This window comes from Plecotus auritus (genome assembly GCF_963455305.1).
Source record: "Plecotus auritus genome assembly, chromosome: 8".
NCBI classification, from domain to species: Eukaryota; Metazoa; Chordata; class Mammalia; order Chiroptera; family Vespertilionidae; genus Plecotus; species Plecotus auritus.
The window spans coordinates 155758107-155830195 of NC_137782.1; the positions used below are offsets into that span (position 1 = coordinate 155758107).

Genomic DNA, 72089 nt, shown 5'->3' on the forward strand with positions numbered 1-72089 from the left:
GAGGGAGAGAGAAATAGAAACATCAATGATGAGAGAGAATCATTGATCGGCTGCCTCCTGCACGCCCCACACTGGGGTCTGATCCTGCAACCCAGGCATGTGCCCTGACCGGGAATCGAACCGTGACCCTCTGGTTCATAGATTGAAGATCAACCACTGAGCCACGTTGGCCGGGCAGATTATAGATATTATTGATTCACCATGAGCAGGACTTTCAGTTTTAGTTTAATGCTAACAGTAATACATTTGCGCTGCATCCTGATACATTTCTTCAACTCTAAGATGCATATTTTCCCATGTATTAGTTTCTGAAATCAGTAATTTCCCCCCTCCTATTGCATAGAAATATACTATATTTTATTTGGCTATTATTGGACATTTAGATTGTTGCCAGTTTCTTTTCCCCCACATGAATAATTGCCTCACACTGTTTTGAATCACTAAAAAGTGGTCTTTATTGATTTTTTTAAAGCCCAAGTCTCTTTATTTGTGAAACTTACTTTGTATGATTTAGCACATGTTGGCACATGGCAGTATTCGGTAAATATTCTTTTTGTAACAAAAATATTTGTAACAAAAATATAACAAAAATTTCTATAAAACAGATTCCTGAAAGTATTTTTTGACCAAAGAGTATAAACAATTTAGGACTCTTGATAGGTGTTGATAAATTGCTTTTCACAAATTTGTATCAATTTACCTTCCTATCAGCAGTAAAACATCAAAAAACTAATATGATATTTAATTTGAGAGAGGAATAGTATTTAAATATTAAATTTTAATTTATTTTTAATACTAGATTCATGGAATATTTGTATTTTTAACCCTATATTTAACTGTTAATTATATATCCTCTTGTTTGAATTTGCCTATTATTATTTTTTTAATGGAAGGCTGTTCTCTGGGTGTGCCCTCACATGGCCAAAAAAGCTGACTTTGCCTATTCTCGACTTCTGTTTCATTTTCTAACATGGTCTTCGTATTTATCTGATCAATTTATATGAACTGCATACAATATTGATACTCTGTATCATTTAAACATTTTCAACTTTTTAATGTAATGATTTTTTAAATGAACTCAGATTACCCTTTAAATAAAAAAATATGAAGATCTTAAAACAAAAGAGTACATATAGCATGTTTGTACAGTTGAAAGATTAGTAATAATTTGAACACTTCTATCCTCCCCACTTAGCTTAAGAAGTAGACTATTACCATTATTTTTGATGGCACCTGTGTGCAACTCTTTAATCTCAAACCCTGAGTTACCAAAGTTTGAATTTTATTTCTCACTTTTTAAAATAATTCTACCAGGTACATATTTATCCCTAAATAATATATTGCTTGACTTTTGTCTGTTTTCAACTTTTGTATAAATTCATACATACTGTATGTATGCTTCTAAAACATACTGCAATGCCAGTTTTATTGTCTATCATATCTCCACATGTAAATCTATTTCTGGATTATCTAGTCTGTTCTGCTAGTCTATTTATCTCTGAGTTAATACTGCAAAGTCTTTAATATCATAGCTTTATAATAATTCGTAATGTTCAGTAGGACAAATCTCTACATCTGTTTTTTTCTGGAGTATCTTGGCTATACTTGGCACTTTGCTCTTCCATCTAAATCAGTGGTTCCCAACCACAGGGGGGCAATTTGATTTTTAAGGGGGACAATTCGAGAATGAGTTATTAACAGTGGTTTTTTCATTTTTTATGGTTCTAGGGGCCTCACATACAGTATATAAATATATATTGTGACATATTTATGCATTTCAGTTCTCTATTATATGTTTTGAAACTTTATTTGCTATTTTTTCATATCACTTCATATTTTTATTTTTTTAAACAATTTCTTAGTGATTTCTTCCTCAGTACCTCAACTGTCCTTTTGTTCTTTTATTTTTCTCTTTCATGGATGCCATGTTCTTTGGAAGCTTGTTTAGACCAAGTTAATGGCCTTTTAGGCTTCCTCCACATGAATAGGAGTTCACTTTTTGAATAATAAGAATTGTATGTCATGGGGGGCATCAGGATTTTAGAGATGCTTAGGTGGGGCACAGCCAAAAAAAGGTTGGGAACCACTGATCTAAATGCTGAAAGAAACTTGTAAAATTCAATGAAAAAAACAACAACAACACACTGGTAGGATTATGATTCATAATTGCATTGAATTTACAAATCACCTTGAGAGAATGGACATTTTTAGGATGTCCTATTTATGAAAAAGATACATCTTTCCATTTATGTTTGTGGTAGACTGATTTTGCTGTTTCTGATGACTCTCATTTATGGTGGTTTGACTTCTTGTGTGTTTTATGGTTTTTGGTTGTGCGGTCATGTTCCTTGGAACTTTGTGGGGATTCTTTGAAGCCTCGTTTAAAGTGTGCCCTGCCAAAGAGAAAATAGTTTTGTACCTGCTTAGTGCTTGGGAGCGCTGACAGTCTTGGACCACTTAAGCTACGTTTTCTGATTGGGGGGTTTCAGACCATGTAGGCAGTGTAAGTGGTCAGGATTTATGTGAGTATTTGTGGGTAGGACATCTCTATGCCAAGGCAGATAAGGATCTGCCCATTGCACTTTGCTGGGTCCCCCCCCCCCTTATATCATTCATTTAGTGAGTCATCTTTAGGACATTCTAGTGAGGGTCTCTATTCTGATCTCTCATCTTGTGAAAGACTTTGCTGCTGCTGCTTTCCTACTTAAGAGACGTATGAAAGCCCATGTACCAAATCATCAGGGATTAGCAGATGCCCCAGGGCAAACACTCACCACTTGCTTTTCTGGTTGTTTCTGCCCCCCCACCCCCACCCCAACAGATTTCCTTTATATTCTTGCCAGCTCAGCCATGCATTTAAAAAATAATTTTTTAAAAATGTGCATTACAAAAATCTTTATCTAGCTTTTTAAGGTGTTTTTACTGGAGACTTATTCTGGACAATTAGGCTACCATATTGCTAATAATTAAAGTCCTTGATCACCTTTTGACATTTTTTTCTAAAATCTCAATATTTGCCCAGCCGGTGTTGCTCAGTGGTTGAGCGTCGACCTATGAATCAGGAGGTCACAGTTAGATTCCGGGTCAGGGCACTTGCCCAGGTTGCAGGCTCAATCCCCAGTGTAGGTTGTCTAGGAGTCAATCAATGGTTCTCTCTCATCATTGATGATCTATCTCTCTTTCCCTCTCCCTTCCTCTCTGAAATAAAATAAAATAAAATAAAATGAAATAAAATAAAATAAAATAAAAATAAATATGTATTTAAAAAATCTCAATATTTGATGATGCTTTGGCTTTCAAATTATGAAATATTTTATATACACAAAGTATTTGAAATATTACAATGACTCTCTATCCAATGTAATAAAGAAAACATTACAAATACATTGTTTGTGATGACTGTAACAATGTGAATATCCAATAGGTATTCATTTTCCTTCTTTTAGAATAACATGGTAGTTAAGAAATGGCTCTGAAGTCAGAAAAACCTGGGCTCCAATCTGACCTCAAACCGGGGAGAATACACATTTTGGAAAGTCTGTCCAGACTAAAGCCTCCTCTGAGAACTGCCCCTAGGCCTGTGCCCTGCAGTCATGTTTGCATTGTGTGACTGCCTGACTGCACACAATTGATTGGAGCAGAAGAGAGAAAAGATTAGCCAAATTCTCTCTCCTAATAGTTAGAATTGGGACCACTTCACAAGTAAACTTGCAAGCTGGGGTTGGGGACCACTATACTTGGCCATCACATACGCCTGGAGCAGAGCATAGGCCTGAGCCTAGGAGGAAGCTATGCAGAGAACTAGGCGAGAGCCCTCGGGGAAGGAGGATAGAAAGGGAGAGGGAGGAAGTACTCACATGTATCCTGGGCATTCTCATTGCTCCTACCAGGCTTCCGTTTCCTGGGTCAAGTCCCTCTTGATGCCTATTACTTCCTGACCCTTGGGTTCCTGGTAACATGTTAAATTTCCTTTTGGTCTATGAGGGGAGCTTAATTTAGTTCAAATGGCTTTTCATTGCCTGCAATGTAAAAAAAAAAAAAAAAAAAAAGTGATTCTAACAATCATTTACTAGCTGTGTAATTTTAGGCAAGTTATTTAACCTCCTAGCCTCATTTTCCTCAGTGGTAAAGTGGGATATTAAGAGTTTCACTTGCCAGTGTGGCTGAAAAGATTACGTATATGAGATAATGTCTGCAAAGTGTTTAACAAAATGCGTGGCCTATGGTATGCTCTCAGTTCATTAGATGCTATTTGTATTACTGATTTCCTTTCCAGTCGGGCTGCCACTCTGCTGAGTATAGGACACCTTGTGATGCCACCAAGAATTAGACAATGCCACCTAGATTCAGACACTCTCCTGATTTCAGCATCCTCTAAAGCAGGGATCCATACCCCCTACGGGTTTTTCTGAAAGTCTTAGGTCACAGGAGAGACTGGAGTAGGGGCTGGGTACAGTGGAGGGGGATGTTGGCGGGAGGAAGTGTCTCTCCAGAGAGACCACAGGGCCTGCAGCAGAGCTGATGCTGGCTGGCCCCTTACCCTTTGTTGGAGCTGGGAGTCTGAGAAGGTTATGAGGGAAGTAAGTTGTTAAGAGGCTCAGCGGCATGTTCCTGGTTTTAATAGAGCCCACTTTCCATTTGAGGACTCTGGGTTTAAACTAGTAATTGTCAACTGCAGTTCATCCGGTAATGATCATTGGAAAAACAGATTGTGATGCTGCTGACACCTGTTTCCCTAACAAAGCTTCTATCTAGCTAACCAGCAGTTAGTGTGCCCACGTGGGACTGTTATCACCAGCATCAAAGGATGTAAAATGGGTCTTGAGAAAAAGAGTTCTAAAAGCACATCACTTCCCCCACCCCAGCTTTATTGACATAGAATTGATATATAACATTGTGTACGTTTAGGGTGTACAAGGTGATGACTTGAAACATGTATATATTGGATTGAAAATGATTATCACAAAAATGATTAGTCAACACCTCCATTATCACCTCACATAATTACCTTTTAAAAAAAATTGTGGTGAGAACATTGAAGATCTACTCTCTTAGCAATGTCAAAGGATTGTATTTGTTAAGTGTAGTCACCATGCTGTACATTAGGTCCCCAGAACTTGTTCATCTTATAACTAGAAGTTTGTACCCTTTGACCAATATCTGCCCATTTCCCCCCTCCTCCCAGCCCCTGGCAATTACCATTCTACTCTCTGAGTTAGGCTTCTTTAGATGACATAATTTCTTTAGACAAATACTGTATAAGTGAAGTCATACAGTATTTGCCTTTCTCTGTCTGATTTATTTCACTTAGCATAATGCCTTCAAGATCCATCCATACTATCACAAATGGTAGGACTTACTTTTATGGCTGAGTAATATTCTACTGTGTACATATCACATATTCTTTATCCATTTATCCATCCATGGATACTTAGGTTGTTTCCATTTTGAGGCTGTTGTAATGAACATAGGAATGCATATATGTTTTAAAATTAGTGTCTTTGAGTTCTTTGGATAAATACCCAGAAGTGAGACAGCTGGGTCATATGGTAGTTCTAGTTTTAACTTTTTCTGAGTAACCCCCACACTGTCTTTTATAGCAGCTGCACCAATTTGCAATTTGTACAAGGGTTTCTTCTGCAACACCAGTGGGAGGTGGAATAGGGAAGCAAGGAGAAAAGAGGAAGTCAGAAGATTCATTCATTCACTTAACTATTTATTTAGCCCTACTATATTCCAGATGCTACTCCTTGGAACTGTTGATAGAAACAATCAAAATCCCTGTGTTTGGAGCTTGAGTTCTTGAAGGATAGATTTGAATAAGTTTTCATCACAGCTTGTACTGGATATGAATGAACATGGGAGTTGTTGATGCACAAGGACAAGTTCTCATTTAAATCTATAGTATGCTTCCTGTCGCCACATTTGAAACTTGTCCTAGATGTTACTTACATTCACCTATGAGGATTCTGATAGCGATTGTGGAAGAGCTGTTCTTGATGCTGTTGGTGAGCCACCATTCACCACATGTGTAAGGTGTGCAGAAACCTAAAACTCAAGTTAGAAGGGAGAAATAAGGCTGGGAAATGTTATATGCATTTATTGTTTTAGCCTCAAGTATCCGTGGCACTGTGGATTTTTCCTAAATTTTGTTACAAGAAAGATAATTAAATGATATCATCTGTAGAAAGGCTAAACTCTTCTAGTCTGGAAGAAAGACTCCATGATCTCCAGGAACATTTTTCAGGTCTTCCTTCAGATATGTTGCTACTCAAGAATCATTTATGATCTTGTAAGATGTTAGATAACAAGCACATTTCAGAAAAGTACTTTTTGATGTGAAGACTGCTAGTTATCTATTCAGTGAACATTCCCTCTTCATTTTTGTTGATTTTGTTAAGGCAGCAATGGCTCATTCCAGCATAGAATTTTCCAGGTGCTGGTGGTGCATGAGACATGGCTCTGGCCATTAAGATGATATCACAGAAACAGTTATAGCTGGCACCATCCTTGTGTCCTTCCTTCCCTTTCCTGCCTTGAACAGGATGTGATGACTGAATGTGCAACAGCCATCTTGGGCCATCAGGGTTACAGTGAGAAAACCACAGAAGTACCATCTCTGACTTAATTGAGATGTCGAACCAATGCCTGCAGCTGCTACCTCCATCTTCTTGTGTGAGAAAAGTAAACCACTATAATCATGCATCATTTTGGTCAATGATAAATCACATATATGGTAGTGGTCCCATACAATTATACTGGAGCTGAAAAATCCCTATTGCCTGGTGATGTTGTAGCCATTGTAATGTCATAGCACAATGCATACTCATACGTTTGTGGTGATGCTGGTGTAAACAAACTTACTGCACTACCAGTTATATAAAAGTATAGCACATACATGATGGCTGGCTATGCCATCAAGGTTTGTGTAAGCACACTATGAGGTTCACACAATGACAAAATCGCCTACCGATGCATTTCTCGGGATGTATCACGTGATTAAGAGGCACATGGCTGCATTTGTTTAAGCCACTGTGGTCTAGTTTTCTGTTACTTGCAGCTGGATGTAATCCTAGCTGATAGGAGACACTGAGGGCTCTGCTGATCAAACATCCTCGCAAGCACTCGACTTGACTCTTTCCAGGGTCAAGAACTTCGGGTTTCCAGTACCTCCACATGGTCTTGGAATTGTTTTCTGAAATTGTATGTGCCCTGACCAGGGTTTGAACCCACAACCTTGGTGTATCAGGATGGTGCTCTAACCAACTGAGCTACCTGGCCAGGGCCTAATAGGAGAAACTTACATACATGGACAAGGCAGCTGCTCCCAGTGGTGGCTGGCTGGGGGTCAGGGGAAAATCCACACCTCTGCCAGGACAGGGTCTCTTTTTCATAGGGGGTTAATAGTAAAACCATATGGTAGGTAGTCACATAGACAACCAGAAAGAACAATGCATTCCTAAGTTAACAGATAACATCAGGCAGTTATCACACTCTATACATTCATTAACCTCCTTCCTGGGGCCTGACATTTATCTTTGGGTGGCATTCCAGTTTTCTAAGTCAGCCAAGCCTCAGGCTATGGAGACTTAAGAGTCCAACATTTCCCAGACACCTTTGCTGCTAGAGTCATATTGCATCTCAGTGAGTTCTCCTACAGGGACTAATACCTTTCCACTGTATTTCTTCACTGTAATTTTTACTGGTGTTTTGGAGCGAGCACTGGTGTGTGGTCACTCTACCACGTTTTCCTTCCTTTCTCTAGTTAACCTGACTTTGAACCCCAGGACTTATGGTAGTGAGCATCCCAATAATTGGTTGTAGGAATGAAAACCCCTGAAAATGGTTCAGCAGATTGTGGCAGGAAATTGAATCAGTTTTTTAGTGAACGAAACCCTGCCCAAACAAGTTAAAAGAAGAATTTGTTGGCTTATCAAAGTTGGAGGATTGATTGGACAATTTTGGTCTATAAGAGAAATTCAGAGAGATAATGCAGGAAGAAGAAAAATTACCTAAATTAGTCAGTGGAAGTAAAATAAGTTAAATTAGCAAATTCAGAGCAAAGCAAACATGTGAGCCCTAGCTGGCTTGGCTCAGTGGATAGAACGTCGGCCTGCGGACTGAAGGGCCCAGGGTTTGATTCCCGGTCAAGGGCACATGCCTGGGTTGCCAGCTTGATCCCCAGTGTGGGGCGTGCAGGAGGCAGCCAATCAATGATCCTCTCTCATTGCTGATGTTTCTCTCTCTCCCTCTCCCTTTCTCTTTGAAATCAATAAAAATATATTAAAACAACAACAACAAAAAAACACACACACGTGAGTCAGTAGTTTTGGAAGGAGAAACAAAACAAGGAGAGACATGGGCAGAAACTTCAGGATGTCTGTTTTTATGAACGCAAAGGCAAGGGGAACCAAGAACACAGTGAACGGGAAGTGAACCTGGTGTGGATCAAGCTTCCCTAAAGTTGTGATGTGCTCTTTCCCCATAGTGGTTCTGGCAATGGAACACCCTCCCTATGATAATGACCAAGACCACATGCAAATGAAGGATATAACAATTAGGGGCAAAGCCACAGGCAGTCTAGCTAATTGAACCGTGGGGGACTATTTGGAGAAGAGTTTTGGACGTGATTTGCAGAGAAGCTTTAGAAATGATTTGGCCACAGATTAGAATAATGTCATGAGGAAAATCGTTTCTGTTTGTAACAAGGATGATCTAAAAACCTGTGGGCTTGAGAGAACTGGGTACTTCCAAACTGTTGTCTTTCTCCCTGATTGGTTAACGTTAATGAAGATAATGAATCACAGGCTCATATATTCTCAGTGTCTCACTAGTTGTTTCATTGGCATCACTGTCTGGAAGGAAACTTTAGGAACTCGGGTCTTGGAAATGGTGGGGTTTTTTACTCTTGCTGAGCTGGGTAAATTATAGTGGGATCAGAGCAACTGAACCTACTGAGTGGATGATAGGAGAAGAGAGGAGAGTTAATACAGAGCCAGCTTCAGACAGGGACTCAAATGATGTCATCAGCACTGTTTTCCTGACTCTCACAGCTTCATTCCAGGCTTCTTCAGTTCCAGACACCTATGCTCCCAGTTTAGCAAATCCAGCAAAAGAACAGTCTTTCCCAATAGCTCTGACAAAACACTCCTGGAGGTGATTCTGCTATGTTCTGCTATGCCACATACACACCTCGGAAATAAGCAATGACACTAAGGAAACGCGGACTCTGGATGGCCTGGCCTGGTCACTTGCACAATCTTGTGATGATGGCCGTGTGACCCTGAGTGATAGGTGAACCCCAACTAAGGCACATAGATTTGGTTTCTCACAGAAGAGAAGGGTTCTATTATAAGGGGGAGGAACCAGGCTGTTAAAAATGAGAGATGTCCATTACAGGTTCATTTACCCTGGATGGATTAGAATCTTATCCTTGCATGCTAGCCAGCCTGTTCTGTAAAACATGATAAACTTTTAGAATAAACATGGGCCCAGCTGGCATGGCTCAGTGGTTGAGCTTCAATCTATGAACCAGGTCATAGTTCGATTCCCGGATGTGGGGCATGCAGAAGGCAGCCGATCAATGATTCTCTCTCATCGTTGATGTTTCTCTCTCTCTCTCTCTCCCTTCCTGAAATAAAAATATTTTAAAAAAAGAATTAACATGGAACTGATTTGTTCTATATAGTTTTAAGTAAACTTTCACTTGGTGTCATGATCATAGGACCTGTAGAAATGATGCTATTACAGCCTGACTCTAGGCTTTATAAATCCCAGCTTAAAACTCTGATAGCTTGAGCATGAACATATGGCAGTGGCTAACAGTGGAGGAATCATTTTATAGTAGGGGCTGTGCCCCAGTTGGCTTATCCGACCTAGCCTGCATCTCAATGTCTTTCATTATCAGAAGTTTTTAATCCAATGTATTAGAATATTTTCCCCACTGGAAAAGAATTTAATGGCTACTGTGTATGTAAATTATATCTTAAAAATAGCTACTGATAAGAACATAGGATTAGCTTTACATTTTATTTACAGTCAACTTTTCTGAAATATTTCTTTTATAATGTGAGGAATACATATGGATTATAAAACTGGGAACTGGTGGGGCATTTTTGTAAATTAGGTGTAGTCTGAATGTTTGTATACCCAGTCAGTCCATGGAAATAAAAAAGGCAGATTAATAACACATGGCTACCTAAAAGACCTCAGTCACTTCCTCTCACATCATCTTCACCAGTTAAATTTGCAAGTTGTGAGTAGGGTTCATGCTCAACTCCCTGTGGTGGCCCAGACTCCTGGTAGAGGTCCCTGTTCAAAATTTGTTTGAAGGAGGTACCGACGCAGGTGCTGGGACCCGCCATGTAAATACTCCTTTTCTACTGCTCCATCCTATACAGCACTTGTATACTTGCTTTGCTCCATCCATTCAGAAGGAAATGAAGACAATGTCCCCAGCCCCCTCTGTCTTTTATGACCTGGATCTCAAAACAGTGCTGCATGTACCCAGTCTGGCTAAGTATCCTGAGAAAATTTCTTTAACTTCTAACACTATTTTTTTTTTTTTCACAAGGACCTAAGGAGTCCACAGAACCAAGTGGGTTGGGTGGAGTTTCCAAATTCTCCAAGCATCCAGGCATAACTAAGTCAAGCATCAAACACCCCGTGTTTGTTTACAGCTTCAAGTATATGCCCCAGATCAGGAGAGGCTGTGTGTCAGCCACGCACATGCCCTTCTCTGCCAAGTCTTAGGGTCACCAGATCACCTGCTTCTCAGACAGATGGCTTTTCAGGATAATGTCATCGAGACTTTCAAAAACAGTTTTTAATCATCTGTTCTAATGGAGCAAGGAACGGAATGGCTCTATGAATGTTGACAATGGTTTTATTCTTTGCCAATCCTACAGTGTTCGAGTAGCCTACACTTTCTTTGTTCTACATTTTATACTTGCCGAATTACTCAGCACATATTCATAACTGAGGCTCTATTTCTTGCACAAACATTGATTAAAAGTGAGAATGAAACACTGTATTCTGCAAATGTTGCATACTACAATACTTAAAACACATTTTTAAAATAAAATTGGACCTTGTCAAAATATTTTCAGTTACTTTCTCATTGAAGCCAAACATACATTAAGTTTTGACCCAAACCCAGTGATGGAATCAGTGACAAATTCAGATTTTTTTAAAATTTGTACAAAGTTTCCTTTGAAATGGATGGCAATTCTGAATGTGGGCTAGCTCCAAGAAGCATTCTGCACAATAAGAATCACATCCTCTATTTAATGAATCATTCTGTCCTTCTTCCCCATTTCAGTTGCATATCAATTTGACTTTTGGAGTTTTTAAAAAAATGATTTTTGCAACCATCTAAATAAAGTTTCTTTTGATGTTATGATTATAGTGGTGAGATTAAATTTATCTCTAATAATGAAATGTATAGTAATCTGAAGATTAAAATTCCTTAGAAGAGTTTGTAAATCATAATAGCACTCAATTTTATTTTAACCCTTTTAATATTTTTATTAGAAAAATATTAAAGAGAATGTTTAAAAGTTTTAATGACTTTATCATCATATTAAAGTGCCTTTACAATTTTTTTCAAATTCCCTCCCAGCTTTGTCTACATGCTTGTGTGTGTGTGTGTGTGTGTGTGTGTGTGTGTGTGTGTATATATATATATATATATATATATATATATATATATATGGCTACCTAGGATCTGAGGTTTGATTCAATAACTTTCCTGCTGTTAAGGAATGTGCACATTCTCTCTCATACACACACACAGATACTCACATGCATACATATCTATATACACATCTGACTTTTTAGTATTCTATAAATGTGTGGTACAAACCGTGTGGTCTATTCAAGCCACACATTCAATATTTTTAGGTGAGTGTGGAGGATTGCACTTAACAGGCATTTCATCCCCGCTTCAAGATTCAAGTATGCTTCCTGTATTGCAGAGACCTGTAAGCCCAAAATCACATCTCCCTGACTCTCTTGCAGCTATTATGGACGTGCTTATGTTTCCACAACCAGATGCTTCCAGGTAAGATATGGAGAGCTATTTCTCTGATAGGCATGGTTGTGGAGGCATTTTTTTTTTTTCTTCAGTAGGGGCCCCACTGTTCAGTCATCAGCTCTGTGAACCTCATGGGATAGTGCATCCATTTGGCTGGTTCAGATAACCGTAGGTATGGTACGTTCTGGAGCTGGCTGTGGCAGTGGCAGCTCTTGATCCTGGTGGCTTCCAGACAGTGGTTGTGATGATGTAGTTCTGAACTGCAGCTGACTTCTTGGGGTGAGGTGGGCCATTTCCAAGATATTTTTTTATCAGAAAGGATTGAGAGCTCAAACTTAGCAACAGTTATTAAGAGTTACTGATGGCTCCCAATTATTTCACCTTCTATCTTAATACCTTTCTAAGTGCGAGCAACTATTTGTTTAATTTTGTTTGATCTATATTGCCACATGCAAGATTTACTTTGATAAATTCTATTGAGTCTCAGCTGGGGACAGGATACCATGCTGTCACCTTTTAAAGTAAAAATTATTCTTAAAGATTTCTAAAGCACTATCAATTCACCTGAGTCAGAGAGAAAAGTAAATTAAGTATTGTTTCTAAGACTAAGGATAAGTGGCTATAATTGATAACAAGAATCTGAATTTTACCTGTCAGTATGTAGTATATGAGCTAGTTTTTCTAAGGTCATTCTGTTTAATTTTGCAGGTTTATCACAAATCACTATTTTTTTTTTCAAAGAGGCTAAACACAGTGGCATCTCAAGCCCCAAAGCAGGTGTGCATGACGGTAGCACTTGAAAGCGAATACTGCTGTGGTTACACTTGACTACACTGTGAGCTAATAGTGTTTGAGGCACTTCCCATCGGGTGCATCTTGTTTGAACTGTGGCTTCTTTTCACCATAACTAACCAAATGTGAATGGAATTAAAGGGGCTAATTTGGGTATCAGGACCACAGTGCCACTTTCTTGGTGATCTCTGTCAAACAAGGAAAATGACATCATCACAAATAATATACTCAAATTTGACAAAGTTTCATAGCAACTAACTGATTTGTCCCTGAATGGACTTTGCTCTAAGCTGGATTTATGTTAAACGCATCTTAATTAAAACACACCTCTATGGTTCCAATCCTTTGGAAACATGACTCAACGATAAGATGTGCTTGAAGGTTTTGTTTGATTTTTTTCAGGAGCTGAGGCAGGAAACAAACGTTTTGTATTTTCAATGAAATACCAGCAATATTGGAAATTGAGTTTTGGTATGAAAAGCTCATAGTTTGCATCTCTAGTTGAACAAATGATGTATCCAGCAGAAAATGGTGACACTTTCCCCCATAATTTCTCAGGCTTTTTTAATAGACGTTACATTTTAAAAATGAACACTAAAACAGTGCATTATATTTGTAATTTCCTATGGAAGATAATTGAATTTCCTTAAACCACTAAAAATGGTGACAATGATAGTTTATTTACCCCTTCCCATAATTAAAGTTGTACATGCCCTGCTAAAAATGAGTGAATGAATTAGTATCAAGGCAAGTGACTATAAACTAGATCTATATGTTCATGGTGGTAAATGCAATAATTAAATCATCCATCCTCTTGATGAAGAGTATTGGCGCTGGAATTAGATTGCTTGGGTTCCAATCCTGGCTCTCTAGTTTACTGTGTCTTCTAGAGCATGTCCCTTACTCTCTCTCTCCTACATTGTTTCTTTACTTGTAAAATGGACTAGGAGTAACACCTCTGTTGGGGGGCTTCTGTCAGAATTTATTGACATGATTCTTGTAGCAGTTAGCACAGTGCCTAACACAGTGTAAAGGGCTGTTATTATTATTGCTGCGTGTATATTATATGTGCCTTGTACCCTATCTTTGGGCTACCACTTTAGTTGCAAGCTTTCCTCAACTGGATTGCAAGCATTGAGAAGGCAGGGCCAGCTCATAATAGTTTTTAGTCCCTTCATCACTTAGCACAATGTCTTATAAATTACATAATCAGCAATGAGATTTAAAACTAAAGGGCAGTTTGGGGCTAGATTGCCAAGGACCTTGACTATCAGTTTCTCCAGGCCTGTTCTGGACCTGTCTCCCACTCTAGTATAACCCCTGCATCCTCTTTGAATTATGGCAGAGGGAGTCCAAGGCTGCTTCCTACCCCAATCCACAGCAGACCAACCAATTAAGCACTCAGACCATTGGTCCTTTGGCTGAGGCTGTATGCAGTAGTACAAAAGATCCCAGATGGCTATGTCATTTAGGAGCTGTTTCTGAGTATTTTAGGCATTTCTGACTACAGGCAGTGTATAATTTCTTTATCTCATCTAAGTTAATTTATGCAGAATACAATTTATGCCCTCATTCTTTTCCTTTTCTCATGGTATAGTGATGAGCTAGCTAGCATTTTCCTTATCAAAGAACCTACTGTCACAGTCTGAACAACTCATCTGCAGCAGGCTCAAAGGTCATCCAAGGTCAATGTACTGACCTTTGTCTTTTAAACATGTTAAGTTTTACTTCTTCAGTTTTTTTTTTAACCTAACAATTTGATATAAGCTAGTCCAAAAAAGAATTAAGTTTAATACTCGTACATATTGACTTCTACTTACAGTTCGTGAACACCGAGTATAGCAGCAAGATACAGCAAGCCTGGGTTTCCTTACCGCTTGGTGTGAGAGTTGCACTTTAACCTGGTAGAATCCATAGGCTGGATGAAGGCTTTGAGAATTTAAAATATTTTCATCATCACACAAAATATTTGGAACGTTTCTATAAGGCCTTCAGGCTCCTCTCATTCTTCCCAGTGCTCTGCCGATGACATTTCCTGGTCTGCAGCAGCTCTGCAGCTTCCTCTTTCATATTTCTTCTGTCCACTTCCACTCTATCTTAACTTACAAAATAAATTCCCAATTTTTTTTTTTTTTTTTTTTTTAGTTCCTATTTGTTAGTGATTACTTGCAGCCATACACTAATTTGATTATAGCGTTATGGTGTGAAAAAGCTTGCAATTGGATTCCAAAATGACAGGCAGTATAAATTATAAAGTACTGTGTTAAAACGCTGTGTTAAAGCACTGTCAGCAACAAATAAAAATGTTAAAAAAAATGTTTTGGAAAGGAGAGAGAACTAGGTTGGGAGAGGAAACAATTCACACCTAGCAAAGGAAGAGCCACATTTAGGAAAGAATGTGAGGGACAAGGACAATGGAAAAACTTAAGTGACTTTATTTTTAATAAATACGGTTAACATAACAAAAATAAAATCTGATTAACATGCAATATATTAGTTTCATATATGCAATATAGTTATTCAACATTTGTATATTTAACAAAGTGATCACGATGATAAATCTAGCAAGCGTCTGACACCGTGCAAAGTTATCACATTATTATTGAAAGCTATATTCCCTATGCTGTCCATCACCAAGACTGATTTATAACTGGAAATCTGTATGTCTTATTCCCCTTCACATTTTTTGCCCTTTCCCCCACCTCCTTCCCCTCTGGGAACCATCAGTTTATTTTGTATATCTATAAATCTGTTTCTTTTGTATCTTTAGATTCCACATATAAATAAAATCATATGGTATTTGTTCTGTCAGATTTCTTTCACCTAGCAAATATCCTCTAGGTCAGTGGTCGGCAAACCGCGGCTCGCGAGCCACATGCAGCTCACGACGAGCCGCGGTTTTCCGACCACTGCTCTAGGTCCATCCAAGTTTGCCGACCACTGTCATATACTACCCTTTACCTCTTTGCACACAATATGCCACAATTGCCTAATCCTCACAGCTTGCAACTACACGGTAACATTTAGTCTAGTCCAGTGGTCGGCAAACTCATTAGTCAACAGAGCGGCAAACCGCTGTTCTAGGTCCATCCATGTTGTCACAAATAACAAGACCTCATTCTTTTTCATGGCGCAGTAATATCCCATTGAATATATGTACCACAACTTCTTTATCCATTCATCTATCAATGGGCACTTAGGTTGCTTTCATATCTTGGCTATTGCAAATCATGCTGCGATGAGCATAGGGGTGCATGTACTTTCAAGGCAGTGTTTTCTTTGGATAGATACCCAGAAGTGAAATTGCTGGGTATGGATCCTCAGCAGTCCTTCCAGGATTAAGCCACAGAGAGCATTAGGTTGCATTAGATTTGCCAGTGACTCTCCTGGAAGATATAATGGATCTTTATTTCCCAAGGACCACGCGTTCGGTATTGTTGAGCCCTAACTTGTGCAGGAGACCGTATTGGAACTAGGTTTGCAAAGATGAAAAGAGCCGTTCCTGTCTTCAAGCGCTTTTAGTCTTTGAAACAGAACATCCTAAGAGGTAAGTATAAAGGGCCCAGTTGCAAAAAGAGAAAGTAGCAACTAGAAGCTGGGAAGAGTCCTCAAGGCTCCACAGCAAGAGAGCTGTGGTCCAAGTGACAAAGAGAACCCTGATAGGCTTTTGTATCTTTCAAAAATTAATGTGAAGTAGATCAGCTCGTCCATAAAGGAAAGGGTTGGGATGATGACATTTTATATGGAAGGTTTAAAACATTTAATTGGAGCAGGAACTGATACAGACAAGTCCCCTTTAATTGGCAGGGAAGAAGAAAGGCCCAGAGGACAAATGAGTGCTAACTGATCAAACTGACGTTCCCGAGCACTTGCTGCCTTTAGTCATTGCCGAATATCTCCAATATCCAGTTAGGGGTAGGGAGTCCACCATTTCTATCAGATTTTGCACACAGCATAGGAAGAAGGCTACTTTTACAGTTCCAGACCCTGTTCTCCCCTCTCCTCCTGTAGTTGTAGGCTGTGTGAGGCATATCTGCAGGAAGTCTAGTGGTTTTCCCTTCTTTTTCATGACAAATACAAGCATTTAAATTAGGGCGGTTAACACCCGCAGCCCTAACACCTTTGTAAGCCTCCTCGCCCGCCGAGCCTCAGGTTAGCCTCACAGCGCCAACCGCCCGGTGGCTGCAACCGCTCCCAGGAGGCGCGCGGCGAGCGTTGCGCGGTCAGGACTCTTGGGCCAGGGTCGAGTTGGGAAGGAACCGGGAAGGCGAGGGCGGGCCGTGGGGCTTTTGACGAACAGTCCTTATAGCCAATGGGAAGCCTGGTCGACTTTTCCATCTGCCAATAGGGAAGGAGACAAAGGTTGTGGGGGGCGCTTCCAGCGGGCTGCGGCTGGATTCCATCCTGCGCGGCGACGGCGACAGCGCGGGCGCGGGCGCGGGCGGGGGCGGGGGCGGGGGCGGGGCGGAGACTGAGCCTGGGCGGCTGGCAGCGGATCCGGGGAGGAGGGAAGACCGGAAGCCACGGTCGCGTCCCATCCTTAGATTCGCTCCCTCGGGGTGGGACGGAGACGGCGGAGCGGGGTGAGGCCGAATGTTGGCTCCTTAATACAAGGGAGCGGCCGCTCGGGAGCCTCCTCCCCGGGCGCTCTCCGTAGCCACCCGCTCCTGGGCGCGCCGCCCCTGCGGACGGCCCGGCCGCGCAGACCCAGCCGCAGACGTGCTGCCCGCGCGGGGACTGACCGGCGGCCCGAGGCCCGCACCACGCCGCCACCCCCACCCGCCTGCCCGCCGGTCCCTCTGGCCGTCGCCATGTCCTCCTCCTCCTCCTCCCCCAGGGAGACGTACGAGGAGGATCGGGAGTACGAGAGCCAGGCCAAGCGCCTCAAGACCGAGGAGGGGGAGATCGACTACTCGGCCGAGGAAGGCGAGAACCGCCGGGAAGCGACGCCCCGGGGCGGGGGCGATGGCGGCGGCCGGAGCTTCTCGCAGCCGGTAACAAAGCGCGGCGCCCCGTCCATCCGCCGTGCCTGGCGGCTCCCTGGGAAGCAGGGCCCGGTGGCGGGGACTGGCTCTGGGCCTCCTGCCCGCTGTTCCCCTTGGCTGCTGCGATGACCGAGTCGCGGGTTCGCCTCTTTGGGGGCTTTTATGATTGGCCCTACCTGTTTTCCGCATCCCGATCGCGGCCCCGGCCCCGGCCTGGCCGCAGGCCCGGGCGCGAGGCGGCTGCCGGCCCTGAACTTGGGAGGCGTTGCTACCGCTCGGGGGGCTTAGGTGCGCGTGGAGCTCTTTGTTAGTTTAACTCTCCCGGCTGCTGGCCGGCGTGTGGACGGCCCACTCGGCCCTTTCAACCCCTCTCCCGCAGCATCCGCGCGCGGGTCACGGTTGCGGGATCGCGTGGCGTCGGCTCGCCCAGGTCCGGAGGAGAGCCTAACCAAATGGCTAGTTACGCTCTGGCGCCCACACCCTCGTTCCCCTGAAGGTTTCACTTAAACATTTTGACTCTTGGCAGGTATGGCGTGCATGCTTTGCTACCCAGTTTTATGATTATTGCTGAGTACAGTTTGTAGCTCTTCGGTTAAAAAAATGTATTGGTAGGTGTTAGGACATCCCTACTTTCAAGTAAAACAAATATTAATATCACCTCACTTCTTCATTAACCGTTTATACCTCATTAAACACACGCTCCTAGATTCTTGTTTCTCTTGAAATCGTTGGAGGCATAAGGAATGTGAACACGGTTTTATCCACAGCAAATGGTAACTCAGCTTCCGTTGGATGGAGTCTTGAAGGAAACAAGCAAAGGAATTGTTTTTTGCCCCTTTTTGGTGCATAAGCTATCTTAATGACTTAGATGTTCTTTAAACATTTAACACATTTTAATTGTCATTTTATTTTTCATTGTTTTTTGTTTCTTTTTTTCCTTGTTTTTGCCCCCCCCCCCTTACTCTGTTCTGCTAGTGAGTAACAGGAAATTAAAGATTGTTAAAGTGGTTTGTTTGCTGTTGAGATGAAAATTTATTCCTCAATTTTTACTAGATTTGCAAAATGGCAAAATGCCAAGATAAAAATGTAGATCCTAGGGTTTCCAAATAAAGGAATGTATATTATGTAGAGAATCTAGTTTGAATTTAAGATACGTTAATACATGTTAATAATAAACTTTAATGATGATAGGAATATTATGATGATTTATTGGGTGTATATGGGATGGGAGATGGGATGAAGTCACTTTGTTAGCTCCCACAGGAAAAGCTTAGAGACCGTGTGGGTGAGTCTAGCAGCTACACTGTGTGGAATAAAACATTTCAAAGATGTGTGCTCTGGAGCAGTAAAATCGTTAGCTAAACTGCGACAATAAATGATTTCCAGGCCTAGTTTTGGGAAAGAAACGAAAAGCAGTAGGTCTTACTACCTTTTGGCTTTATTTCTTCGTGGTAGTACAAAAGTGAAAAGAGCTGTTAATAGAGGCATCAGCCCAACCAAGGCAGGTGCTACCTATCACATGAGATGGTTGGATTATGATCACTGTGAGCTCTTAACTCATTAAAAAAAATTCTTGAGCCCCTACCATATATGTGCCAGGTGCAGTTCTTAGTGATAAAATAGTAAAAAAAAGTCTGTTATTCGGAAGTTGGTGAGTTTACATCATTCAGTGCTTTCCTTTTTCCTCTATGAAGTTGAATGTAACTTTCAAAGCTCGCAGTTACAGTCACAGCAACTGGGATGAACTTAAGCAAAACAAAAAGAGGTCAGGCGTAGGGAATTTATTGGCCCATATAACTGGGAAAGCCAAGTTGTGGCACTACTTCCAGGCATGGCTGGACTCGGGGATTTAGATGATGTCATAGAGACTTGATTCTGTATCTTGCCATGTTTCAGCTCTATCTTATAACTAGCAAATAAAGAGAACATTCTCTCTTCCCCAATGCCCATAATTTATCTCCTCCGATCAACCTTTTTTTGTGTGTGTGTGTCTCTCACTTCATTCCCGCAACTAATCATTGTGCTATCTATGAAGTTGGGGAGGCATGACTGATTGAGAATACCAATATAATGTGGATTGGAAGAATTTTTTTCCTTTTCCTTTTTTTTTTTTTGGTGTGTTTAACCAGAAGAAATGGGAAGGGGGGGGCGGTCTGGGTAGGCAAAACCAAAGGATTTGTCGTACATGAGAAAAAAAAAAGATTATTTTAAAAAAGTAATTCGAATCCTATGGCTTTTCTTTTTAATTTTTGTTAGGTGATCAAATATACCTAAAAACTTTGGATAGGAAAATTAAAGCAGTTCTCATATTTTGGATCTGCTGTATTGTTTCTTTTAAAAAAAGACCAAGTAAAGAGATGTGATTGTTTAATAAGAAAAAATATAAACTCTAAGCATAGTGTGAGTTAAAAAATATTTGCAGCTGCCCCTTAAAACTAGTTTGTTCTTGGTTTATATGAAGTCTTTAAAGTCAAAGAAGGGATAATCTTGAATATCTGCAAATGCTGTATTCCTTTCTTGATACTACATTGATAAGTTCTTAAGTATCCAGAGAAAGATTGCCAGAATGGAGAGGGCACTTAAAAATCACATCATCTGCCCGTCCAGCGTGGCTCAGTGGTTGAGCGTCTACCTATGAACCAGGAGGTCACTGTTCGATTCCCAGTCAGGGCACATGCCTGGGTTGTGGGCTCCATCCCAGAGGAGGCAGCTGATCAAGGATTATCATTACTGATGTTATATTTTTTAAAAATCACATCATAAGAGGAATGATAGAAGAAATTGGAGGGACATTTATCCTGAAGGGTAAACTTAGCGGTGTGATTTAACCATTATAAGTAATAGAAGGCTTTCATGTAGAAGAGGGAAATATAGATAAGGGCAGGAGTGCCAACATTTATTGAATTACTACATCTTGCACTGCTAAGCATTTTTTTTGTTTCATTTATTTATTGTAATCTTACATGGTGAGGATACTGTTCTTTTTTTTTTTTTAAGTCAAACTGAGAAAGATTAAGTAACTAGCCTAAGGTCACTGAGCCAGTAAGTGTCCAATGATTCAAAAGCTGATCTGACTCCAGAAGCCATTTTGGATAGGAAACTGCAGGGAGACAGAAATGGATGCAATATTATGAAGAATTTTCTAAAGTATAAGGGGTTGTCTCACTAGGTAGTGCGTTTCTTGTCATTTAAGGTGTTTAAGGAGAGGCTGGATAACCACTTGGCAGTGGGTCTGTGTCTGATTTTGGGGGATGAATTACTGAATTTGAGGTTGGTCTCTCTTAATCCTATCATAGGATGGAAAAGACAGTTCAGTGGCTCCTGAGCAAATGTTGTGCATGGAGATGTTGGGAAAACAAAAAGCGTAAGGACATTGTGCCTGACCTTTGTGAATTTACCGTTAAATTGTTGCTGTTCTGTATGAAGAGATGTTAATGCGTCCTGCTTATTCCTCTTAGATGGAAGCTTCCCTTCTCTATTATTTAATAGAGCTTGGTCGTCAACCTCCAGTTGTCAAAATTAGCACTTAAGATTGGTGTTATTAGAGTTTGTCCTTGATAGCCTTTGAGGGACAGGGAGTTTGGAATGCTTATGACGAGACTGATCTATAACCTGCAGTGGGGATTGAATAATGCCTCCATAGTTGACCCAGTTTACCCCCGGCAAAGACCTAAGGGGCATTTGATGGGATGATGTCTGGGTACCCAGTAGCACTATGGGCATAGTCTGGGGAGATAGTCAGTTTGGCTCTCTGACCTACACTCATCTGGGCAACCCCTTCTTCCCAGCCTCGGATCACCTCCTCCTTGCCTAGCATAAACTTAAAGGGCTTGTTTCTGTCCTGGGAGAAATCAGATTTCTTTCCATCTTCAAGCATCCTGGTGTAGTGCACCACGCAGGTCTGGCTCTGTTTCGGGAAAGTGCATGCATCTCCCCCTGCCCCCCTTGGCAGAAGCTGCTGTGGCTGTGGCTGTGGCTGTGGCTGTGGCCTTAGCGGATGGGCGGGGTGGACCAAGACCCCACCTGGTGGTGGCGGTAGTGCCAGGCCTTTGCCTTTTCCCCAAGAAAATACTGATTTAGTAAAGAATTTTGGGGTGGAGGAGAGAGAGGGGGGTGGAAATATAGTTTGAAAAGATATCTTTAATATGTCAGTTTTATATTTGGAAACAACCCTAGGTTTGTGTGTGTGTGTGTTTTGTTTTTTTTTTACTTTTATAATAAACTACAGAAAGGATGAGAAATTTTAAAATTAAAGAAAAGGAGACATAATTTAAAGATACAGAAATATCAAGGAATGGCAAATTCATTGAGTGGGAATAAGGGAGATACAAGAACATTGGGAAATGTTTTCTGTCTTGAGGTTGAGATAATTGTGAGATATTCATATCTCCTCCTTAAATACCATATTGATAGCATTCAATATTTTCCAGCTTCTATAGAATGACTTGAGTTTTAATCTGTTTCATTTGGGAAATAAAAGTAATAATATATTAAAGTCAGATCTTTTGAGGGATTCTGAAATTGGTCCTGTAATCCATTTCTTTGTGAGAAGACCAGTTTGAAAAAAGTCACGTTCCTTAGCACTATCTGCAAGATAGTGGTTATTCATGATGGGAAGGGAGGTAGGAAGAGAGATGTGTTCAACTGATTGGTAGTTTCATTTATTAGACTGGGTGGTAAGTTATATTGTTCTTCGTACCCTTTTGCAGATCTTAAATATTATATAATGAAATACTTTCCCAACTTTTTATCATATAAAATGTTCAATTAATATGCCATTTTTAATGTGTTATTTGGGATTTTAATCTCTTTATCTCTCTACATATACCTTTTTTCCCTAAACTATTTGAAAGTAAGTTGCAGACATTACAATTATCCTTAAGTATTCCAACTATTCCTAAGAATAGAGATACTCTTTCTTAAACCATTACCATTATCATGGTATCTAAGACAATAATTCCATTATATAATCTAATATCCTATTTAAATTCTCCAATTGTCCCTAAGATGCCTTTGTAGCAGTTTTTATCTGTTATAAAATGAAGGCTCACATATTGCATTTGGTTGTTGTCTCTCTTCAGTCTCAGTCTGAAATGTACTGTTTTTTTGGTACTAACTTTTTGAAGAGTCCAGGACAATATAGGCATTTTTTTGCATTTTAACCTTTGCCAGCTGATATCTAAGGATCAATGGAGATATGACTATCTTATTTCTTGCATTTTATTATTGTCTAATTATTTTTAGAGTAAAACTTGTTATTTCTACTTTAAATGTGTGTCTAAATTCAGGTTTTTAGGTTTTATTTAGAGTTCTATTTTTGCATTATTGTTGTCCAATTATATTTAGAGCTTAATATGATAATGCACATTTGGTTGTTGAATTTCATGTAGGCAGGGTTTCATTTGTTAAGGTTGCTAAGAGAATGTTGGTTTACATAGGGAACAATCAGAATGATTTGTTTTAAATTTAGTGACATGTAATGAATATCTGTAAGCATAGAAAAGACTAAACCTAAGCAATTCAAATGAAATTTCAAGGATTGAATTAATATTAGCAAAGGACTGAAATTGTTTGTTGGCTAAGCCCATCTTATAGCATAGTCCCATGGTTACTTTAATATTTAAATCAGTTCTTTTTTTAAAAATTCTGACATAATATTTTATTGGCAGGGCATAAGTCTATTTTTTTAGTCTTTATAATGAAAAAAATTGGCAAGTCTTTTAAAATAGCCATAAAGAGATTTAATTTTCTTTAAATGATTCTTAAGTTTTATAGTGCTTTTAGATTAGTCTGTTTGGAGGACAAAGAAACCTTTCATTTAATAGATTTTTGGGATATCTCTGTATATATCCATATATACACATATATATCCATATATACATGTATATATCCATATATGAGTGAATTGTACATGGAAATAATTTCTGAAGTGATGCAAGAGTGGCTACCTGTAATTATGAATCTTTGTCTTAATAAAACTTGAATAAGTAAATGAGAGAGCTATTTTAATTTTAAAAATAAACTGGTGAATATAATAGAATCAGGGGCATAGAAAGGGAGTGGACTGACAATTCTCGGGGGGAAATGGGTGAGGGGGGTGCGGGAAGAGACTGGACAAAAATCGTACACCTATGGATGAGGACAGTGGGAGGCTAAGGGCAGAGGGTGGGGTGGGAACCAGGTGGAGGGGGAAACTATGGGGGGTAAAAGAGGAACAACTGTAATAATCTGAACAATAAAGATTTATTTTTTAAAAATAACTCTCTTACATAGTCCCTTTTAAAATAAGTTTTAAGACCAAATACCTATATTTAAAAACTTCCTGCTGGGCATACTAAAAGATGCAGCGTACTCCATAGAAGCCCTGAAGGCTGGTGATTCTGAGAACTCCATGTTCAACAAAGATGGTACTTTGTATAAACTTAAGTTGTCACGTGTACTGCTGAATAACTTCAAGTTGTAGTGGGATTAGGTAACCAATTAAATAAGGACAAAAGATTATACAAATCTGCTATATTACAGAAAAAATAAAGTATATAATCTTTATGCTAAAGAAAAGTTTTAAATTGGGACTTTTCCTTCATTTGGACTACTTGAGAATTTGATTTTATGGGGGTAAAATTACGAAATTATGAATACAAAATGTGTTTCCAATCTTAGCATGCTCTGTGTTACCTGCTGAAGTTTTTTTCTGAGAGTTTCTTGAAGTTGAAATAAGTTATTAAATAACTTATTTTTACTTCTTATTGAGAAAGAATGTCCCCTTTTAAGAAATAAAAATATTCATGCCAGACATTTAGTTGGTGATTTTACTTTTAGGTCCTTTTGCAAACGTGTTTTTTGTTGTTTTTTTTTTAATTTGTCTTTATTGTTGAAAGTATTACACAAGTCCTTCTTTTTCAAACCCCTTCATTGACCCTCTCCACCATGCTCCCCTCTCCCAGGCCTTCACCGCAACTTAAAAAAAGTTTGTTTTTTAAGACGAAGTTGAATGTACTAAGAGATATAATTTGGGTTTTTAAAGTTTTTAATTACAAATTATTTTCTCTTGCTAGGAGGCAGGTGGAAGTCATCATAAAGTTTCTGTTTCACCCGTTGTACATGTTCGAGGACTCTGTGAATCTGTGGTGGAAGCGGACCTTGTGGAGGCTCTGGAAAAATTTGGGACAATATGGTAAGGACAATAGGGACTTCATGCGGATTGAAAACAGTATGGTAGAACCAGCTGCTGGGTTGCTGCTGCCTTGATATTATCACTGAATTTCTTTGGAATCTTGTTTTTAACCTTTCCGGCATGATGCGTGGATGTATTTTTGTGGCCTTGATCACCTCTCACTTCCCAACTAGGCTGTATATGTAAAATTGATTATTGCTTCTTTCATCTGATTTCAAATGAGTCCATGATTCCTTCTTAACACTGCTTTAAACCAGTGAGTTGATTACACCCTTCATCAAAGTTTCAAGTGGTTAGTGGTACTTAAATACTGATTTTTTTTTTTAATCCTCACCCAAGGATATTTTTTCCACCAATCTTTTTAGAGAGTGTGGAAGGGAGGGAGGGAGGAGGAGGATAGAGAAAGCAACATCAATGTGAAAGAGACACATCAATTGGTTGCCTCCCTCATGCACCCTGACAAGAACTACGCCCCAACAAGAGCCAGGAATGGAACCTGCAACCCAGGTGTGTGCCCTTGACCAGGAATAGAGCCCAAGACCCAACACTTAGCAACATTGGCCAGGCTTAAATACTGAGTAAGAAATTACGTTGGAATGTTTTGGAACTGGCAACTAAAAGTGTGTAGATGAAAGGTAGGCATTACTTGCTTAGCCACATGTTGTGGTGAGTTCTTATGCAGGTCATGAGCAGTCAGTGTTTATCCTAGCTTGTCTTCCATATTCACACAGCTGGTGTGTGCTTATGAATATTGACCTAAGTGAAAACAGAATTAGAAAAGTGAAACTGCTACCCAAAATAGACACTTAAAAATTCTTCCTAAGTTCTTTTTGGAGTATGTCTGGTTATTGCTCTCTTCTTAGCATGGATAATCTAGATTTGATTTTTATTATTTTTTTCCTTGATGAATATGTTTGGAGTTTTGTTGTAGGCCTCAGTGACACAGACTATGTCAAAATATATAAACAGGAGAGAAATTTCAGTGTATTTGCTGAGATGGCTTGATTGCTTCAATTTTATAAATATTTATATGGGGGTTTTGAGTTTTGAAAGGATGATACATAAATAGGGAGTGGTTAGAGATATCCAACAGAAAGGAATAATTGCATCAAAAGAGTAGTAGTTTTAGGTGATAACTTCTATCATGACTTTTTTATTAATTTCTTTGGTGACTTCATTGAGAGGTAGATAACTTGGCAAACCTGTTATCCTCAACTTATACACCTCAGAAATCACTGACATACATAATGTTTATCCTTGGAGGTACAAATTGGGAATTCACATGGTCATAAGAAAGTCCATTTATTGAATTATTACTAAGATTACCATACCACTTCTTAGTCATATAGAGGGGATCTTGGAAGATAGTCTGTCTGGAGAGTTATATATTGAAGCAGACTCCTTTGACCTTTTTTAGGCTTGAGTGTTGGCACCAGACTAACTCCATTCACTATAAGGACCTTCTAAATGGTGCATTGTCCCATAGAGTTATAAAGAGATGGTTATTTCTGGCTTATTTTTTGTTCTTATATATTTAGGGCTTTTAAAGTTATTTTCTTATAGCCAAGAAATACTAAAGCTATGTGGGAAAAGCAAGTTGATGGGAAAATATAGTTGGAAACTTTTATGTTAATTATGACCATGACCTGAATGTTCGGATTAAAGAAGTAGAACTATGTGTTTAAGTTGGTGAGTAATTTGAGTTACTTTTGGGTAGCCTGTTCATTTTTAGTCTCTATACTGTTTGATATTTTGTCCATGGTAAAGTGTTCCATATATGAATGTTATTCAGATAATGTGCATAGTACATCATTCTGCCCTCAAGATTGGTAGTTATGTGGATAGAAAAGTCGTGAAATAATTGGAACAAATTAGTGTATAATTAAGAGCTTCATTGACAAATATGAATAACTAGAGGCCCGATGCACGAAGATTCGTGCAAGAACGGGCCTTCCTTCCCCTGGCTGCTGGCACCGCCTTCCGGTCTTCGCTCTGGTGGAAGCCGCCTTTTTGCTCTGGCCTGGAGCCGCCTTTCCACCTTCCCACGCTGCCCAGAGGCCTGGAGTGGCTGGGGTGGTATGGAACGCCTGCGTCATTGCATCCCGCCCCACCCCTGGTCGCTCTAGCACCTGCGTATGCAAATTAACCCGCCATCTTTGTTGGGTTAATTTGCATACTCACTCCTGATTGGCTGGTGGGTCGATTTGCATCTTACTCTTTTATTAGTGTAGATAGGAGTTTCAATTGTATGAAATGATATTGAATAAGTAATTGCTATTAAAGCTGAAGGAACCTTGAATAGTCTCCTGAAAAGCAGGTGTTTTGCTTCAAAATGTATTTATAGAACCTTTTCCTATTTGTTTGTTTACTTTGTGATGTATAATTATGAAGATTATACAGAAACTGCTCATATTAAAAAGGTGAATGAATAATCAAGTTCAGTATTTGCTAAGTTTATACGTAAAAGTTAGATGCATAGGAAGGAAGTACAGGAGAAATTATAACAAGATGTTGAGAATGATTATGTCAGGATAATAAAATTGCTATATTTTTTGTCTTTATTTTATAGGGTATTTGTGTACTATAATCAAAAGAATATTTAAAAATATATGCTGAGCTCTTTTTCTCCCTTCCCCACTCCCATTAAAGGAGAGGATGCTAGGTAGTGATTAGTTTAAAATTTTATAACGGAACTTTTGGGATCTAATTTATATAGTAAATCTTGTGCCTCTCCCTGTTTTTATTTAAAATTTAGTAAACCTGTCTTGAGTTGTAAAGTTGAAAGCACCCACTATGTCCCTTAGCCATTTTGGTTATTTTTTTCTCTCTTTGGTCTTTCAATCTTCCTCATATATATATTTTTTAAAAATATATATATTTTATTGATTTTTTGCAGAGAGGAAGGGAGAGGGATAGAGAGTTAGAAACATTGATGAAAGAGAAACATTGATCAGCTGCCTCCTGCACACCCCCCACTGGGGATGTGCCCACAACCAAGGTACATGCCCTTGACCGGAATTGAACCTGGGACCCTTCAGTCTGCAGGCCGACACTCTATCCACTGAACCAAACCGGTTAGGGCCAATCTTCCTCATATTAATGCGTTTTAAGGATTTAAAAAAAATTATGTACCAGACAGTTTAAGTGTATTCTTAATATATGTGTGATATTCTAATAAATATCTTTTCACATTCTTTAACATTTAAAAATATTTTGGGTGAGATTTAGGGGAGAAATTTGGTCAGTTTGCAGTTGTTTTTATCTGTTCTCTTTTTAGTAAGGTAAGTGAAAGTATAGTCAGTTATAAGTATGTGCACTTATTTGGAAAAATCAATAGATAGTAGTTACTAAAGTCTGCTTTTACTTGATTGAAAACAAATAATGTTAATTGAACTTATTATATTTGGGTATTCCCTCCCAATCTCTTTCCAGCTATGTGATGATGATGCCATTTAAACGGCAGGCTCTCGTGGAATTTGAGAACATAGATAGCGCTAAAGAATGTGTGACATTTGCTGCGGATGAACCTGTGTACATTGCTGGTCAACAGGCTTTTTTCAACTATTCTACAAGCAAAAGGATCACTCGGCCAGGAAATACTGATGATCCATCAGGAGGCAACAAAGTTCTTCTGTTATCAATTCAGAATCCTCTTTATCCAATTACAGTGGTATGGATTTTTAATATGCCAAACTAAATTAAAAGAGATTTTGGACTTTTCCATTAGAATGACTAACATAGTTTTCTTCACTGCCATCTAGATATTTAAAAATAGTGGTCGCCTTTAGAATTATTTAATTAATTTTGATTATTAAGCTTAATGAACAAAGAAATGGTGAGTGCTGGTGCTGAAAAGGTCAGAAGCAATTGTCATAATTAAGTAAGCAAATTTAAAGCATCAGTGTTAACTGTTTCTAATAAGAAATTAGACAGACTTGGAAATGATCTAAGAATTCTCTCTCACTCATGCCAGCACATGTATCAAAAGCATCTACTAGGTAATGACAGACTCCCATAGTATATTGTAAGATGCATATGCCATTATTATAAGGTCTTTTGATAAATTTGTTAAAAACCGGCCTTATTTCTTTAATTACTACCATTTCTAGTAAGGGTATATGATATTGGGGCATAAATTTAAATCGTATTTTATGCTTTAACTTTAATTAGACATTTATCTTTATTTTATAACTAGAGGCCCGGTGCATGAAATTTGTTCACGGGGGTGTGTGTCCCTCAGCCCACCCTGCACCCTCTCCAATCTGGGATCACTCTCACAATCCAGGACTGCTGGCTCCCAAATGCTCGCCTGCCTGCCTTCCTTATTGATGCCTAACTGCTCCCCTGCCAGCCTGTTTGCTCCTAACTGCCCTCCCCTGCAGGCCTGGTCCCCCCCAACTGCTCTCCCCTGCAGGCCTGAGTCCCCCCCAACTGCCCTTCCCTGCAGGCTCCGTCACCCCCAACTTCCCTCCTCTGCTGGCCTGGTCACCCGTAACTGCCCTCTCCTGCAGGCTTGATCGCTCCCAACTGCCCTCCCTTGCAGGCTTGGTCCCTCCCAACTTCCCTCCCTTGCTGGCCATCTTGTGGTGGCCATCTTGTGTCCACATGGGGGCAGCCATCTTTGACCACATGGGGCAGCCATCTTGTGTGTTGGAGTGACGGTCAATTTGCTATTACTCTCTTATTAGATTGGATAGAGGCCTGGTGCACTGGTGGGGGCCAGCTGGTTTGCCCTGAAGGGTGTCCTGGATCAGGGTGGGGGTTCCCTTAGTGGGGGTTCCTTTGGGGCCTGGGGTGGCCTGGGCGAGGGGCCTGTGGTGGTTTGCAGGCCGGCCACTCCCCCCCGGCGAACCAAGTGGAGGCCCTGGTATCTGGGATTTATTTATCTTCTATAATTGAAACTTCGTAGCCTTAAGCAGAGGCCAAGGGGGGCCAGGGCTGCAGAAGCTTGGCTTCCTCCATCGCGGGGGCAACTCAAGCCTCCTGCACTCTCCAGCTCCGTAGCTGCCACCATTTTTGTTGGGATTTATTTATCTTCTATAATTGAAACTTTGTAGCCTTGAGTGGAGGCCTGGGCCGGCCAGGGTGTGCAGAAAGCTTGGCTTCCTCTATTGCCGGGGAAACCCAAGCCTCCTGCTTGCTCAGTGGCCGCAGCCATCTTGGTTGGATTAAGTTGCATACTTGCTCCTGATTGGCTGGCGGGCGTGGCTTGTGGGTGTAGTGGCAGTACGGTCAATTTGCATATTACTCTTTTTAAAAAAATTTCTTTATTGATTAAGGTGTTACATATGTATCCTTATTCCCCCATTCCTTCCCCCCCATCCCCCCTACTCATGCCCTCACCCCCCTGTTGTCTGTGTCCATTGGTTAGGTCCATATGCATGCATACAAGTCCTTTGGTTGATCTCTCCCCCTTACCCCCACCCTCCTTTACCTTCCCTCCGAGGTTTGATGGTCTGATCGATGTTTCTGTCTCTGGTACTGTTTTTGTTCATCAGTTTATGTTGTTCATTATATTCCACAAATGAGTGAGATCATGTGATACTTATCTTTCTCTGACTGGCTTATTTCACTTAGCATAATGCTCTCCAATTCCATCCATGTTGTTGCAAATGGTAGGAATTCCTTCTTTTTTAGCGCAGCGTAGTATTCCATTGTGTAGATGTATCACAGTTTTTTAATCCACTCATCTGCTGATGGGCACTTAGGCTGTTTCCAAATCTTAGCTATGGTAAATTGTGCTGCTATGAACATAGGGGTGCATATATCCTTTCTGATTGATGTTTCTAGCTTCTTGGGATATATTCCTAGAAGTGAGATTACTGGGTCAAATGGGAGTTCCATTTTTAGTTTTTTGAGAAAACTCCATACTGTTCTCCACAGTGGCTGCACCAGTCTGCATTCCCACCAGCAGTGCACCAGGGTTAGATAGGATATTTATAGGCTTAATAGACAGTGTTACTATATTTGCAGTATTTGGTGTTTTGAATAAAAGAATATAACTTAATCTAGTACAAGTACTCTGATTTGTTTATTGTTGTATCCCTAGTACCGAATGGTAATTTCTTGAAAGTTGAAGAATTATTCCTAAGAGGGTGTTTAAGTTCTCTCTTAGATGATTCAGGCATCTTTTTCGATGTCATCTAACACTGTATAAATGATCTTTCCTGGGTCTTTTCTGAATAGCCATTGTTCCTTGAAAAATGAATACTGAGCCCTAACCGGTTTGGCTCAGTGGATAGAGCGTCGGCCTGCGGACTGAGGGGTCCCAGGTTCGATTCCGGTCAAGGGCATGTACCTGGGTTGCGGGCACATCCCCAGTAGGGGGCGTGCAGGAGGCAGCTGATCGATGTCTCTCTCTCATCGATGTTTCTAACTCTCTATCCCTCTCTCTTCCTCTCTGTAAAAAATCAATAAAATATATATTTAAAAAAAATGAATACTGAGCTATTCTACTACCACTTAATAAACATTTATTACTGTAATTCAAGTGATTGTAATATGAAACATTTCTTGATGATATTTAGAAAAAACAAGTTAATTGATTACAGTTTTGGTATTAATTGTGTATAGCCAGTATTTTAGTCACCTATTAAGAAAATAAAAACTGAGTTTTCATTTAGGGATCAAATAGGTAAAGTTCAAATGTTTCCTTGGAACTTCTCTAATGTGTGGGTATATTGTGTAGTGAGGAAGTAACTTTAGATTTATTAAAGTATAACAATTTTTAAAGTTTAATTAGTAATTAATAGAAGTGACAGACATCTTGATAGTTTTTTTAAATTCTTTAATTGTTAAAAGCTTTAATGTTTTTCCAAGTAAAAAATATGAAGAAATCTTTTCCTTTCCTTCTTAGGATGTTTTATATACTGTATGCAACCCTGTTGGAAAAGTGCAACGTATTGTTATATTCAAGAGAAATGGGATACAAGCAATGGTTGAATATCCTTTATTTATAATATTTTTATTGATATGTGTGAATGCTGTGTAACATAGACCTTATTTTTTTCTATGTAATAATTTCTAGGCAAGTGGTGTTTATTCCCTCTCAATCTTTTTTTCTGAGATTTAAAAAATGAAACGGCCGCACCCATAGAGAATATTGCTTGCTACCATGAAACAATCCAGTGCTTTGCCTTTTTACTGGGGAAAAAATAACACTTTGATAATATGTACACTTTTACCTTTTTAAAATTTATCATGAATGAACTTTTCTGAAGCTCTTCTTAAAATAGGTCGTTTGAAAGTACCAAAACTTTAGAATCAATAGAACCTTTCTTACCTTTCTTTATTGACTCTTAGATGTTCATAGTTTATGTAAGAAATACTTTTTTGTTAAATTTGTTATATGTTGAATAAAAAGAGCAAGTTGTAAAATAGTATATAAAGTACAATCCCATTTAAAGTAATAAAAAAAAACCCTAACGTATGCATAGAGAAAAGTTAGGGCTTTATAGCAAACTCTAATGGTGCTTCTGGAGATATTTTTTTTTCTGACCATTTTTGTGATTTGATTTTTGGAAAGAATTACAGAATTAATAAAATTATAGACTTATGTCATTTTAAAAAACAATAAAATGAAAATAGTTACATGATTATAAAACCCCTGCCTTTTCAGAAATATATAAAAATTAAATGTTTGTTTTGTATTACTTTGGTTCTTTGTAATGTTAAGAGTAAAATATTGCCTGTTTCGAGATAGCAAGTTCTCTTTTGCTAGGGAATGTGACTATGCCCCCTTCTCTTCTCCAATTTATAAAGTACTTCTGATTACTTAGAAGGATTAATATGTAGATAGGTAAGTTGGATTATGTTACTTTTAATATCATTGATCCTTTTTTTCTTTTTAAATTTATTTTTAAATTACAGTTGGCATACAATATTATATTAGTTTCAGGTGTACAACATAGTTCTTAGATTGTTATGTACCCTACAATGGTACCTTTGATATTAAATTAAATTCTCCTACAAAAATTCATCTAGAAATTTTATTTGGTAAAACATTTCCAGAAGTGAAAGAGTTGTTTCTTATTTTTTAAGTCCTCTTTTAAGGATTGGATAATGGTTAAACATTGGACATCTTAAACCAGATTTCCTTAATAGAGCTTATGTTTGAATCAGTCCTTTGTGCCCAGAAAGCTAAAGCAGCACTCAATGGAGCAGATATATATGCTGGATGTTGCACTCTAAAAATCGAATATGCAAGGGTAAATATTTTTTTCAACACTTCACCAAAGAAATATTTATGCTTTGGTATTATATATTAAATTTGAACTTTCTTTTTAATCTTAACAGCCAACTCGTCTAAATGTTATTAGGAATGACAATGACAGTTGGGACTACACTAAACCATATTTGGGAAGACGAGGTAAGTATTTTATGCATTTTAGAATGTACTTACATCTGCTGAAAATTTTTACATGCAGTTAGATTCCTTTTTCCTGAGATGAGCTAGTTCTTTCAAATGAAAATGTTGGTGAATGCTTTTGTTGCAAAAGGCCATGTAATGCTGGAAAATAACCTTGAACATTAGTGCCCCCTACTGGTATGTACTGAGTTATTTATATTTAGTTCAACAAAGGAGCCCACACATACAAGCACGCCCGCAGTTCAAGGACTTGCATTTCTCCAAGCAGCTCTCTCTCTTTGGAGGAGAGGAAACTGATTCAGAATATTCCTTACAAACTTCAAACTTGCACACTGCTTCTCTATGGAAAGGACTTTCCCCCCAAGCTGGACGAGGCATTAAGAAGGATAGAGGACTCCAGCAGGCTGACTCTACACTTCATCATGCACAACATCGGCATCAGCAAAAAGCCCTCTGAAAAACTCAGACTTGCAATTCACCTTGACTGCATACTGCATGCACCATCACCCAAGTTTTTAAAGGAGGACACTTAACAGTACTTCAGACTTGCATGGGATGAACACCATGATAGACTGTGCCCATGTATTCAAGTTGTATGTATATATTGGTCTGATTTCCCTTAAGGTTTCAGTTGTAGAATTTAAGATTTTACACTAACGGATACTAGACGTTACCTACAATGTTGTAAATATTAATGCCCATTACTGTAACTGTTTGCAGCTTAGATTCAAATTGTTAATTGGCAAATACCAGGGCCAATTTATTTACAGGTCTTGGGAATTGATAATGCTCAACCAATCCACACAGATATTAACGACAAAAGGATTAGAAAGGTGCACACTTGCTGCACTTAAGTTTTTCCCCTCCAGTGTGGTCATTGAATAGAATAATATAATGAAAAGGTGCATGATATGTAAAAGACAATTTTCTGTGTGGTTTGATTTTTGTAAAGTGGCTGTTTATAAGTTGTTACTTCTTGTAACAATTTAAAGTTATCACTCATGTTAATTTGTGTATCTAGAAATTTTGACATTTCAAATGTAGGTGAAAGTAACATGTCTGTTCAAGGTAGAATATATTTAAACTTGATAAATCTGAATATAAGAGCAGTTCATTTGAGATACATTTTCACCTATAATCTATAAATGCTAGATTTCATGAGCATAGATTTTACTGGTAAACTTGTTCAATGAAGTATGTGGCAATTTTGGAATATACAGGTTAAAATGTGGATCTTGTAAAAACAAGGGGGCTGCAATATTGGCTACATCTCAACTACAATATCAGCATCTGAACCGTATGTTGGGAAAACTCACCAAGATGACTATGTCTGTAAAATTTAATAAACTAAGAAAATTTTTATGGCATCCAAAACATCTTGGGCAGTAGGGACTCTATAATGGAGTATGTACTCTTGCCCAAAGAAAAAATACAATGCAGTGGTCCTTGGACTCTTTAAATATTTAGGACTTTTGGACGATTGGCCCCTTTAATTCTCAATTTTCAGGAAATTATCTTGCCTTATGTATGGGTTACAAAAAGATTTGTTTTGGAATGCAGCTTTGGCTGGACCCCCACATTTTTCACTACTCACAGTAGTCTGCTTGGTACAGGCTTGGTGCAGTTGAATACAGATTGGAAAACAAAGCCTTACTACTCAAACAACAGAACAAGTGGTTGATGAGAAATCTCTCCTGTCAAATTATAGTCAGTTATTGAACACTCAGGGTTGTTGTTTTACTTATTTGAAATAGTGATTTTGGTTACATTTTTCTTAATGTCTCTTAAAACATTTATAGACATGCTTCTTATTTTGATAGTGTTAACATCTATTCTTTTAAAAGGTCAAAAGTGTATACAAAGCCAGCTTACATTAATTTTTCACGCAGGGAATTGCAGTCAGAGAAGTTTAGAAATGTGTAAGGTAGATATTTAAATAGTGAAGTATAATTAAAGAAAGTCAAACAGAATTTTAGTTGTTTATGCTTTCAAGGGAAAAGAATTTTTGTTGTCTGGCAAGACGATAGCAGTTTATGTTTTTGTTGTGACTAGCTTCTACTCAAGTTGATATTGAAGTTTAACTTTTCTACCAAAACAAAGCGCTTTTATAAATATAACCTCATTTTTAAGGTCCTTTTCAGCCCCAATTACATTTCAGTGTAAATAATTCTAAGCCTGGACTTCAGAGAATCCCTCCTGAAATGTTAAGCAAAACTTGTCTATATATGTATCTTTTGGGGAGAAGGCCCACAGCTTCCATCAGATTTCTGATGAATCCAGGAAAGGTTACAAACACTATTTATAGACTGGTGTGTTCAGTGTATGACTCTTCTGCACACTTCTCCTATTTTTTGTGACCTTATATTAGGTAGTGAATGCTTCAAATAAAGAGAATGATTAATAATGAGGATGTTTGGCTGAAAGATAACTTGGAGATTATATCTACCCTAACTCCTTCATTTTATGAATGAAGATTGTTCCTGTGATTATACTGCAAGTTAGTGGTTAAGTGGGGATCTGTTTCTCAATCCACTGCTCTTTCCTTTATAGCATACCATTAACTATCTCAATAAAATGGAGCCCTGAAAACAAGCTAATATTGGTTGAAAATTTCTAGATTAGATTTGTATTTAGTGGTTGGTGGCATGCTTAAATAGAGGCACATTAGCACAATGTATTAGCAGATTGGATTGATTCAAGAGGAGTGAGACTTAAATGATGATTTAATGAATAAAGGGAACTATGATTGTTTAGTCTGGAGAAGAAATGACTTTGGGGAAATGGAGTGGGAGGATCATAGCTTTGAAGCACTTGGAAGGGTTTTTGGAGAAAGAATGAGTGAGGCCCCAAATGGGATAGAATATGGATAGAGGACCAATTTCTGTATATCTGTATAATACAAAAATTAATTTCCTGATGATTTAGGCTTACCTGAAAATATAAGGGAAAGTAGTGAGTATCTTGTTGCTGGTTTGGGTAAGCAGAGGCTAGTCAGGGGTGGGGAACCTTTTTTCTGCCAAGGGCCATTTGGATATTTATAACATCATTCGTGGGCCATACAAAATTATCAGTGTATATTTGGTCAAACATTTAATTAACTCACGCCTAATGCTTTGGCAGAGGCAGACCAAATGATTTTGAGGGCCTTATGTGGCCCGAGGGCTGGACATTCTCCACCCCTGGGCTAGATGGTTCCAATTGATGTAAAGAAAATTTATACACTGAATAAAAATTGAACTAAATGACCTTAGTTCCCTATCAATGCTGTGATAACTTGGAATAGGTAATTAAAATGATATTTCTCTAGACTGAGGTGAAAATTAAAGTATTTCTCATCTCCCATAAATCTCATTTGTTTAGTTGACTATAATGATATGAAGAGCCTCTCTCTCTTTGAATTTTCAAAGATTAGAATGACCAGACTCTTAAGATATATTTTAAAAAATCTTACTGGACACTATAATTTGACCAGCAAATCTTCTAAAAGTATTGTACAATGAATTTTAAAATTTACTAACCCAACATTGGAAGTGCTATTTTAGAAACTTCTTATTGACACCTCAAATTAGATTTGGGAACATTGGTATGCCTTCCCTGAAGATGTAGCTAAAATAAAAATTATACTTTAGGAGTATTGTAGTATTCTCATCCAATAATGTAGCCCCCTTGGTTAGCTTTATCTTGGCATATTTAAACGTTGGGGGGTGCTCATAGTCCTGCCTGGTGTTAAGCTCTATACACAATGACCAGTCCATGCTATAATCTGGGCCAGTGATGTGCAAATTTCCAGCTCTGAAGTCTGTAGGTGTTTGTAAATATGTGTATATACATACAAAATACTCTGTGTTTACTGATTGTGAAACCATGTAATACAGGTTGTTGTTGGCTTATGCTGAACTTCTTGAAAGAAGCCCACTTTGAAAATGTGTTGCTGTTGAAGCTAATAGTATGATTCAGGTACTGTCTTTCAAAAGTACTGCACTTAAAGCTTGTTTTAAAGACATGTATTGGTAAAAACTTCTGTACAGTGTCAAACTCTAGCATTGTGTACATTCACTTTCTGAAAAGTATCCATTCTTCTTAATTTTGAAAGTGTGATTGTATTTGGCATTTGCCAAAAAGATATTTTCAAGTTAAGTGGAGTTTGTTAGATAGAAGTACTTTCTTAAACTTTTGGTGTTTGTATTTAAAATGGATATGAATGGATGTTTAAAGTTAACCAGGAATCATATTTTTTTTTATTATGAATTGTAATGGATGTTTTGAATGGGTTTTCCCATGTGAGAACTCTGTTAAGTACTTGGATCAAAATTGTTAAAACCATGTTTCTACTTTTGTGTCAGATAGAGGAAAGGGTCGCCAGAGACAAGCCATTTTGGGAGAACACCCTTCTTCGTTTAGACATGATGGCTATGGTAAGTTTGTCAAGGCAGAAGGAAGGTAGTATAGACGAACTGTTAGCATTTTTGCATTTCTGATGAACGGCACATTTCTTGTTTCTATATTTTCTGCTCACTTGACTTGGTTTATATGGGATTGGTCCCTTATAATGTACTCCCAAGGCGTTGTCCAAAACCTTTTTTTTTTTTTTAGAATATTGATATATAATTCTTGAGATAAATGAATTATTGGTTGGGGATTTGAAAGTTTTTTTTTTTTAATTTTTTACCATTATATCTTGTTTTGTTTTGTCTTGGTTTTGATTAGTAATGGGCTTTGGTTTTGTTAGAGGACCGAAAAAGAAGTATTATTGCTCAGTAAAGTGTATTTTCTTTCATTTTAGCAATTATGAACAAAGAGGAATTTTGAGTAAGAAAGGCAGGAAGAATAGGGTATTTATTGAAAAGGAAACATGTTTCTTGTTAGATCTTTAATTATTTTAGTTCTACAGTTGGTATTTTGGCTTAAATTCGTTTCATTTAACTTCTCTTTTAAAACTTCTTTAGTTTTTTTTAAAAAAACTTACTTGGTTTTAATGTTTGCTATGTTGGCAAGTTTAAGATTATGAAACCAAGAATAATCTTTCTCAGGAAAGAGAGTTCTCAGGCTATTGTTCTTGTGAGTAGATTTTGAGAATTGCTGTTGATAAGATTAACTGGTTATAAGTTCTGTGGTTTTAAATATTTTTTAGTTTTTATTGACTCTACCTATTTTGTGGTTTAAAGTTGAAGTCCAGTGCTATTTAGAGTAGTAGAAAATGGAAATTATTTTTATAATAGAAAAGTTCCTGGTGTTGCCTATTGTCTGAAATGCCTGCATGCTTGATGACCATTCTTAGCTGTGAATTTTAGCTTATTCCCTGTTGTTGTTTTGAACTCCAGGAATTTATTACATTTGCTTGTTGAAGTTTCTATAGTCGTCTTTATGGCAGAAGACATTGAAACAATATGTTATATCAAACAGTAAGTGGTGTATAGAATGAAAATCTTACTGTGGACTGTCAGTTTAGTGAGTGTGTTCCTTGATAATTTGGCTTAGTTTCTTTAACAGTGTAAATGTTAACAGTGGTCGTTTGGGTGGTTCTGACCCTCAGTAAAGAAACACTTATTAGGAGCCCACTGTGCTTTGCATAATCGAGGGTTAAAAAAGAATTGCTAACCACAAGTTTGTAGTGGAGTTGTGGAATATATAACTGTATCATGGGTGTCAGCTGAAGGTTAAAATTGATTAATGTTTGGCAAAGCAGGCTAGAAAAATCTGTGAAAGAATAAATGAAGGACAAAGAAATCTACTGTAGTAGTGTTGACACATACTTTTCTCAGTGTGAGTTTTCAGGTTTTCCTTCCTTTATAAAATTTATCTGATTGAAAAGTTGTATAAATAAAAATATCTTTTATGCCCTAGAAGAACTATATATATATATATATTATATATATATAATATATATATATATAATATATATATATTAAAGCCTATTATAAAATACTTTGTCAGTTTCATGCCCTAATTTATTTAGAGTGTTCGTGTGTGTGTGTGTGTGTGTGTGTATGTGTGTGTGTGTATGTATAAATTTTAAAGCACAAGTTTACTTAAAGAGATGAGGTGCAAAATTCTTTGGAATGATGATGGTTATTAAATAGTGATTTTTCAGGCTCTGGAGAGTCCTGAAGAGGAATGGTTGTGGTGGGGTTGTGTAGGGCATCTGTTCTGAGCTATGTCCATTGAAACACTTAACTGAGAATAATTCTCCTTTCCTAGAGAAGTATGAAGAATAGGGTATAGGAGGGGAGAGGGACCGGTGGTGGGGTGGGAGGGGAGAGAAGGAGATGGAGAGAGGGAAAGAGAAAGAGAGAGTTATGAATAAAGAGGCAGAGAAGTAAGATGTGAAATTGGGGAAAGGTGATGATGGGAGTGGGTGCTAGTGATACTGAACCTTTTTACAAATCCTGCAAATCACAGCTGTATCCCTTACGTTAGCCATTCCGCAGAACAGGCTTATTTGCATTTTTGTGCCATATCACATGTGGCTTTTCCTTTATGTTGGTATGTAAGAGGTTTAATTATTTAATTAGATTAAATTTGTTATTTAATTTTTATAACAGTTTAAATCTGTGCTTTCAGAATTCTTTAGCTCTTTTTAATTTGGGAAGCCCAGCCTATGAGGTGAACTGGTAAAAGCCCTTATACTTGAAAAGTGGCAAAAATAAACATACAGATTTAGTTGGGGTGAGCCCAAGAAAAGTTTGTGAATTAATTGTTAGTATCTTTGGATATGGTTCCTGGACCAAAGATTTTAGAATATGCCTTCAAAATATTAATAATGCCTATTTATGTAGCATTTTTTCACATAAGTGAATTTTTTAAATACCGGAAGCATTAGTTTTTCAAGCACCAAAACTTTTTTGCATGAACTAGTTAGTATAGAAAGCTTTTAAATGACTTCTATGTTTTTCTTATCTTCCTAAACAATCTAGGTAACAATTTAAGTTCTATAGGTAATATATTTTAATTCTGATGGCTAAAGGTCATAATTATAAACATAAGTGATATTCTTGCACTGAATTTGATTGTTACATGGACAGTAGATCCTCAAAGTTTTTTACTTTGGCCAACTTATGTAGAATGGAAAGTTTCTGCTGCCCATCTACCATACATCTTTCCACTTTCCATGGAAAAGAAAATTTAGTGATATAGTAAAGTGTCATTACTGTACGAGCAAGTGGTGGGGTGCAATATAATATGTATGTACACTTTTGTAAGAGGGAAAAGAATGATTGATATATGACCCCAATGTATGTGTAATAGTTTAAATTAGAGGCCAAAATATGTATAGTTACAAGTAACTCACCCTGACCTATGATGATTGTTTTGATAAACTACCAATTACCAGCAGAAGAGCAGTTGGAAACCATGACCAATTTAAAGCAACACTGATGACAATGTAGTGATAAGTCTTCTTCTGTAACAACGATTTTCAACCTTTTTCATCTCGTGGCGCACATAAATTAATTACTAAAATTCTTTTTTTTTTTTTTTTAAATATATTTTTTTATTGATATTTTACAGAGAGGAAGGGAGAGGGACAGAGAGCCGGAAACATCGATGAGAGAGAAACATCGATCAGCTGCCTCCTGCACACCCCCCACTGGGGATGTGCCCGCAACCAAGGTACATGCCCTTGACCGGAATCGAACCTGGGACCCTTCAGTCCGCAGGCCGACGCTCTATCCACTGAGCCAAACCGGTTTCGGCTAATTACTAAAATTCTGCGGCACACCAAAATTATATTTTTTGCTGATCTGACAAAAAAAAAAAAAAAGATAATTTTGATTGATTCACATTGGAAGGTTATTGTCATGTTGGCTATTGTCATTTTTTTATTTGATGATCTAAGGGAAAAGTGGTCAGTGTCCCTGACTAAAGAGTCAGGTATTGCATGTTTTAAAAATTCTTGTGGCACACTTGAAATTCCTGCTTTATAAAACCGCAGGAATTCACACCATTTGCATGTGCTCAGTGGTGGTGCTGTGTTATGAATGGCAGCTACACTTAGAATACTGAATTGGAGTCCATGTGAGCTCTAATAGCATCCTGATATACCAGAATATAGTAGTTCTTAGTAACTCAGTAGATGACAAGTGTCCCTTAGTCTCATAAAAATGAAAGTCAGAAGCATTATATACTCTTCACTTTTGAGAAACGAGGAAAGGACTTGGGAGTTTGTATTGGTTTCTTACCCATCAGGAGGACCTTTGCATGTTTCAAGAATGTGCTTTTATAATTACTAACTCAGGAGCTGCTGAGATGTATGTCTGAGCTATTTGTCTCCAGTTTCGTTGTCCCTTCTGAGTTCTTATGTAAGAACTTTTCCAGACTCCCTGATTCCTGTCTATTTCACTCGAGCTTTATTTTTCTTGTTCCTTCCAATAAGTTGTGGATGGGAAAAACAGATGAAGTTGTTTAGAACTACTCTAAAGTTAGCAGGTGGATTCTTAAGGATTTGCAGTATGAGAGATGTAGATTTTTGTGTTTCTGTGACAACAGGTTCAGGTACTCAGGCATTTTCTTCTGGTTCTTGATGTTGTTGCAAAAAATGGGTTGCTGCATAATGACACCTCGGAATAGGTGTGATATTAACTGAATTAGAAGTAGAATGAAATACTAACTTGAAAGTACATTATAGTAAATTATATTTAAAGGAGAACTAAAGATGTTCTTTTTGTTTTATCTGTATATAGTTTTCTAAATTTCACTGTATATGTTATGGTATTATCCTCTAAAAGATGTTGGCAGAAGGGATTTTTTTTTTTTTTAAACTTGAGGTATAATGTATATACAGTGGCCCAAAGATTTACTCTGATTTCCCCCTCCCCATTTATGGCCTGATCTTACATACTTTGGGGGGGGGCGTTAAACTATTTTTTAAAATACAGAAACATAAAACCTGATGTATGCAGGTACATGCAGGCCTATGTATATGGGATCTGGTACAAATGTAGATTTTATTAATTCACACAGGTTATATTTGAACATTCACACATTTGAGTTTTCTTTGGCCATACATCAGTCTAGTTATAGTAAGAGTTTATTTTTTTGTGTGGTATAGCATATTTGCTAAAGTTGTATTTTTCTTTCCTTCCTTCCTTCCTTCCTTCCTTCCTTCCTTCCTTCCTTCCTTCCTTCCTTCCTTCCTTCCTTCCTTCCTTCCTTCCTTCCCTCCCCTGCCCTCCTTCCTTCCTTCCTTCCTTCCTTCCTTCTTTCCTTCCTTCCCTCCCCTGCCCTCCTTTCTTCTCTCCTTCCTTATTTCCTTCCTTTCTTTTTGGTCATTTTTATAGGATCTCATGGTCCATTACTGCCTTTACCGAGTCGTTACAGAATGGGTTCTCGAGATACACCTGAGCTTGTTGCATATCCATTACCGCAGGCTTCTTCCTCTTACATGCATGGAGGAAATCCCTCTGGTTCGGTTGTGATGGTTAGTGGGTTACATCCACTAAAAATGAATTGTTCAAGAGTCTTCAACCTATTCTGCTTATATGGAAATATTGAAAAGGTAAGTTTCTTTTTTACAATTTTTTGCTAAGATAATATAGTAAGAAAATCTGAAAAGGCAGCAAATACAGGGTGTCCTAAAAAATGTATGCATACTTTAACAGCTGATAGCTCAGTTTTGAAAATGAAATGCATTTTAATAAACACTGCCTTTATAATTATTCAAAATGTGTGTATACATTTTGGGGGGGATATCCTATATATGTTTTCTTCTTGAGTTAGGAACATTCAAGTTACTTTAGTAATGGACCACATGAGCTAAAAATCCATTAGGTAGGAACTCCAGAAATTATTTTTTGTAGGTAAGTGATCAGTATAGGTTGTTGCTACTAAAAATATTTTTTTTTAATAACTAATATGAATAGAAGTCTAAAACAGTTTAATCAATTACTGGAGTATTATAGGCATAAGTCTTTTTTTTTTTTTTTTTTTTAATCATTTCAAAGAGATTCTAGCCTTTAGCATGTTAAACTGTGGAATTTGGAAGAACTAGGTATACATAAATATGTCTCAGACTTAGCCACAAGTGTAGATTTATATACTTGCCTCCCAAGTGCTAGAGTTCTTGTATCTTCTGAGGAACAATGCACTTTTAGACCCACTTTGATAGAATGTGTTCAGAACTTTCCGTTTGGAGGCTTATACTCCAAAAGGAGCAAAAATTTAAATTAAACATATTTTGAAGATCTTTAAAATTTTAACTTTATTTTCACCAGATAACACTCTGTGGTTCCCCCAGGTCTGTGATGTTTTGTTCATTGATAATCTTAGAAATACTTAGGATACTCCCTGTCACAAAGCAGATATTAAACTATTTTTGAAAGAATTGTGGGAAATTTAACTGGGCAAATGATTGGTAGTCTTAAGTTACTAATTGTTTGAATCACTTGCTAATTGAGTTTCAATATTGTGGTAATGATGGTTTCCCTGTTATTTTATGTGATTTTTAATGTTGTTTTCACAACAAAAAAGTGTAAGTATGTGAGTTTCTTGGTACTCTTAGTTCTTACTTTAATTCTAAAGCCTCCCTGATTTGATAAAGGAATTTGGAAAAATCTCTGAAATAAGAATTTCCCCAACATAACTATTTGACAACATTTTTTTAAAAAAAGAAAGAAAATCCACATTTGGTATAGGGGGGATACATTTAGAATATTTCTACTTATATAACTAGTTAAGACTACATGGGACAGATTTAGCAAAATTGGGGAAAATAATTCAGATTTTTTTCATACAGACATTTATCTTAGACACCTGGGTATTTAGTTAAGGTCTAAGAGCCTTATGCTTGATAACTAAATGGGCTAATGTGTACTTTAACCTTGTTTACATAGTGTTAACTTTTCTGTTTGTGCTTTTCACATTAGTAGATAATCAGAATCAGTTTAATCAATACCCTTTTTAAAAATATATATATTTTATTGATTTTTCAAAGAGTGGAAGGGAGAGGGATAGAGAGTTAGAAACATCGATGAGAGAGAAACTTCGATCAGCTGCCTCCTGCACACCCCCTACTGGGGATGTGCCCGCAACCAAAGTATATGCCCTTGACTGGAATCGAACCTGGGACCCTTCAGTCTGCAGGCCGACATTCTATCCACTGAGCCAAACCGGTCAGGGCTAATCAATATCTTTAGTAGATCTTTGTCTTTTATGTTATAAACTGACTAGAGGCCCGGTGCACAAATTCGTGCACCAGTGGGGTCCCTAACCTGGCTTGTGGGATCGGGTTGAAACTGGCTCTTTGACATCCCCCAAGGGGTCCCAGATTGTGAGAAGGTGCAGGGCAGGCCAAGGGACCCCACCGGTGCATGATTGGGGCTAGGAAGGGACGCAGGAGGGCTCCAGGGTTTGTCCATCCTGTCTCGCTCAGTCCCTATCAGCTGGACCCCGGCAGCAAGCTAACCTACTGGTTGGAGCATCTGCCCCCTGGTGGTCAGTGCACGTCATAGCAAACAGTTGAGCGGCCTTAGCATATCATGCTTTGATTGGTTGAACGGCTGACGGGTCAGCCAGACACTTAGCATATTAGGCTTTTATTATATAGGATAGGATTATCATATGATTTAGAACCCAAATCACTTTGTCTAATAAAACTTAAGTTTTTTATATGTTATTTGAACAATTCTAGTCTCTCACTCACATATCAACAATTTTAAAACATTTTAAATGATATAGTATGATACATTAAACTCAAGCCATCATATTCTTAAAATATCTCTGTATAGCTAACTTTACCTAACTTCTTTTAAAGATTTACCAGCATAAGAACTACATACTTCACATACGTATTTACTTACTATTAGATTTGTAGATGTTATTGGATTTAGTCAAGGGAGAAAAATTTTGCCCATAAGAAGACAAATGAAACTGAAAGGTTTTGCTACAGCTGAATTTTGTTCAAGTTTAGGTGTAGTATAAAAATGCTAGGATAGCCCATTGAAAGTTGCGATGGTGAATGTAAATGCTATGTTACATTTGTTGTGTAAGTACATTGCTAATATTCCTTTGAGGTTAACGATAAGGAAGCATGTTCAAGATGTCATGGATGTTAGTGATACTTAATAGCTCTTTACAGACTTTCCAAGGGGAGGAAAATCACTATGCCGAGTGATTTTCATACTTGATCCCATCTAACCCTTACAGCATTTATACTAAAATTGGAATGGGCCTCTGCCCAAGATATTATGAAAACTTGTGAAGTATTGCCTATTTTTTAAACTGCCCCTGCCTTGCACCAGCCTGTTACTGGAAATGTTGTCTCAAGGCCATCTTGTATTATTTCTTGATAGGATTTTGTATATCACTGCAATAGCACTCTGGTTATTTGGTAATTACCACTTTCAAATTTCTGACTTACCTACTAGAATATAAACTTCAAGAAGACGTGGTCTGTTATGTTCACTGGGGAGAGCCTAGCACAGTGCTTATCAAAGCATATTGGGCATTTAATATTTGTTGAATGAAAAAATGTTGAGTCCTGTCAGATATTATCTCCATGTTTTAGGGAAGTCTGAAGCTCAGAGAAGTGAAGTAATTGCTGTAGGTTACACAACTAATAAATAACAGAGCCCGGGTAAGCTTGTGATCTTCTGCCGTGTGCTATATAACATAATTATAGTCTTTTTACAAAAAAAGCTTTATTGAATTTTGATATGAGTTGTAAGTGTCTAGTAATAATATATCAGAATAAAACCAGGTGATCTTCTGTATTTGTCATCTGCCACTTAAACCATATTATCTTTTAGAAATTCTATTACTATAAAAGGGAATTAAATGGTCACATTTATGGGATTTTGTATTTACAGGTAAAATTCATGAAGACCATTCCTGGTACAGCACTGGTAGAAATGGGTGATGAATATGCTGTGGAAAGAGCTGTTACACACCTTAACAATGTCAAATTATTTGGGAAAAGACTTAATGTTTGGTAAATATCTTAAGTGGTAAATTTTAAACATCTTTTTTATTAAAGACATAATTTTAATTTCAGAATATTTTAGTGTAACTGAAGGCACATCTGAAACTAGCACCTATAGTGTTGTTATTTTAGACAAAGTATTAGGATCATATAATTTCAGATTTTGCTTACCTATGCCTGGTTTTTAGTTTTATGATCATACAACAGCATATGATCATATTTAAATGGGCACATTTTACATTAAAGTTTTCTAATATAAGAACATATTCAATAGATTTTTTTCTAGTTAATGTCTAAGAGTGATTTAACTAAAATTAAATATTTAAATACATGTTCAGAATATTAAATACTTAAACTGTTCAAATAGCCATGTGTGCTTCTTTGGTAAGGTTGGTGGAGCCATATATGTTAACATTTCGAGGCTGCCTACTTGCTGCTTTTTTCTAACAAGACGTATGTTCTGTACCGGTTTCCTTTCCATCTTCAGTGTGTCTAAACAACATTCAGTTGTTCCAAGTCAAATATTTGAGCTGGAGGATGGTACGAGTAGCTACAAGGATTTTGCAATGAGCAAGAACAATCGCTTTACAAGTGCTGGCCAAGCATCTAAGAATATAATACAGCCGCCCTCCTGTGTGCTGCATTATTATAACGTCCCACTGTGTGTCACAGAAGAGACCTTCACAAAGGTGGGCACTGAAATACAAATTGTGTAAAATGTCCATTTTTTGTTTTAAAATGTCTTATGTTAGCTTCATTTTAAAGTCTTGCTCTGCTCATCTACTTTTGATATTATTAATATTCTGTTTGTTTGGTACTTTATTTATATAGTTTATTCCTTGGCCATTATACTTTTCTGGCCTCCATTCATCATTGGTCTTGTTTTGGTTTGTGGCGCAATCTTTTTGAGAGTTGGAATTAGAATGAGATACCCTTATTTCTGCATTTGGAAAGTTTTCTTACTGTGTTCTTAATTCTTACACTTCAAGAAGACCACATCGGTTATATTCACTGTGGAGTAACTAGCACAGTGCTTATCAAAACCAAACAAAATTTTACATGTCCCTGCCTTTTCCCCTAACTGTAGGAAATGCTTCAGAAGAGAATTGATTTTCTGGAACTCCACTCCTATTGGTCAAGCAGTAAATCCTGGTCTACTCTGAGAATATATATTTCAGTTACAAATCTGTGGTTTTATTGTACAGCACTAAATGTACATAGTTTGTAGAATATCACTATTTTTGATTTTTCTCATACAGCTTTTTAATCTAAAAACATGACTTAATTTATTCATGACAGGTTCAAAACTTAAATGCTACCATAAAGTTTACTTTCTTAGAAAAGGTAGGAATATTATTTTGGCCATATTTTTAATGGAGCTTTATATTTCTTTAACAGTTATGTAATGACCATGAAGTTCTTACATTCATCAAATATAAAGTGTTTGATGCAAAACGTAAGTGCACACTCCCTCTTTTTATGTTTTCTGGTTAAGTTGATGACAAATAACAACTGGATTTGTGATTCTTTGTTTTAGCTTCTGCCAAAACCCTTTCTGGGCTCTTAGAATGGGAATGCAAAACCGATGCAGTGGAAGCCCTTACAGCACTTAATCACTACCAGATAAGAGTTCCAAGTAAGTAAAATTGTGTCATTTTTCAATGGGAGGTACCATCAGAAGCATTGACAGTAATTTAAAAATAACATTTATTAGCTTTAAAAAATACAGAGAAGTACAAAGAAAACAAGGCATATAAATCCCACATAATACTTGTATTAGTTATCTATTGTTGTCTAACAGGGTATCCCAACATTTACCACTTTAAACCAACAAACATTTATTATCTTATTATTTCTGAGGGTCAGTAATCTGTGTTCAGGTTAGCTGGGTAGTTCTGGCTCAGAGTCTGTTAGGAGGCTGCAGTTGTCTGGGTGTGCAGTCATTTCTAGTCTTAACTGGGGGCTAGAAAATCAACTTCCAAGCTCACTCGTGGTTGTTTGTGGGCCCAGTCAAGCCGTCTTGCCCCTTCCATGGTAACTGGCTTCCTTCAGAGTGAGTGATTCAACAGGGAGCAAAAGACCAAAACAGAAACTACAATGTCTTTTATAACCTAATATTGGAAGGGGGGTATCATCAACGCTGTATTCTTGTGATTACACATACCAACCATGTTACATTGTGAATACCAGGGCTGTGAATACCTGGAGGTGTAGGGGTCACTGGGGCTATATTGGAAGCTGGTTTCTACAATACCTGTTGCTCTAGAAGAAAGCAATACATGTAGCCTGGCAGGTGTGGCTCAGTAGGTTGAGCATTGACCTATGAACCAGGAGGTCAGGGTTCGATTCCCAGTCAGGCACATGCCCGGGTTGTAGGCTCGATCCCCAGTGTGGGGGGCATGCAGGAGGCAGCTGATCAGTGATTCTCTCATCATTGATGTTTCTTTCTCTCCCTCTCCCTTCTTCTCTGAAATCAATAAAAATATATTTTAAAAAGACAAGATTTCTAAAAAAAGAAAAAAAAAAGATACCAGAATTGTTTTTTTGCATAATCAATTGATGAAGAGTTATCTCTGCTTGGTCTGAAAAGTTAAAGAAAAATGCATAAGATGGAATTTTGTGTGTGGATTATACCCAATTTTTTTAAAAAGTGAATTTAAAATTTATATATCCTGTTGATCAGAGATTTAATACTAGATGTCCTGAATTTTTTTTCAGCTTATTGATATCTTCCTGTGCACTCCAGTCTTGTCCCACTTCCCAAGCTATATTTGAATTGGTTTCTGTAGAGGAATTACCATTGGTAATATTTTCTGCAAAGTGAGCTTTAGCTCATGGACATAGGCCTAATCCTGATACTATTAATTCACTAAAAGAAAAAGAATCAGTGCCTTCTATGGGTCAGATAATGTTTAGAACAGTAGGAATGTAGCTTCATGGAGCTTGCCTACTAGTAGATGTGAATAAAAGTAATCTTCCCTGCCCTGACCAGTTTGGCTCAGTGGATAGTGTCGGCCTGCAGACTGAAGGGTCCTGGGTTCGATTCCAGTCAAGGGCATGTACCTTGGTTGCAGGCACATCCCCAGTAGTGGGTGTGCAGGAGGCAGCTGATCGATGTTTCTAGCTCTCTCTCCCTCTCTCTTCCTCTCTGTAAAAAGATCAATAGCCAAAACCGGTTTGGCTCAGTGGATAGAGCGTCGGCCTGCGGACTGAAAGGCCCCAGGTTCGATTCCGGTGAAGGGCACGTACATTGGTTGCGGGCACATCCCCAGTAGGGGGTGTGCAGGAGGCAGCTGATCGATGTTTCTCTCTCATCGATTTTTCTAGCTCTCTATCCCTCTCCTCTCTCTTCCTCTCTGTAAAAAATTAATAAAATATATTAAAAAAAAAGATCAATAAAATTCATTTTTAAAAAAAGTAATCTTCCCTTTAACCTTACATAGACATTTTCCTTCTTTATATTTCTGCTTCTAATACTATACAAAGGTAAAATAATTTACTCTGCTAATTCAGGGTAATCTTGAAAGTTGGAAGAAGTTAACTATTAACTTTGTTTTTTAATTTTTACAGATGGTTCCAATCCCTACACATTGAAGCTTTGCTTTTCTACGTCATCCCATTTATAAGAGAAGAGCATGTTAGAATTTATGTTCATGGTTGTTACAATTTTAAAGCTATACTTCATTTGAAAAATGGAAAATGGTTGATCTAATGTTGCCTTGCTTACTTTGACTTAAGATCCTGTTCTGTAATAAATATTTTGCCTTGAGTAAATTTGTTGTAAACTTACATATTGATTTGTTTTCATTTTAAAATAGAATGTCATAATGTAGACTGTCTACAGCTTCCTTGTAGATTGCTCAAATATATCATTTCTAATCTTATTATTTTTCTTCCGCAGTGAAAATATATTTGCATTTTTAATGCTAATTATCTGCAAGTATTTTTCCATTGTGTATGAGATTAATGCAGGTGAAAGTATTGCATTTTAATATTATAGAATTCCTATTAAATGTTTAGATGTTTAAGTATATTGCAGTTATTCATAATAAACATAACTTGTATTTATTAAGTATTTTAATCAAGTTTGAGAAGAACATACACATATTAAATTTTAAGTACTACAGATTTAGCTGATTTATATTTCTGAAAGGCTAACAGACATATTGGTACACTTGTACAGTATGCACTCAAACTTATTTAATTTTTTTTAAGTCATTGTCCATTTGTATTGACATGCCTCTGTTTCTAGTTCCAGTTTGGAGATTTTATAAAGGTACAACACTGAGTTAATGTGTTCATCTTCATTGGTTGCATGTGACTTGATTTTGAAAACATGTCTAGTATTTTGACATTGAGATTTTAATAGAAGTTATGATTAACAGTGTCTCTTCTAGATAATCTGAGATCCATGGATGGGCTTTAGGGAGTCTGTGAACCCCCTAAAATTGTATGTAGAACTTTGGGTACTTGCATTTTTATTTTTTACTCTTGAATCCATCAGTAATATATGTATTTTTCTATATGGTGTAAGGTATACGGATCTAATTTTATTTTTATTCCAAACAGATAGCTATTTGTTTTGACACCATTTATTAAACATTCTTTCTCCCGGTGGATCTGTTTTTGTTTTTTTTCTTTATTTGCGAAGTAATATATCGCATACATAGGGCAAGTAAGACGTAAGGATGAAACATGGGATTAGAGACTCTTGAACACTTGTTATCAAGGTCACAGCTTTTTTGTTATCGAAAAATGATACAGTGATTTTTATTTTCATCTTAAAAGAAGGGAGAATATGTTTCATCTACCTAGAATAACTGAAGTTTATAGTTGGCAATAGTAGTTTTGTGATCTTGAGACTTTTAAACAAATTTGCATATAGAAATTCCATTTAGATCTTTCTAAAAGCTTTGTTTTAAATTTTGACATAAAGAAGACAGTTTGCCTTAATCTTTTTAGAAATGAGCTTTAATAAATTTAAGAGCTATCTAATAGAAAGTTTAGATAGAAACTAAACACATTAACCTTTATTCCCCCTTAAATTTTAACAACAGTGGACCAATATCTCTTTAGCCCTGTAAAGATTTAGAAAAATTTAAATTCAGCCTAGAACAGCGATTTTCAATCTTTTTCATCTCATGGCACACATAAACTAATTAAAATTTTGCAGTATACCAAAAGATACATCTTTTTGCTAGTCTGACAAAAAAATAGGTATAATTTTGATTCATTCACATTGTGTGGCTATTGTTGTGTTGGCTGTTACCATTTTTTAATTTGACAATCTAAGGGAAAAGAGATTAGTGCCCCTGACTAACTACTCAGATATTGCATGTTTTAAATATTCATGCAGCACACCAATTGAAAATTGCTGATCTAGAGCATTTTAGACCCTTATTATGGAATCCAGTAACTTATGCAAAGGGTAACTTGCATATGAACTGTTAAGTGTATGATACTGGACTGTGTATATTCCTCATTCATTGCCAGTTGAATACCTAAGTTTATCTAACTTGACAATAAATAAAGCTTTTTTTTTCCTTCCCTGTAAATACTTTTCTTATAATAATATAAGTACAGTTGCTGTTAAATTGAAATCTTAATTTTAAAAAGTAACTTGTGACTTTATGTAAAGTTGTTTCTTTTCCTTCTCCTCTGAAAGCTAATATGGATGTCAGTGTTATAGATTATTATTTTTTAATTCTTTATTGTTTAAAGCGGTGGTCGCCAACCTTTCAGACCACCAGTTGGCAACCGCTGGTTTAAAGTATTACATATAGTATTACATATGTCTCCTTTTCCCTCCATTGACCTCTCCCCGGCCCACCCCACCCCTCAGCACATGCCCTCATTCCCCTCAGTTTCTGTGTCCATTGGTTATGCTTGTATCATGCATACAAGTCCTTTAGTTGATCTCTTCCCCCCGACCCGCGCCCCCCCTCCCCCGCAACCCTGCCTTGCCTTTCCTCTGAAGTTTGACGGTCTGTTGGATGCTTCTCTGTTTCTGGATCTATTTTTGTTCATCAGTTTATGTTCATTATCCACAAATGAGTGAGATCCTGTGATATTTATCTTTCTCCTATGGGCTTATTTCGCTTAGCATAATGCTCTCCATGTCCATTCATGCTGTTGTGAATGGTAAGAGTTCTTTTTTTACAGCAGCGTAGTATTCCATTGTGTAGATGTATCACAGTTTTTTAATCCACTCATCTGCTCCTGGGCACTTAGGTTGTTTCCAAATCTTAGCTATTGTATATTGTACTGCTATGAACAAAGGGGTGCATATATCCTTTCTGATTGGTGTTTCTCATTTCTTGGGATATAGTCCTAGAAGTGGGGTCACTGGGTCAAATGAGAGTTCCATTTTTAATTTTTTGAGGAAACTCTATACTGTTTTCCACAGTGGCTGCACCAGTCTGCATTCCCACCAGCAGTGTACAAGAGTTCCTTTTTCTCCACATCCCCGCCAACACTTGTTGTTTATTGATTTGTTGATAATAGCCATTCTGACAGATGTGAGATGGTACCTCATTGCTGTTTTGATTTGCATCTCTCAGATGATTAGTGACTTTGAGCATGTTTTCATATGTCTCTTGGCTTTCTGTATGTCCTCTTTCTGAAAGTATCTATTTAAGTCCTTTGCCCATTTTTTTTATTGGATTGTTTATCTTCCTTTTGTTAAGATGTATGAGTTCCCTGTAAATTTTGGAGATTAGGCCCTTACCAGATACAACATTGGCAAATATGTTCTCCCATGCAGTCTTCTGTCTGGTAGTTTTGTGGATGGTTTTTCTTTTTCTTAATATATTTTATTGATTTTTTTACAGAGAGGAAGGGAGAGGGATAGAGAGTTAGAAACATCGATGAGAGAGACATCAATCAGCTGCCTCCTGCACACCCCCTACTGGGGATGTGCCCGCAACCAAGGTACATGCCTTTGACCGGAATCGAACCTGGGACCCTTCAGTCCACAGGCTGATGCTCTATCCACTGAGCCAAACTGGCCAGGGCTGTTGATGGTTTCTTTTGCTGTGAAGAACTGTTATAAATTACTTTGTGCCTAAGATTTTAGTAAACCTGTGAATGGTGACAAGGCTTTACTTAATTTAGATTTGCTTTAAGTGATACTGACTTTTATATATGAACTCTGTCTTAATGTCCTATCCTCCCCACCAAATGACAAGTAAGTTCTTCAGGTGCAAACTGGTTGGTAAGCTGGGCCTTGCTAATCTCTGCACTGGTGTGTCAGTCCTGTACTATTGTCATCAGTGATTTCTTTGACAGGTTACTTGGGCATCACCAATGTTAATGGAGTTTGCTTTGGCAACACTCCCTCTTAGCCTTAGCGACAATGTTCTCCCTGGGCTATCTTTCTGTTTTTAGGAGAACATGAAAAAGTAGATTCTATAGATATAAAGAATTAATATAATGTTGATTGTATTTTTTAAATATTGAAATTCCACTCCATATCCAAATCCAATTACATATTTGATAATAAATTTGGTAAAGAATTATAAATTCATTAGATCATCTGGAAACCAGATGGGCTGAGCCCCCAAATGGTGCCAGCCTGTAAGCTGCCTTTTTCAAGATCATTGCTTTTTTCTGAAACCTAGCATTTCCACCAAACGGATTCAAGTGTTCATTGAAACCTGATCACCCTCCTAGCCATCTCAATTTTAACAGGCTTTGAATTTGAAGATATAGTGGACTTTGCTTGACTAATAAAAGCATCTTCAATATGAAGCCCTTTATTTGAGGGAGCACTTGAAATTCTCTTAGTTTTAATTTATGAATGAGGAAGTTAGAAGTGGTGGATATTGTTGCCTCTCTACCCTCCATTGCACCCTTGCCCACTTTGTAGAGTAGTCAAGGTTTGAGTGAGCCAAATAGACTTAGTCTTGTACTGTCCCTTTTGGGGACGTTTTGACAGTTTATTAGGGTTGCTTTTTCCCCAGTTTGGAGAATACTACAAATATTTGATGGGCAGGGACCAGAAAGAATTGTCCTGTGTCCTACATGACTTTCCAGTATCCCATCAAACATTATCGTATCCTAGAACATAACTCTGTTTTGTGTATGTAAACACATTGAATTTTCTAGGAATGCAACTACCTTGTGAATCAAGTAAAGATGATTATTTGTGCCGAAACCGGTTTGGCTCAGTGGATAGAGCGTCAGCCTGCGGACTGAAGGGTCCCGGGTTCAATTCCGGTCAAGGGCATGTACCTTGGTTGCGGGCACATCCTCAGTGGGAGGTGTGCAGGAGGCAGCTGATCAATGTTTCTCTCTCATCAATGTTTCTAGCTCTCTATCCCTCTCCCTTCCTCTCTGTGAAATATCAATAAAATATATTAAAAAAAAAAGATGATTATTTGTTTTGTTTGTTATTTCTAAGAGTTCTTCACCATTTTGGAAAACTACATCATCAAAGTGGTATTTGAGTTAATATTATAACACATCAGGGTCAGTTTTCATTTGTAGCAGTCACATTCATTTCTAAGTGTCTAATATAGCCATTCCTGAGCATTTATGTATCACAATGTGCATCTTATTATAAGTTTGATCTCTCCTTTATATCAAGTTACGGTTTTATCTTAGTTGTTTTTGTTCCCAATGTGTGTGTGTGTGTGTGTGTAAGTAGGCTGATATTATACCTCTCTAGGAATATTATTTCAGCATAATAAAAGGGTGTCAGGTTTTCTGGGTTGGGAACCATTGCTTTAAACAAGGCAATTTGGTTCTGGGTTGATTGGGTAAAACTAGGTTGATCCAAAGATGGTGAAGCCGGGATTTGTTGAAGAATGGTTGAGGAGATGCTTTCCCCGAGGGGTGTGGTCTGCCTGTGTGAGGTAGACCTGTGACTGCTGTGGCCCTTCTGCTATGTGAGAGAACTTACCTGGGAGAGAAAAATGATACAGAAGAGGGTAGAACTAAAGGCGCCCTAATTTTGACAGCACACAAACCACCAGGAGCATAGGCTGGTTTGACCATTTCATGCCCAATGGACTTGTCGTCAGAGTTCCCTTTTCAGTGACAAGCATAACTATATATTTTAAGAATCTATAATAGCCTACATTTCACTTTTAACTCGCCATGCTAATATATAAACAACAGTCACATGAAAGAGCATTGAGAATTGTTTAACGGAGGGCCTCCCTATCTTTAAACCTGTAATATTTATCTTTTTGTCAGTCGTAGGCCTGTGACCCATCTTATTTTTTCATCAGTGCCACGAAAAAGTTTAAGCAGGTAAAGTATTTCTGGACCCTTTTCTAGAACTGAAAACATTCTCTGTAGATTTGTTAATGGCTCCTTTATTTTCAAGAGCAGAAAGTGTATATATACTCAGTTCTATTATGTAACTTAAATCTTTTATGTAAATCATACAGAACTGATAACTGAATTAATAGAAGCATTGAATGAGTGGCAGTTCCTGACCTGGAAATGTACATATCTCCTTTGTGTGGCAGTAATCACATAGGCTAAAGCTTCTAGACAACCTTGAATGTTTGCTTTGAGTTGATTTGGTAATTTGGTTATAATTTCTGGTTTTGTTTTGTTTTTTTTTCTTCCAGAAATAAATACCAAGAGAAATCAAGAGCAATATTATACCTGGTCAGGGTGTTTTTTTAGTTTATTCTAATGAAGTAGCTGTTTTGTCATTAAAGGTCCAAGGTTTATTCATCATTTAGTTGTCCCCTTCCTGGGCCTCTTCAGGTTCTGAAATGTAGCAAGCAGAACTGTTTTCCCCCCCATCATTTGTGAACTCCATAAAGGCAAGAGCCTTTGTGTGTGTGTGTGTGTGTGTGTGTGTGTGTGTGTGTGTGTGTGTATATATACACACACACACACACACACACACACACTAGTGGCCAGTGTACGGATTTGTGCACATTGAAAGGAAAATATTTAGAAGAAATATTTTAATATTGCTATTTGCCCTTTTTCCCTCGGTGCCTGGGAGCTGGCACCGCTGGTCACCGTCTCTGGGGCAATCGGCAGGGCAATTGCCCCCCCACCCCTCACACCCGTCTTGGCCTGGCACCACCTGCTCACCTACTCTACCATTCCTCTGTGGGCCCATCGGGGCCAGTAGCGCTCTCGTCAGGGCCCATTGGGGCCAGTAGCGCCTCCACTGCCACCCGTTGCCAGCACTGCTTCACTGATGCCCTCTATGTTCCATGCCGCCCCCTGGTGGTTGGCGCACATCATAGTGAGTGGTTGAACTTCCGGTTGAGGGGACAATTTGCATATTAGCCTTTTATAGGATAATATATATATGTATTTTTATTGATTTCAGAGAGGCAGGGAGAGGGAGAGAGAGATGAAAACATCAATGATGAGAGAGAATCACTGATCAGCTGCCTCTTGTAATCCCTCCCACCCCCCAACCCCACTGGGGATCGAGCCTGCAACCCAGGCATGTGCCCTTGACTGGAATTGAACCCAGGGCTCTTTAGTCCTTGGGCTGATGCTCTATTCACTGAGCCAAACCAGCTAGGGCAAAGTCTTTGTATTTTTTTTCCCCGTTCAACACTTCACTCATGGAGTTAGGGTCTCCCACATGAAATTGTTTTCACAGACCAGGGCTGTATTCATTGGTGCCAAGGCCACAGCTTGACCTTGTCTAACTTTGTGGCTAAGATGAAGGAACCAGCATGCTTATCAAGGGGAAGATAACGCAGATCTAAAAGGAAATTATAATACTGAAGGCCACAGGATCAAGATTAAAAACTATCTTGGTAGGCTTTGGACAACCAGATGAAATTTAACTGAGATAAGAAAAGGTTCCTCATTTAATATTTAACATTAATAGCTAACATGTAGTGAGCATTTATGTATGTTAGGCATCCTGCTAAATATACATGTGATGTAATTCTCTGAAAGATGAGGTAGATACCATCATTATAAAGATGGGAAATTTAACCTACCCAAGATTGCTCAGCCATTAAGAGGTAGAACCAGGATTCCAACCCTGAGGGTTGCAAAGCGCGCACTCGAGTGCACATGCACGCACACATTACTATGGCCCTCAACCCCCAAGATATCCACTTCCCAATCCCTGGAACCTGTGAATATGTACCCTTCATGCTGGAAGGAATTTTGCAGATGTCCGTAAATGTTCTGACCTTTAGGTGGGGAGGTTATCCTAAATGATCCCGGTGGGTCTGGTTTAATCACAGCGGTCTTCGAAAGTGAGCAACTTTCCTATCTGCAGCGAGGGAAAGATGAGACAGGAGGTGAGATTCAAAGCACACAGCCTAAACACACATCACTAAATCTGTGTTTTTTTTTTTCTAATTTTAAAATATAATTTTATTGATTTCAGAGAGGAAGGGAGAGGGAGAGAGAGAGAGAAACATCAGTGATGACAATCATTGATTGGCTACCTCCTGCACACACACCCCTGGGGATAGAGCCTGCAACCTGGGCATGTGGCCTGACCTGGAATTGAACCGTGATCTCCTGGTTTATAGGCTGATGCTCAACCACTGAGTCACATGCCAGCCAGGCAATAATTTATTTTTCCAAAAATGGAATAATGCAGCTCATTGGATGGGATGAAACCTCAAGGCTACCACTTAGGGTTATCAGTTGGTAATTCAGAGTTGTTTGGCTTCTCGATGAATGTTGTGGACTATGAACTAGGCACTCTGGGCAAACTGGATGATTCTTTGGAGAGCCTGTCTAGCCTAAGGCAAAGACACTAGATTCTGGCACTGAAGGTTTCTCGTGAGATGGGCAGTTACCCTGCAGAGAGGGCCACTAGTGAACCAACCTTGCCCATGCATGCAGAGCTTCCAGTTGGCTTTTTAGTGTCTCCCTCTTGAATATGAATGGACTGCCATGAAAGGTGAAGACCTCCCCAAAATTAAAACCTGGAGAAAACAGACTATTCAGGGAGCAGAAGAAAAAAAGAAAAACTGTTACATCCTTAGCATAAGAAAAACAAGTATGGGATGCTTTAAACAACAAAAAACAGAACCATAAAGAACTCTTAAGAAATAAAGAAGTAAAAAGTCACTGAGCACTAACAAATAATCAGAAACTGAAAATATTTAAGGTACCACTTACAATAGCATAAAAATAGGAACTATTTAGGGAACAAACCTAACTAAAGATGTGCAAGACCTGAACACTGGAAATGCAAAAATGTTGCCAGAGAAATTAAAGAAGACCTAAATAAGTTGAGAGGTATCTTATTCACACGTCAGAAGACTCAGTACAGTTAAAATACAAATTCTCCCCAAATCTGTAGATTTATGCAATCCCTTTCAAAATCCCAACAGATGATATTTTAAAATTGAAATTTATGACCTGATCCTAAAAATTCGTATGGAATATGAAAGACCTGAAATAGCCAAAACGATTTAGAAAAAGAATGAAGTTGGAGGACTAAAACTACCTGGTTTCAAGAATTATTATACAGCTCTAGTAATCAAGACAGTGGTTGGTGGTATAGTATAGAAATAGATCAGTGAAACAATAGAGTGTAAAAATAAATTACTGATTTTTTTACAAAGATAAAAATTCAGTGGTGAAAGGATTGTCTTCAACAAATGCTGCTGAAATAATTGGGTATGCATGTGCAAAAGAATTTTAATCCATAACCTGTACCATATGCAAAAATTAATTCAAGATGGGTCATAGACCTAAATGTAAGAACTAAACTATAAATCTTGTAGACAAAAACCTAGGAGAAAAATCTTTGTGACCTTGACTTAGGTAAAGATTTTTCAGTTATGACACCAGTTCTATAAAAGAACAAACTCATAAATTGAACTTTATCAAAATTAAAAATTCTTAGAGATTGAACTGACAAGCCATGGTTTAGGAGAAAATACTTGCAATGTGTATACCCGATAAAGAACTTGTATCTACAAGATATAAAGAACTCTCAAAACTTAATAAGAAAGCATCCCTGTTAAGATCTGGCAAAAATATTAGAACAGACATTTCACCAGAGAAGTTATATGAATAATCAATAAGCACATGCAAAGATGCTTAACATCATTAGTCATTAGGGAAATGGAAATTACCACTCCATGCCTATTAGGATGGCTAAAATTAAGAAGACAGACAATACTAAATGTTGGTGAGGATGTGGAAGAACTAGAACTCTCACATACTTCAGGTGGGAATGTAAAATGGGACACTTTGCAAAAACAATTTGACAGTTTCCTAAATGTCAAACCACACACACACCTGCCATATTATTTAGCCATTTACTGGAGAAAAGCAAGTATATGGACATACAATGACTTGTACACCAATGTTCATAGCAGCTGTATTTGTAATATCCCCAAATTGGAGAACAGCCAAATATCTACCAACAAGTGACTGGATAAACAAATGGCGCCTCCATACTTAGTGTCACTCTGCCATGCCACCAGCCTCCCCAGATTCCAGGGCAGGGAACAGACCCACCTCTCACCTGCAGGAGTGTCCAAGTCACAGTGTAAGAGGAGCACGTGGGAGGAGAGAGATTGTCGAACATGCCACAGTGTACCATGTATGTTCCCTTGGGAATACCCTTTTTACAGCCCTACACCTCATGTCAAAGTTAGAACACAGAATCATAGTCCCACAGCTTGACTCAGTGCCCCTGTTTGTCAAGGACCCGTTAACAGCTCTGCCTCTGCTTACGAGAGCTCTTCCCTGAGAGGCAACAGAGTGAGTTCTATCACGACTCTTCAAGAACTGCCTGAGCTCAGACAAATGCATACAGGATTGTGGCTCGGAGTCAGATGTGAACGCTGAAGTCAGCTCGGGTCAACACTTACCATGGCTACTGTGTTCAGTGGAATATTTCTGGTTGCCAATTACGTCTGTGCTGTGTGGCCACACTTTACTACATTGTTTAGTTCTACAACCACTAGACTTTTTCAGGTGTTCACTCTCCTAATGGAGATACTGCAGAAGGACTCCATCAGTTGGACTCAAGTGGCTATTGAACTAGCAGCTCCTTAATTTGAAAATGGTAAAGGAAAAGAAATAAACATTTAACTTGCCTTTCCAATAGGAACGGTTGCCTAACACTAATGTTGAAAAAACAGCTCCAGATGATTAGGAAAATTTTCTCTTACCAAACAATCTCTGCAAATAATGGAGTAAGACTGATAGAATTAGCACATCAGCATCCTGCCAAAACCTTACGTCAGGCAACAATTATCAATGGCCTTTAAAGCATTAGGTGTATGGTTGATGGGGAGATTCATACAGAACCAAAGTGATACGTGTAGATTCCTTCCTAGTTGCAAGGGAAAACATGTAACTGTCATATCACAGGACCAGAAAGTCATCACCCTCATCAAGTGGTTGATCTTAGCTTCACTAATGGTAGGTCCATCAGAGGTTACGTCGATTCCTGATGTGATACAGAGATGAGGTCAACAGCATTACTTATGGTGGATAGCCAAACTTGACTCTATCAAACTGTAATACAGAAAACGAGGGAACAAATTAACACCATAAAGAAGTCTGCAGAAAAACCCAAAAGATGCCACAGCCCTAGCACATCTGGCCTGGTCTATTTAATAAGTCAGGTTATAAAGAGAGAGAGGAACTGTTAGTGGTTTAGAAGAGAAAACTATTATAATGCCATGTGTGGGTGATTATAGATTATGAAATAGCATGTACAGCATGGTCTGATTTTGGTATAAAAATGAAGAAATATATACATGCAAATTATCTAAAATGGAACACTTATGAGAATAAAGGGGGACACTCCTATTTATGCCAGGACAACAAGTATGAACTGGGTCTTCCAGGTGACTCAGAGGCATGGTCATCCCACGGGCAGCTGTTCTCAAACGTGAGTGTGTAGCAGAATTGCCTGGGGGTGGGGTGGGCTGGGACATGTAAAACGAGGATTCCTGGGCCCCGCCCCTCCTCCCCCCAAGATTCTGACTCTGTAGGTCTGGGATGGGCCCAAGGATTAGCCATTTTTGTAAGTGACCAGGTGATTCTGATGCTGGGACTGGTGAAGAAATGGCACTGGCCCGGAGCAGTTTCTGTGTTTTTTTAAAATCAATATCTTAATATTTAATTTGAAAACATTTCCATATTTTGTGTGTTTACAGTGATACACATTATGAATATGAGTGTAGTTTACAAGTACATACACCTTTATTGGGGATGTGCTCCAAGTCCCTGCAATGAGATACACAAACAGAAGCGTTTGGAAGCCATGGTTTACCGGCAGGGGTCCTCAAACTACGGCCCACAGGCCACATGCGGCCCGCCGAGGACATTTATCCGGCCCACCGGGTGCCGCTGCCTGTCCTGCTTAGCAGCCGACTCGTCCCGGGCCCGCAGTGCGCATAGGAATTTGTTCATAGTTTTTTTTTTAAACTATAGTCCAGCCCTCCAACGGTCTGAGGGACAGTGACCTGGCCCCCTGCTTAAAAAGTTTGAGGGCCCCTGGCGGAGTCATTGCCCACACTTTGCTTGGTATTTATGCTTCTCACAGGAGTTTATGTAGCTGTATGTTTTTCCTCCCAGTTTCTGTTGACATCACCACTAAGCAGAGGTTGGCTAGTCTTTGTGGAAAGGTTCAACTGAATTTTGCTTTTTTAAAAATTTTTTATTATTGAGTTAATTGCTCAGCAATCCCTCTGTTGCCCACTGAAAGAGAAAGGAAAGCATAGCGGTGAAATGAGTGGCCTGTGCAGTCTGACAACTGGGTTGAGTACCAGCTTTGGCGCTTATTAGCTGCATGGGTATGTTTCTTAACATTTCTACGTCTGTTTTCCTGTAGGTCAATTAGGAATGTTGACAGAGTTGTCATGGGGATTGAGTGAGAAACCATGTAAAGCATATATAAGTCTCAATAAGGAGTAGTTCTGTTATGATCACTGTTTCTGTCGCTGAACAGGCCATGAATGCATTTACTACCCAGGAACCTCGGTTGTGCCACCAGCCTTGCAGATATAGGGTGTCTCCTGGAAAGCAAAAGGAACCCCTCTTCCCTGCTCCTCACCAGAACTTGTGCAGGATGGTGAGCAGCTTTCCCTGCACCTCTGCCCCTGACGGCCCCGCAGAGGTTGGTGGAGCAGTTGCCCCAGCCCTTGGCACGGGAGGCCTCCACACACAGCCGCTTCCATCTTTTGCTCTGAAGCCTCCGGTCTGGTTACCATGTAATGGAAAGCTGGGGCCGGGGACTAGAAGGAGATTCTCCAGTCTCTTTTTATTTATATTTACTTACTTACTTATTTATTTTTAAATCTTTATTGTCTGATTTTCCAGTCTTTTGAACTCAACTTGACCTTTCCGGCTATATTTTATTTCTTATCCAGCGTAAGTCTTAGGAGGCAAGATTTTCTTGGCAACATCATTATTGTTGCCCAATGAGGGAAGATGAGTTCTTCAAGGTTCCTGCTGTTTTTCTGAATGGTGGACACTGCGCTCCGCAGAGGCTGGCGCTGTTACTGTCCTCCCTGGGCTCTGTCTTTCCATTCTGAGACAGGAAACAAAGCATCGGGGGAAGCAGTTGCTAGGGCTGCCCCAGTTTGTACTCATCTGGGGCGAAGGTTTGTTTGGTTTCCATTGTATTTCTTGCTTTGTTTTCTTTGTCATTTGTACCCCCATTCTGTACGTTCACCTGTATTTTATGAAGAGTTGGGATGTATCACATGGTCTGATGAAATATCTAGAACTGCCCTAAAATCCCTGGCTACGGTGTGTGCTACCTCCCAGAGGGCTGTGGGCAGCTCTGTCCAAGAACACGTGAGGGGTTAGGAAGGGTGCCCCACGTATGTCCTCCTTTACTCCATATGAAGCCGAGGGGGAATTTTACCCCGATACTAAAGGAAATTAAGCTTCTGTACCCCTCACCTGCCAGGGCCTGGTCTCTCCTAAGGCACTGGGAGGGGACCTAGTGATGTGTTCATATGGTGTTTTCTTTCATGTATACTTTTTTTTCTTTAATTCTTTATTGCTTAAAGTATTACATATGTCTCCTTCCCCCCCCCCCATTGACCTCTCCTCAGCACTCCCATCCTGTTCATATGTTTTTATTTAATTAGCAAAAATAAGATATTCCTGTATTTTTCCCCCATTAAAGATGATCTCAAAAATTTTATAAGGTTTAGGCCCCTTATGCTTCGCTCCTGACAGGGTTTCCTCTCTGTCCACGGCGGGTGGACATCGCCTGCACATAACCAGACAGCAAGCGGCCTCCACGCCAGGCCGGGCACTCTGGAATGCCAAGGCTCAGGTGGGAGGCAAGGAAAGGGGGCACCCACCACCGGTTAGCTGCTGGATGCAGAGAAGACAGCAAGCTGGGCCAGAGCAGACCCCTGGGGAGAGACAAGCCTAGACGGGGCCTGGTGGAAGAGTGCCTTTGTCAGAGGGGCGGGCAGTAAGCGGCACTATCCAAGGAGTGGCCGTGTGACTCTGGCCAAGTTATTACCCCTCTCAGCAACCAGACAGTCACAGCGGTGCCCCTACAGGTGACTCCTGACTCGCTGCTGTAATGATAGTTTCTAAACTCTTCTTCTCTCTTTGGATAACTCCTTCTGTATTAAAAACAAAAGAGGCCCTAGCTGGTTTGGCTCGGTGGATAGACCATCAGCCTGCGGACTGAAAGGTCCCAGGTTTGAGTCCAGTCAGGGGCACATGCCTGGGTTGCTAGCTTGATCCCCAGTAGGGGGCGTGCAAGGGACAGCCAATCAATGATTCTCTCTCATCATTGATGTTTCTATCCTCTCCCTTCCTCTCTGAAATCAATAAATATATATGTTAAAAACAAACAGACAAAACAAAAGAGGAGAGGAGGGAGGGAGGAAAAGAAAGGCATATGGAAAAGGAGGAAGGCAGAGGAAATGGAGGAGGAGGGGTCCTTGTTAATAACAGATTCCAAAGAACGGTGCCCAGGAGGCCCAGAGGAGGAAAGAAAAACCCACCACCACCAACTTCTTACCCAACCACCTTCAGTTCCTGAACTGTGAGGGGTTCCTATGCTGTAAGCGATAGGGAACTTATTTTAAATAGAACGTTTAAATGCTGGGTAGCTTTAAAGTTGAACTTCCCCTACTGCTCTTCAAAGAAAAGTTCCAGAAGGCAAAAATAAAATAAAACCCCAAAGGTGTTGGATTAGCCAGCCTCAACTCTGAAACGTGAATAATTTTATGATATGGAGGTAGGATTTGAGTGATTTCTGTAGTGATACAAGGGCATTTGCATGGGAAAATACGATGCACATGTGGGGAGGGAGACTGACATGTGGAGAAAAATTGGGCCGCATGGGATTAGGGAATTAAAATGAGCTCCTGCCAAATATGAGCCTCTTGTCCCAAGAACTGTCTTCTCTTTAGCAAACGAGAAGAAGACATTTGAGCATTTCCAACGTTGAAAGAATATTCATGACATGTCAAAGGTGTGACGTGAGTAGGCAGCGATGTGCTCGGTTATAAGAAGGAAGTTAGTATTTATGGTGTGTTCTTTGTTATCCAGGCTAGCCTAGATGAAACAGTTAGTACACAAAGCTGATAAGATATAACCATAACCCACGACTAACAAAGGGCAGATTTGGTAAATTATGGCCTGTCCATTCTATGGGATACCGTGTAGTCATCAAAAAGAACAAAACACACTTATATGTATCAAGTTGGATGGTGTAGCAGACATTTTGTTAAGTGAAAATAAGCAGGTGGTAGCACAATATGTAGAGCATGATCATGTTTTTGTAAAAAGGAAAATGAGACTGGGAATAGATATTCTATGTTTGTAATACCAGTTACTTAAAGAGGGTGGAGTTGGACAGAGGAGAAGAAAGGCTTTTAAAAATCTTTCTGTAATTCAATTTGTATGAATTGTTACAATGAGTGTGTATTATAATTTTAAGTGCTTTTTAAAAACAAAAACGAAATTTTGTTTCCTTAGGCCTCACCAGTGTGTGGATGTATGTTGGATCCCATAACGGTGATATTTTGTGCTTCGCAGAACCCCAGCTCCCCACTAAAATTTATCCCGTGATTTCGGAGCCAGCCCTGTCCTGTTTTGGGTGGGGCCTGAGCACCACCGAGGCAGATGCCCACCCCTAGGGGGCGCTATCGGTGCTCAGTGCTCCGCCAGAGCAACTAGGCCACGCATGCTCTGTCAGATTCCCCAAGCGCTGCAGTCTTAGCTCCACGCCTTGCAAAGCCTGTGACTGGAAGCCGGGGTCTTAACCTCTGTGAGCTGCAGAGCCTGTGTAACGGATGAAGAGAATCACTTACCTCCCAGACCTGAACTGAGCATGTCAGTCATCAGCACTCCCTGGTACGTGTTCACCAAATGTGCTGTCTCTTTCCTTCCCAGTAGGCAATGCACAGCCACTGGAGATTCCTGGACGAGAAGCATCCTCAGGGGAGTGGGCATTTTAGGAAGTGAGACCTGATGGGGGGAGGGGAGGTGCAAGACAACCGAAGTGGGAGGGCGTAGGCAGACCCGGGAGATGCTGGGACACTCCGGCCCCTCTGGCACTCACTGACCACTGCAGCGATTGTCTCACAAGCTGCACAATGGTCCCAGCTGGACCTGGGCAAAGCATGGATGGCGGAGGTGTGCTACACAGTGTGTCCTGTACAGCAAGCCTCAGTGGGATAGGGTGGAAGGAAGAAATGCTAACGTCAGGGACACTTCTAGAAAAGCAGCCACACTCTGGGCGGGTGGGGATAGCAAGAAACATCCACCCACAGCGCAGCAGTCAGCAAAGGGGTGCCCATTTCTAACAGGCACCTGAGCCATAACATCTTCCTCCGCCGGGTTGTTGCCAGGGCTTACGGGATATAGGCAACACAGAACTGACCACGTGTTGATAATTATTGAAACTTAGGTGATGAGACTATGGGGGCTCATTATACTATTTTCTCTACTGTTGCAAACATTTGGAAATTTCCCTATAAAAAGTTAACAAAAACACACACCAAGGTGTGCCTTTCTTTTGTTTGAACAAAAGATGTATTTAAAAATTAATAATTCCTAGAAATTGCATAATGAAATATAAAATGTGGCTAACATTGGTGCTCACTGTGTGCGAGGCACATGTATAATATATACCATATAATTTCATATATATCATGTACCTATGTAATTACATACTACATATAATTATATGGTGTATAGGTATGCAGATATACTTTTATATGGTTAGATAACGTAACATGTACGTATACCAAATGCACACACACAGTGTACCAACTCAGTTAATTCCTGTCCACAAGCCCATGAGGCAAGTTCTATGTTAATCGTTAGCACTTGCAGACGAGGCTAAGTAACGCACCCGGGCACTGGCAGGCTCTAAGGCAGGCAGAGCCAGAACCCACGCTGCTGCTCAAACAGCTCCTGCTACTGCGGCCGGTGTCCGTGCTGTTCTGTCCTGGGACGCTGCCACCACCAATGTCCCTTATTACAGGTTACTTACTTATTTGTAATTGATTTGAGAGGAGTAGGTGGGGAGGGACAAGACTGCAGCAATTCTGCTGAAGCCGCCTTTCCCCTTGGCCCCAGGCCCGGGCTGGTGTGACTGAGCCCTGGAGAGAGGTCAGGCGGGTCGGCTCTGGAGGCGCTTGTCTTAGGTCGTTGGTCCCCTGAACGCAATGGTGCGCTGCGGCGGCGGGCGCCACCTAGTGGCCAGAGGCCCCGCAGCGGGGGCCTCAACCGCACGCCAGGGCCCCTGAGGCGGGGTGGGGGGTGGGTGGTGGGTGGTGGCCCCCGCCCCCCGCCCCCTCACGGAGCAGAGGGGTGTCCGAGTCCTCGCAGCTACAAGCCCAGGGCAGATGGGCCTCCACCCCTTGTCTGGAGTGGCTTGCCAACCAGGAGAGTTGGTGGCTGGGCTGGAGGCTGGGGCCCTCCATGTAAAAGGAGGAACCCCAGGAGGGTACTGAGGGCTTGTGTCAGATCCTGGGGTGTGTAGTTTTCTGAGACAGTGAGTGAGTTGGGTGATAGCCTGTGACCTCGGGGGACATTATGTGGGAGCCAGCTCCCATCCTGGCCACACCGCCCGAGCTTGGCAGAGCCCAGAGAAATCCACGGAGAAGGGAAGGAGTGATGTCCACACGAGACTCCATCTGTCACAGTAACCCCTGGTCACCAGGGCAGCATTGACTTGGTAACAGAAGTGAGAACCAAAGGGGAGGGCTGGCGTCCAGCTCCTTGACAGTCATTCTTCCCCTGTGGCTTCTCCTTCTGATGCTGGGCTCGCAGGATCTAGGTTTAGTTTTATTAGGGAAAGGTTGTTCCTTATAATCCACGGTTTCCGTCTGAGTGGGTAGAGACACTGGTTAGAAAGCTACGTGCAGTGTTTGCTTGCATTGTAGCTGCACAGCGCAGGCCGCGTGATGCCATGGCCTCATTGCAGGGCGCGTGCTCTGGGTCGGTTGCTGGCCATCATCCTGCCCCAAGGCGATGGAGCTGGCTGGGTCTTGGCCAGCCCTCGTGGGCTGTCCTTTCGCCTCGAACTAAGTCCAGGCCAACAGCGGTGAAGAGCCCCTTTGGCCCCTTAGGCTGGACCTTTTCACTTGGTCGATGAGGAGGCCCGGGTAAAGGGACCTCAGCATTTCTCTAGGCCTAGCATAGAGCTTCACGGTATCTCCTTTGCCTGGCTTCACCTCGGTCCTCCCAGCAAGGGCCGGTCCCCTCCCACGCAGGAGGCAAACCCCAGACCAAAGGCATGTGCTTCCGAGGGATAGAGATTCCAACAAGAGGAGTGGAAGAGGCTAAAATGTTTGCCCAACTCTGTGCCCATGACCAGACCCTAGCTTCCTCCCCTACTAGGGTGGGTTAAGGGAGCCTTGCGCTTCCCCTCATGCCGCCTCTGGTCAAACCGTCTCTCTAAAAAGATGCGTGGTCCATGAGCAGACAGTTAGCTAAAAGGACCTCCTGGGTGACAGGCCTGGAAACCCAGCAACAGTTGAAGTAAGTAAAGACATTTGGTTTATTTTTATTTAATTTAATTACATTTGTTGGGGTGACAGTGGTGAATAGGCTCATATAGGTTTCAGGTGTAGAGTTCTATGATACAGATCTGTATATTGCACTGTGTGCCCACCATCCAAAGTCATATCTTCTTCCATCACCATCTAGTAGGCCCCCTTCACACCCCTCCACCCCCTTCCTTCTGGCTGATGTTTGGTTTAGAACAGTGATTTTCAACCTTTTTCATCTCATGGAACACAAGCTAATTACTAAAATTCTCTGGCACACCAAAAAATATATATTTTTGCCAATCTGATCAAAAAATAATTTTGATTCATTCACACCTGACAGCTATTGCTGTGTTGGCTGTTATTTATTTATTTGGCAATCTAAGGGAAAAGAGGTCAGTGCCCCTGACGAAATAGTCAGGTGTTGCATGTTTAAAAATTCTTGCAGCACACCGGTTGAAAATCTCTGGTTTGGAATAAAGAAGATGTGCAAGGACCCACCTCACTTTAAATACGTAGAATGTTTGTGGAAGAGACAACTATTCTGTGTAGGATTAGAGGTCAAAACCGGGACCGAGGAATAAGGTACTAGGAAGCAGATTTTTGCCTCAGTATGAAAACTAGTCCTCCTTGCTCTCCAGGAGACATTCCATAGGGTGCTGCTGACCACAGGGGGTATATGGGAAGGAACCTCCAGGCTGAAAGGCCACCCCTTCTTGCAATCCCTTGTGGCAGGCTTTCTGGGACAGTCCTATTTTCAATAGTCTGATGTGATGGTGGCCATAAACAGCATATGTCTCAGAACCGCCATTACACCCACATTCACTCCACACCCCCTGGAAGGCCTCTTGCTTTTAGAAACAGAATAAGGATGTTTTGTCTAATATACTCTGCCCTGTGGTTTGTAAAATGTAGGCAAGGTGCTAGAGATTCATCCAACTCTGCAGGTTTTTTAAAGAAATCATTTATCAGATGAGATTTAAGTAATCACTTGAGATTACCCAATGACATAATGGCAGAATGGGATCTAAAACCAAGGATCTGGCTTATTTATTTGAGCTCTTTAAGATGTTTACAAATTCTGGCTCAAAAGGGGCTGGCTTCCTGATGAGAATCATCTTGGTTTGGAACGAACTTCCCCTTCCTTTAACATCTCCATGGTGATGGCTTTTATCTGTTAGCTGGGATGCCTGAGGAGATGAGACAGAGCTCACTTGTGGGTGGGGCTGGTGTCTTTCTGGAGATGAGCTCTCATCTGTGCGTGTCCACCTTTGGCAGGAACAAGCTCTGGTGTCATCTTATGTCCCCGTGCTAGTTGTGTGTTTGGAGAGTCTGCCTTAAGAGTCTGCAAGTCCTTGAGGGTAAGGAACAGGAATCGTTACTCTGAATCTCCAGACAGCTGATAAGGTGGTACACCCTGTGGCCATTTACTACATATGTGCTTTTTGCTTCTCTTCTTCAACCACGGGAAATCTCAGTATTCCATCATCCAGGAAGCCTGGTCCACCTTGTCCTCCTCCTTCAAGCTCAGCTTCCGAAGATAGAGCGTGTCTTCCCATAAAAGGCTCTGTTTTCAACTTACTGTGTTTATTTGAGTACCTGGACACCATGGTGACAGGGGCTGTGGAAATAGAAAGAGCAGAGAAGAGGAACAGAGAAAGGGAGGACCCAAAACGCCAGGGTGCTGGAAGCAGTATTTCTATAACATCAATATTCACTCTGAGCTGGCAGTATTATTGCCATGTGCCTTCTGCAACCTTGCTCCCGGGACATGAATGCTGTCTGCTTCCTGTGCATGTGTAGCCTCGGGTCTCGAGAGGTGGAGAAATGCTGACTTCAGTGCATAAGGCTATCCATCAGTGCCCCTGCTTCCTACATTTGTGTGTCGCTTGACACTTTCCGGTGCGCACTGACGCACATTACTTCCCTCACTTCGTCTTACATCAGGAATAGGAATCACTCTGCTTTCCTGAGGAATTTGAGATTCAGAGATGAACTTGTGCAAAGTCACGCTGCAAGTGAGTGGTCAGAGCCAAGTTCCCGCTCTGTTGCCTTGTGTAGGCTTCCAGATGTCGAGATCGGCTGTGCAGTGACGGGAATTCAGGGCAGGCTGCAGACATCCAGTGCGTTTGGGGCAGTGTCACCGGGTTAGAATGGGCTGTGTGGAGCGACCGAGTCACGTAGAAACAGCTGGTGCTTGTGCATGAAGCCACAGAAAAATGTGACCAGCTGCAGAAGGCCTTTTGCTAATTTTATATCTTGAGACAAGGAAAGTGTAAGCCATAGTGTATCCTGTTTTAGTGCTGACAGACATTCCACACAGCTCCCGGCTGGCACGAGTGTGCTTCAGTGGTCTCAGCATCATCGGCCTGTGCTAACCCAAACACTGGTTCCGAGACCGGTCACACAGCTGTCTCCATCTCTGTTCAAAGTAGACTGAGCCAAATGGCACATGAAATAGAATCCTGGGCATGGTTGGGCACATTTTCACCTCATTTCTATGACCGCCTTCATGCGTGTCTGATGAACTAAAGGGTGCTACCGACAATCCTGCAGGTTCTTGTCTCTGCACCTTCACTTCTGCTGGGTCTACCCTCTAGAATGCCCTCTGCTTCCTCCCCAACCCCTTCACCGGACCATTAGTCTCTTCTTATTGGTGATTTGTGTATCTTCTTTGGAGAAATGTCTATTTAAGTCCTTTGCCTATTTTTAAATTGATTATTGGGTGTGTGTGTGTGTGTGTGTGTGTGTGTGTGTGTGTGTGTTGATGTTGTTGATTTGTAGAAGTTCTTCGTATATTCTGGATATTAACCCCTTATCAGGTATATGATTTACAAATATTTTCTCCCATTCTGTCAGTTGCCTTTTCACTCTGTTGACTGAAAAGATGAGGCTTATCTCTTTTATCAGCCTGAAGTTTTTCGGGGGCAGAATTGCATTTTGGGGGATCTCTAGTAAAGGATTGTGGAGAGAAGCAAGGGATGTACACTGAGGGTGATTAGGCAAACCTATTTTTACTGAGGCAGGATTTAAGTTTTCATGGGCTGCGAGGACCCCAAGTAGAAATGCTGTTTGCCTGTGGTACCCTTTTCCTCCTCCCACCCTTTTCTCCCATCTGTTCCTCTCTGCTCAGGCACTAGGTCCTCTACCCACTGGGTGACCCAGTTCAGTTCAGTTTAACATGTGGTCAGAAAACACTTCCTGGGTGTCAGACACCGTGCCAGGCGTTACAAAGCCGAGCAAGGCAAAGCTCTATCCTCCTGTGCCGACAAGTTGGGACTTTCAGCTTAACGTGATGACTGCACCCTCACGTGGCGGTCACCCACCATGGGAAAAAAATGGCAAAGGGCATTCAACCTGGACCAAGGGGTAGGAGGTGGTCCTAAAGTCACGTGGCACCTGGCCCTGTTTGCCCTCAGGGCAGCCTTGAGCTCCTCCACTCCTCAGACCAGAGCGGTCACCATCGGGAGTCAGCCAGAAGAGGGCGCACCATTGCAGGAAGGGGTAGGGGTGGATGTCCTGACCTATGGTTATAGTTATAGTTCCCCACTGACACATTCACTATTTAAATTCTAGACAGTAACTGAAGAATCTCAATACACTTTATTTCCTTTGGAAAACTAAACAGGGCAATATACATGGCTGGTAAATTTATTCCGAAAATTAAATGCTTAAAAAAGGATTTATTGTATTTAATAACACAATGTGCTTCATATGTGCTAGGCACTGTTCTAAGCACTTTACATGTATGTAACTATGTAACTTAATTCCTCCTCACAACCACCCTTTGAGATTGATGTTATCACCCCCACCCACTTTTGTAGACAGGGAAACAGAGGCACAGGGACGTTAACAGAGCAGGGAGTGACAGCCTTGGACTTTGAACCTGCAGCCTGTGCCCATGGTCTT

At 39.6% G+C, this 72089-nt stretch overlaps 1 protein-coding gene across 2 annotated transcripts; it reads left to right on the top strand.

Moving 5' to 3' along the window:
• Positions 1-17275: 17275 nt before the first annotated feature.
• Positions 17276-51808, top strand: HNRNPLL (heterogeneous nuclear ribonucleoprotein L like). Of its 2 annotated transcripts, none has more exons than XM_080684471.1 (13): positions 17276-17820; positions 24867-24985; positions 28418-28655; positions 31842-31922; positions 33091-33192; positions 33281-33353; positions 37697-37768; positions 42629-42846; positions 46154-46275; positions 46754-46955; positions 47665-47722; positions 47804-47902; positions 49837-51808. In XM_080684471.1, exons 1-13 carry the CDS (start codon positions 17638-17640, stop codon positions 49890-49892), a joined length of 1623 nt encoding a protein of 540 aa, XP_080540597.1. In that variant the 5' UTR covers positions 17276-17637; the 3' UTR covers positions 49893-51808. The 2 variants fall into 2 exon arrangements, with proteins under 2 accessions (XP_080540597.1, XP_080540598.1); XM_080684472.1 differs by having other exon boundaries at positions 17363-17820; positions 31842-31927; positions 33096-33192.
• The last annotated feature ends 20281 nt before the right edge of the window (positions 51809-72089 follow it).

Coding starts and splice junctions, on each gene's coding strand:
- HNRNPLL (XM_080684471.1), top strand. CDS start 17,638: ATGTCCTCCTCCTCCTCCTCCCCCAGGGAGACGTACGAGGAGGATCGG. Junction 47,723..47,803: donor TAAAGTGTTTGATGCAAAAC/GTAAGTGCACAC, acceptor TCTTTGTTTTAG/CTTCTGCCAAAACCCTTTCT. Junction 47,903..49,836: donor CTACCAGATAAGAGTTCCAA/GTAAGTAAAATT, acceptor TAATTTTTACAG/ATGGTTCCAATCCCTACACA.